The following is a 72,089-nucleotide window of genomic DNA, read 5'->3' as shown; positions in this document are numbered from 1 at the left end:
CTTTTCTAAGATTTTTGAAGGAATAGAATAAATCCCACAGAGTGAAATTTGAAGCCTTTCTTTTAGTATTTTCTTCTCAATTTTATTGTTTAAAAGATGATATTGTAAGTATTTAAAAGGTTCAAAAGAGCATTCAGCAAATTCTCCCTCCCAGCTCTGCCCTTAGTCACGGAGTTTTCCCACTTCAGAGGGCAACCAGTGTGACTAGTTTCTTGAGTACTTCCAGGGGGATTCTATGCATATATTAGTACATGACGGGCTTATTCATTTTTTATAGCTGAACTGTATTCCATACTTCTTCCATGTTTAGAAACTGACCCTTACTAACTTTCAGATGGCTATCAGTCTTTTACTATTGTAAACGGTGGTGGGATAAATATAGATGCTCATTTGATGAGTTTATTAGTAGGATGAATGCTACTTTCTAGGCCAACTTATGTGTGGACTTTAAATTTTAATACTTCTTGCTATATTTTCCCTCAGAGAGGCTGTATCATTACTTTACTAATCACTATTTTTTGATTTTATGTTTTATTCAAGGTACTTTGCTAGTTGTTGGAAAGCTTAAGAAAATTATTAATATGCTATTGTAGAGTTTTCAAACTATGGTGTTGTTACCTTATTTTTTTTGTGTGTGGTAAAATCAATTCACTGAGCCATGATCAGCATTTTTTTTAACTTTTTATTATGAAAAATTCAAACTGTACAAAAATAGACAAAATAGTAATGAACCTCTATGTACCATCCTTTGTTCAGCTTCAATAATGATTGACTCATAGCTAGTCTTGTTTGATCTATACCTCTGCCCACCCCAAAATTATTTTGTAGCAAATGCCAGATGTTGTTGTATTACTTCATCCATAAACATTTCAGTGTGTATGTGAATGATGAGTCTTTTAAAAAACTTAATCACAATACCATTATTTTCTCTCAAACAATATTTCTTTTCTTTTTTTTTTTCAAACAATATTTCTTTAATATCAGATATCCAGTTAGAGTTTAGACTGCCTCTTCGGGCATATCTTTTTTAAATTTTAAAATTTCTTTGAATCTGGGTCCAAATAAGACCTATGTGTTGCGATTGGTTTATAATGTATTTGTTGAAGAAACTGGGCGATTTGTCCTGTATAGTTTCCCACAGTCTGGTATCATTAACATGTTTTCTGTATTTCCTATAGACTAAGAGCCTTAGCCTACATGCACCAATTTGAATTTCCTGGATGGGATCAGAAGGAGATCCCAGATTAATTTTCAACACCTTATAATCCAAATATTGGGGAAGGTTTCCTGGGTAGGGAAAGTTCAGGCTCAAATGGACCACATACCAGGTGGACAGTTGCTTCTCCCATTGGACAATCTATGGTTAATGGGTCTGAGGAGAGTATGTGCCCTCAATCTGACCTACAGCCCTTATGAAATGGCAGCAGGATTGAAAATCCATAAAGTTAGAGGGAGACATTATTATTAAAAGACCTCATATGTGATGAGTCTTCATGTGCATGGAGGGTGAGACATACTCCCTCTAAATATAGGAAGTAGTGATAAGGAGGTTTCCTAAAGTTTCTTTGAGATGTGAGTCAGACAGGAGGCCTTAAATTAAGAGAGATTAAGGCTTGAGGCAAGAGAGAGACACATGTAGGTGTCCTTTTGCCACACTGCCATTTATTTATTTATTTTTCACATCTTTATTGGAGTATAAATGCTTTATAATATTGTGTTAGTTTATGGTGTACAACAAAGTGAATCAGCTATATGTATACATGTATCCTTATACACACTGCCACTTAAAAGGGAGCTGTTTAGGGGCTTCCCTGGTGGCACAGTGGTTGAGAGACCACCTGCTGATGCAGGGGACACGGGTTCGTGCCCCGGGAAGATCCCACATGCCATGGAGCGGCTGGGCCTGTGAGCCATGGCCGCTGAGCCTGCGCGTCTGGAGCCTGTGCTCTGCAACGGGAGAGGCCACAACAGTGAGAGGCCCACATACCGCAAAAAAAAAAAAAAAAAAAGGGAGCTGTTTAAAGAGACCATTGTGTCTCTTAATTAAGCCAGCTGCCTGGGACCTATTGGGAGATGAAAGTTCCATTGAATGCCTTTCGCAAGAGCCCAACATTGTGTGTTTTGAGAAGTGAAATGTATGCCTTGGTCACTACTAGTAATGTCTTGAACTCTGAAGGGAATAAGGATTGTCCTGGTGAGTCCTTGTGTATGTAGAGATGAATGACTTTGATTTATGTTTGAGTATCTGTAAGGCAGGAGATTCCCAGATTTCTTTACCCTTATAGGGACAACTCTTAGGCAATGGCCCAAGAGTTTGTAAAAATGTGCAGATGGGACCATTTGTTTGTCAGGACATTTGTGCAGAGATGACTTCCTAAAGTTTGACCACTTGTTCTGATCCTTGGATCCTGTCCTTTATGGGGGACATCCTAGTTAAGGAATGGAAAGCAGCAACATTCCACTTAGCTCCATCACCTATGATGGTGGCAGTGCTATTCATAAATTCTGTGGGCTCACATTGCTGTTTACTTAGTTAACCCCAGGAGGATTCCTAGTCAAGGGCTCTGAGGGAGGGGTGACCTCCTCTAGCACCATGGCATCTGGCAAGGGGCTAAGGACAGGGAAGACCACTCCCTCCTGTAGGTGGAACATTCCAGAGGGCTCAGGCTTGGCTGAGTCTATGGGATGTACCTGTGCTGAGTTTGTGGGGGTGCTGCCTCCATGATCCAAGGCATAGTAGGCATCTGGGTTCAGAGAGTCCCAGGCTTAGGGTCTTTGAAAGCCTTTATCTCCAAGAGATCTTAGTATATAGCCAGCAGTTGTCACTCTAGTGGTGTATAGCATAGGGCCAAAAGGGGCACTTTCTTGCATCTTAAGCCTGTAGGCACCTGGTGGCCATCAGAGGGGGTTCAGAGGCATGAGAGGAGGTTGCTGCAGCCTCTGCAGAGGCGTCTCTGAGGGCATTAACAGGAGTGACTGCTGATTTTAATTTGAACAGATTCTGGAGCCTTTTGTTGGCAGGGTTCCTTTCCAAGGTGGGGTGATTTGTAAGTAATGGCATCAGTGAGATTAACTAAAATTTGTAAGTAAGGAATATGTTGCTTCCAGACCCAAATAAGACTGAAAGACATTATGGGTGCTGAGAGATCTTACTGTAGTTTCTTGACAGTGTCAGGCATAGAGTTGCCCTGTTTTACCAATACTTTTCAGGAATTTAACGAAGGTGTCAGGGCTTTGCATTATGTGTGAGGCAGTGGCCTATGTCTTTTTTTGTGAGCTCTTTTGTGAGTATTTTTATGTCCTTAATGAGCATGTTAAATGAATCTCCTCAGAGGAGGATGTCATCCATATAATGTCATACCTGTGCTCCTGGAAAAAGGTGGATGCAGTTAAGACTGTGTCCAATGGCAAGGCTACTGAGGTATCTGTGGGTAGCCTGGCAAAGGTACATTGTGTTAGACCTTGATAAGAGAAGTATTTAGGGTGTGGGTTTAGCAAACTTCCTGTGAAGAGGAATTGAGAGTTTTTAGCCATGACACCAACATTGGGTCAAGACAGCACTTGTGAAATATTTTATCACAGGCTCGTACCTCATGCTACACACAAAAATTTACTCAAAATGCACCATCAACCTAAATGTAAGAGTACAAGCAGCCAAAGGGGAAAAAAATGCATAAATTGGATTTCCTCAAAATTAAAAACTTTCAAGCTTCAAGGGACACCACCAAGAAAGTGAAGATACAGCCCACAAAGTGGGACCCAAAATTTGAAAATCACAAGTTCAGGAAGGGAATTGTATTTTGGAATATATGAGGAATTATTACAACTGAAATAAAAAGACAAATAACCGAAATTTTTTTCTTCCTTTTTCCTTTTGGCCACGCCACGACGCATTCCCCAACCAGGGATCGAACCCATGTCCCCTGCAGTGGAAGCACGGAGTCTGAACCACTTGGACCTCCAGGGAAGTACCACCAAATTTTTTAAATGAGCAAAGAATTGGAATATACATTTCTCCAAAGAAAATACACAAATGACAAGCACATAAAGATGTTCAACATCATTGTGGAAATGCAAATCAAAATCATGACATACCACTTCAGACCCACTAGAATGAATTTAATCCAAAAGATGGCGAAGATGTGGGAAAAATGGAACTTTGATATATTGGTGGAACTGTAAGATGATGCAGCTGCTTTGAAAAAGAGTTGGCAGTTCCTCAAAAAGGTAAACATGGAGTTACCATATGATCCAGCAATTCTATTCCTAGGTGTATATATCTAAGAGAAATGAAACATATGTCCACACAAAAACATGTACATGAATGTTCTTAGTAGCATTATTCTTAGTAACAATAAGTGAAAGCAATGCAAATGTCCATCAACTGATGAATGGGAAAAATGTGGTGTATCCATACAATGGAACATTATTTAGCAATATGTATAAAGGCAAAGATACTAATCTATGCTGCAGCATATGCTAACCTTGAAACATTATGCTATGTGAGAGAAGCCCATCACAAAGACCACATATTGTATGATTACATTTATATGAAATGACTAGAATAAGCATAGGTGTAGATATAAAGAGTGGATTAGCAGTTGCCAGGGTCTGAGGGAACAAGAGTGGGAAGTGACTGCTAAGGGGTATGGGGTTTTGGGTAATGAGATTATTCTAAAATTAGATGGTTGTGCATCTCCGTGAGTATACTAAAAACCACTCAGTTGTATTTTTAAAAGGATGAATTTATGGAATGTTGAGTTATATGTCAGTGAAGCTGTTACAAAAAGAAACAAGTATAAGGAAGGTTCTATAGCCAGTGGGGGCAGAGAGTGGTTAAATTCACAGACCTGTTTGCTGATCACGTAAGTGTTAATTGTATAAAGAATCTAGTGCATAGTATGTGCTGTATGCAAATTATTTGTTGTACAGCCACTTTCTCAAGTCATCCCCAGCCTTACATTTAGAGGCAGAATGATGTTCAGCAAGATAACAAGGGAGTGCTGCCTCCAGAATTCCTGAGTTCAGCTGAGGCCATGATTGGATGCAACAGGCAGCCGCCTTCTTATTTTGTTTTTAATTTTTTGGCAACGCCACGTGGCATGCGGGAATTTAGTTCCCCAACCAGGGATTGAACCTGCGCCCCCTGCAGTGGAAGCGAGGAGTCTTAACCACTGGACCGCCAGGGAAGTCCCCAGGCAGTTTTCTGTTAAAGGATGTTTTGGGGAATTCCCTGGTGGTCCAGTGGTTAGGACTCTGTGCTTTTACTGCCGAGGGCCCAGGTTCAGTCCCTGGTTGGGGAACTAAGATACCATAAGCCATGCAGCCAAAAAATAAATTAATTAAATAAAACTTTAAAAAATTAATTAAAAACAAAAAGAATGCTTTGGATTTGTTCCTTGGTTACTTGATGAGTCTAGTGTGACTTCGTGCGGCCTGGATGAAGCCTACAATTTGGACTCAAAATGCTTCTTGCACCTTGGAATGTGAGAATGAGCCAGGGGGGCACCCTGAGCTATTTATATTTAGTGTGTTGAGTCTGGGGGAAAAAGGCAGATCTTAGTTGTGGGAAGTGTTTGTTCCAAGATTTGGCCTACATGGATACAGAGCACTTCTAGGCCTGAGGGCCCCATCAATGTCCTTGAAGCAGGTATGACTTGGATACATTTTGGATCAGAGGCCCCTAGTCTGAAAATATTAACCACTCAGGACAGGTCAGAGAACCCTACGAACATCATAGGAATTGGGTACTGCTTTAGCATAAATTAATTCTTCTGTATCTATGTTTTTTGGGATTGGGGAAGGGATTTGATTGTTTATATTTCTGCAAATCTCAGTATATATATTGGGGCATGGAAGGGACCAGGTGCCATGAAAAGGGAAGGAAATATTTATCTTAACTTAGTCATTTAGAAGGAAGCCTATTCTCACAGTTTCCTTTTTCTTTACTGACTCTGTATTTTCAGGACTCAGCGCTTCTCCAGAGGAGGACTAATAATTTTCCCTTCTAAGCCATGCCCCATGTGAGTTGGTGTTTTTTCTTCTCCTCATGAAATAGTCATTGTTTTCTAGGCTATGAATGCTCAATATTCTTATCTCCAGATTTTCTGCCTCACTAAGCCCCACCCCTCTCTTCTCTAGCCATACTTAGGGATCCATTCTGCTAATCAGGAAATGTATTAAGGAAAGAGTAGAACCTCTTGTGTCAGAATGTGCTTTGATGAGATGGGACTACACATGCAAAATTCATTCTTTCTCACTGACCTCCATTTTCTGGTTGATGAGGATAGAAAATTGCTGTTTATCTCAGAATGTGGTGAAATCTTTGGTCTGTGAGGCTTTTAAGATTGGAAATGTGATCAAATGTAGGATTGAGAACAGAGAGAGAGCATGTCATATCAGTGAGTACCTCAGAGGTGAATACCAGTGACAAGGTCCATTTCAAATTTGAATAGAATGTGTAAGTCAGGGGCCACATCTGTGTGAGTTTAGCTCATCTTTCATTGGTTTTCTGTTGCTCAGAATAAGCAAAGTGTACAGTGAGCAATGATGAGTGGTAAAATGATCATCCAGAGGGTTAGATATTTGCGAATTTTAGAAACAGAGCTGATGTTAGAGAAGGAAAACAAACTAAATACTGGAAAATAAGAAAATGATTACAGGGAATTCCCTGGTGGTCCAGTGTTTAGGACTCTGTGCTTTCACTGCCAAGGGCTGGGGTTCAATCCCTGGTGGGGGCACTAAGATCCCACAGGCTGCGCTGTGCAGCAAAAAAAAAAAAAGTAAAAAAGAAAATGATTATAATTATAATATGGAATATTATATACCTTATAAAAATGATGTCTATGAAAGGATTTGCCAGGACAAGGAAGAATATTATTGCTAAGTTATTCTGAGACTTGAGTTGGAAATAAATTCTTAAATTATATAGAAATCTTATTTTCTAAGATAAACATTTTTTTTTTTTTTTTTTTTTGTGGTACACGGGCCTCTCACTGCTGTGGCCTCTCCCATTGCGGAGCACAGGCTCCGGACGCACAGGCTCAGCGGCCATGGCTCACGGGCCCAGCCGCTCCGCGGCATGTGGGATCTTCCCGGACTGGGGCACGAACCCACGTCCCCTGCATCGGCAGGCAGACTCCCAACCACTGCGCCACCAGGGAAGCCCTAAGATAAACATTTTAAAAGACATTTGGAATGGGCCCATCAGTTTTGTTTTTTTCTCTTTTTTCTCCCTCCCTTCCTCCTTCCATCCTCTCTTTCTTCCCTCCCTTCCTTCCTTTTTCTTATTTTCAATTCTTTAAAGGGAAGAGGGGAGGAAGGAATTTGCAACTTATTTGAGAATTTGCATGTGTTATGTGCTTGCACACGGTATTTCATTTAATCAGAGAACTCCACTTACCTGGCTTTTGTTCATTCTTGTAACTGTTCACAAGAAGCTATGACAGAGTAATAGGAATGTTTAGAAACTATTTAGGTGCTCTGCATTTATCACACTCTCTTCCTTTCTGTTACTTAGCCATATTGCAAGCTTCCAGCTTCAACGTATTTCTGTTTTGGCCACTTTATGTAATACTTTTCTTCTCTCATTACTCCTAAAAAATATTTCTTTATTTTACCATTAACCCTGGGTTGTCATTTCAGAGTTTGGTGTCATTCAAGGATGTGGCCATAGACTTCTCACAGGAAGAGTGGGAGTGCCTGGACTTGCAACAGAAGGATTTGTACAGAGACGTGATGTTGGAGAACTACAGCAACCTGGTCTCACTGGGTAATTTCGTCTGTTCCTAATAATTCAGCTTCAGTCTCTGTGAAATTTAGAAAAGTTTCCAAGTGCCTAGCTGAATTTCAGACCCCTAGTCCCAAATAAATTTTTTGTGCTTTATAAACTTTGAAATGGACAGCTCCATTGGGCACTTTTATCTACTCTTTTCTTCAGATATCCTTTCTCTGAATCTTTCTGTAATTGACCTTCTTACTTGATGAACAGTGGACTCAATTTTAATTCTGGACAAACAGAGTGTAACCGTATCTATTTCCATTCTTATAAGCAGGATTTTCCATTTCTAAGCCAGATGTGCTCTCCTTATTGGAGCAAGGGAAGGATCCTTGGAAGGTTGTACGGGATGTGACAAGAGGTCTGAGCCCAGGTGAGTAAGAGATGATCAGGCAAAGGGAAGCCGTTGTTAAATTCCTTCATAAGTTGGCCACACCTTTGAGTTATTAGCTCCAAAGTTCTCCTCACAGACCCAACCAAGGCCTTTTACTCCTAGGCCTGTGGAGTAAAATCCTGAGCCCTGGAGGACAAAACTGTTTTAGCATCAGTTACCTAAGGAATCCCCTTCTTTGCTCCATTTACCACTTCCCTTGTTTTCTTTCATGTTCCCCTGTATTTTCAAACAGGGAATAGCCCTCCTTTTTCGATGATAACCATTTTAACATTTTATATTTTTGATCCAGTGAAACCTGTATGAGTCTTTATCCAACAAATATTTTAAAATACCCTCTATATTCTAAGAATATAACAGTAAACAAGAAAAATTCTGTATCCCCATTGATCTTTCCTAGCAGAAGAAATAGTAACAAATAAAAATATACAAAGAGTGATGAGTGTTATGAAGCAAAACAAAAAGCATAGAGAATCACAAAGTAATGGGGGGAGTTGTTCTTATAGAAAGAGTGGTTAAGGATGGCTCTCTGAGGTGCTCGCATTTGAGGGGAGACATGAATAGAGTAAGACATGCAAATTCTGGGAGAAGAGCAGGTTTTTGTTTTTTAGGGTTTTTTGTTTGTTTGTTTTTTGGCCGCCCTGCGTGGCTTGTGGGATCTTAGTTCCCCAACCAGAGATCAAACCCAGGCCCTCGGTAGTGAAAGCTCAGAGTCCTAACCACTGGACTGCCAGAGAATTCCCAAGAAGAGCAGTTAAGGCAGAGGGACTAGCAGTTGCAGAGGAACTGAGGTAGCAGTGAGTTTGATCCTTTGAGGATCAACAGATAAGTGTGGCTAGGGTGAGTCAGGGAGAACAGAAATAGAAGAAAATAATGTATCAATACAGATTCATCAGTTTTAACAAACGTACTGCACTAATGCAAGATATTAAGTTATTACTGATCAGGGAACCTGGAGGGGAAGGAAAAGGGAGCATGTGGGAACTCTCTGGACTTAATTCAGTTTTTCTGTAAACCTAAAACTACTCTTAAGAAATAAAGTCTTAATTAAAAAACATAAGATAAACTATAGCATGGGTTCATAGCAATTCAATTCAGATTCTGAATTATAGGCTTTTTATTTAACCCTTTTTAAGATCTTACAGCTGCATCTATTTTCTCCCATGCCAGGAGTCCCAGTTATCAAGGACACTAAGAATGATGCAATTAGAATATCACATAATTACATATTTTATCCCACATTATACAAGAAGCCTCTAAAATAAGAAGATCAACACTACCACTAATAATATGATTACTCAAAACACTTTGCGATAATTGTTTTGGCAGTTTTTTGTTCCCTTCATAGGGTATATCACAGTCAAATTACTATGTTTGAAAGTTATTTGAAGTAGTTTTCTTGTATGGTTATGCCACCAATTGTAAATACTGGTTCTTTTTTTTTTTTTTCTTTCAATTTTTAAGCTGTGCTTTCTTGTAATTTAATTTTGTTTTATAATTATTTAATATATTTATATACCACCAAAGTCAAATCTACAAAACAAGTTATATTCAAAGAAATCTGACCTCTATTCCTGGCTCCTCCATCTGTTCCTTCCCTACCCTGTAACTATGGGGTTTATTCCTCTCCCTTTTTAAAATAAAAGCAAATGTGTATTATACATTTATACTTCCTCCACCTCCTCTCCTTCCTAAGATAAAAAGAGCATAACTATACATACTTTTGTTGACATTTCTTTTTTTTTTTCTTAATTAATTAATTTATTTTTGGCTGCATTGGGTCTTTGCTGCTGTGTGTGGGCTTTCTCTAGTTGTGGTGAGTGGGGGCTACTCTTCATTGCGGTGTGCGGGCCTCTTATTGCGGTGGCCTCTCTTACTGCTGAGCATGGGCTCTAGGCTCACGGGCTTGCTTAGTTGCTCCATGGCATGTGGGATCCTCCTGGACCAGGGCTTGAACCCATGTCCCCTGCATTGACAGGTGGATTCTTAACCACTGCGCCACCAGGGAAGCTCGACATTTCTTTTACAATTAATAGTGTATTTCAATCAGCACTTCATATTAATATAAAGAGGTATTCCTTTTTAACTGCTTCATAGTACTCCATGATGTGGATATACCATGATTATTTCAACCAGCCACCTACTGATGGACAATTGGGTTATTAATCTTTTTCTGTAACAAATTATGCTTCAGTGAAAACTTTCTGCATCAAAAATTTTGAAATTTGCTGGTGCAATTAAAAAATTTTTTATTGCTTAATTTTTTTGTTTGTTTTTTGGCCATGCCACACAGCATGTGGGATCTTGGTTCCCTGACCAGGGATCGAACCTGTGCCCCCTGCAGTGGAAGCGCGGAGTCTTAACCACTGGACCACCAGGGAAGTCCCACTAGTGCAATTTTGAGATAGAGTTCACATAAGTATAGATATCTATACATATCTATTTTTCCCCAGCTTTTCCTTTTTCTTTCCTTAATGTGTTTTTGACATGCTGACCTTTTCTTTTGTTTTTTACTGTAACATGGTCATTTTTTTTTATTTTACTTCTACATAGATAATTAATCCAACATCATTTTTTTTTTGGCCCCGCCACACGGCATGTGGGATCTTAGTTCCCTGACCAGGGATTGAACCCTGCAGTGGAAGCATGGAGTCTTAACCACTGGATGTGGGAAGTCCCAATGTGGTCATTTTTATCAAGTTGTGATTTGGAAAAATTTCCCCATTCCTAAGTTATAGAAGAAGTCACCCAAGTTTTATTCTAGTTATTTCTGTGTTTTCATTTCTCTGAGTAAGGGTATCTGATCCATTTGGAATTTATCCTACTGTAAGCTCTAAGGTACTAATGCAATTTCATCTTTTTTCTGTATGTTTATCCTTATGTCGTATTTTTTTTTGTTTTTGTTTTTTTAAGGGAGAAGGAAGGTTTCATTATTTGCAGCAAGTAAGGAGAGCACTGGGGATCTTTCCCAAAGCAGTGTCTCCTATGTTTATCCTTATGTTTATCACTTTCATTTATTAAAAAAGAGTCCATCTTTTCCCTACTTGTTTTAGCTGCTACCGTTACTGTATGCTAAATTTGCACTTATAAGTGTGTCTATTTATGGATTTTTCTTTTCTGTTCCATTGGTTGCACTGACATCTTATGAGTATGATATTCAGTTTGAGTCCACCATTTCTATCTTAGAAGTTTCATTTTTCCAGGAATATGAAAATAGCATTTGTTTACTTGTTATCTTACAGACTGGGAATCCAGGTGTGAAACCAAGAAGCTGTCATCAAAAAGAGAAATTTATGAACTAGAAGCATCTCAGTGGGAGATAGTAGAACAACTTACAAGCCGTAAGTGGGAGTGCAAAAGTTTTCAAGATGATAAGGAATGCAGAGACCAGTTTGAAAGCCATTTAGGAAATAAAGAGGGACTTTTTAGGCAACTAGTAGTCTATGAAGAAATGCCTAATTTAAGTCAAACCACATCCCTTACTTTACAACAGAGAATTCATTCTACTGAGAAATTCTATGAATGTAAAGCGTGCAGAAAATATTTTATCCTTGGCTTTCAACAGACTGAACATCAGAAAAATCATGAAAAATTCTATGAATGTAAAGAATGTGGAAAGGCCTTTATTTGGGACTCACAGCTTACTTACCATCAGAGAGTTCATGTTGCTAAGAAACCCTATGAATGTAAGGAATGTAGAAAAGCTTTTATCTGTGCCTCGCAACTTATTTGTCATCAAAGAATTCATACTGGAGAGAAACCTTATGAATGTAAAGAGTGTGGGAAGGCCTTTATTCGTAGCTCTCATCTTACTCAGCATCAAATAATTCATACTGGTGAAAGACCCTATGAATGTAATGCATGTGGGAAGGCCTTTTTTCGTGGCTCACAACTAACTTACCATCAGAGAGTTCATACTGCAGAGAAACCCTATCAATGTAAGGAATGTGGAAAGGCCTTTATTCGTGGCTCTCAACTTACTGAACATCAGAGAATTCATACTGGTGAGAAACCCTATGAATGTAAGAAATGTGGGAAAGCCTTTAGTTATGGTTCCCAGCTTACTCTACATTATAGACTCCATACTGGTGAAAAGCCTTATAAATGTAAAGATTGTGAGATGTCCTTTATTCGTGGCTCACAACTTACTGAACATCAGAGGATCCATACAGGTAAGAAACCACACGAATGTAAGCAGTGTGGAAAGGCCTTTAACTATGGCTCACAGCTTATTCGACATCAGAGGATTCATACTGGCGAGAAACCATATGAATGTCAAGAATGTGGGAAATCATTTATTCGTGGCTCACAACTTACTGAACATCAAAAAATTCACACTGGTGAAAAACCCTTTGAATGTAAGGAATGTAGGAAAGCCTTTATTCGTGGCTCACATCTTACTCAGCATCAGAGAATTCATACTGGTGAAAAGCCCTATGAATGCAAAGAATGTGGAAAGGCCTTTATTTATGGCTCACAGTTGTCTCAACATCAGAAAATTCATACAGGTGAGAATCCCTATGAATGTAAGCAGTGTGGGAAGATCTTCATTTGTGCCTCACAACTTAATCTACATCAGATTTTTCATACTGGTAGGAAACCATATGAATGTAAGGAATGTGGTAAGACTTTTATTCGTAGCTCACAGCTAACTTACCATCAGAGAGTTCATACTGGTGAGAAGCCCTATGAATGTAATGAATGTGGGAAGGCCTTTATTCGTGGTTCACATCTGACTCAGCATCAGAGAATTCATACTGGTGAGAAACCATACAAATGTAACGAATGTGGAAAGGCCTTTAATCGTGGATCACAACTTACTCAACATCAGAGAATTCATTCTGGCGAGAAGCCTTATAAATGTAATGCATGTGGTAAGGACTTCAGACGTCATTCACACCTTACTCAACATCAGAAACTTCATAATGGAGAAAAACTGTATGAAAAAATTAATTTAGTAAATCCTTTACCTGTTTGCCTATGACATTCACCTTTGGGATATCAGAAAATTCAGATTATGAATGTGAGAATCCTTTTTTACTTAAACTCATAAGTAACTCACCTTCAGAGAATTCACATTTAAGAAAGGCTAGATTAATATAAGTGCAGAATTACTTTCCATCATATTTCAATCCTAGTTAGACATTAGTGAATTCATATGAGAGCTCAACCCTAAAATGTAGGGTTCTGTTGTACAGTATCACCTGAGCTCCACCGTTTAGTATGTGGGTGTTCCTTTGCAAAAGTTACTTAACCCCTGTTTTAGTTTCCATTAATATCACATATTTCATCATAGTGTTCTGCAATTTGAAGAAGTAAATACATATACCGTAAAGCCTTAAAGCAATGTGTAGTACATAGTTAATGCTTAATAAATGTTAGCTATTATTGTAAACATTACTTTTATTTAGTGTTTTAATCATTACTTTAATCATTACTTTTAATCTTACTTTACAGAATTCAAATGAGAAGGAAACTTTACAAATACAGTACATACGGTAAATCTTTCATCACTCTTACTAAGCCTCAGGTAAATCATTTTGGAACAAAACATTCTAATATTATTAATGTGAGGTTATACCTGATTCTGAATCAAAATTCTTATTAAAAGGAAACCCTAAGGGGAAAAAAGTGTTTTGCCCTTACAAATAAAGCTGCTTGTGAACATTTTTGTATAAATTTTTGCATGAACATAAACTTCCATTTCTCTGGTCTAAATGTTTAAGAGTAGTTTTTGGGTTATATAGTAAATGAATGTTTCTCTTATAAGAAATGGACAAATCATTTTCCAAAGTGGCTTTTCCATTTTATAGTCACACCAGGAACATGAATGACAGTTTCTCTATCTCTACCAGCATTTGGTTTTTTCACCATTTTTAAATCTTAGCCATTCTGATAGGTGTGTAATGATATCTCTTCGTGGTTATAATTTCCATTTCCCTAAGGGCTAATGATGGTGTGCTAATTTGCCATCCCTGTATCCATTGTGGTGAAATGACTATGTCTTTTACTGCTTCATTTTTGAATTGTATCTTTTTTTTTTAACTGTTGGATTGTGAGAGAATGCTTTCTTTATTCTAGACAATACTAGTCCTTTGTTTGATATGTAGTCTGCAAAAATTTTCCCCAGTGCGTAGCTTTTCATCCTTTTAGCAGGGTCTTTTGAAAATCAAAACTTTTTAATTTTGATAAGGTCTAGCTTATTACTTTTTCCTTTTACGGATTTAGCTTTTGGTATCAAATCTAAGGACTTGGGCTTCCCTGGTGGCGCAGTGGTTGAGAGTCCGCCTGCTGATGCAGGGGACATGGGTTTGTGCCCTGGTCCGGGAAGATCCCACATGCCACGGAGTGGCTGGGCCTGTGAGCCATGGCCGCTAAGCCTGCACATCTGGAGCCTGTGCTCCACAGTGGGAGAGGCCACAACAGTGAGAGGCCCGTGTATGGCAAAACAGAACAAAACAAAACAAAACCAAAATATATATATATAGACTCCTTTTCTAGCTCCAGATCCTAAAGATATTCTCCTACATTTTTGCCTGAAGTTTTCATGGTTTTATGTCTTGCATTTAAGTCTGTGATCCATTTTGAGTTAATATTTGCATACATTATAAACTTTAGCTTCATGTTATTTCTTTGTGTTGCCTTATGGGTGTCCAGTTGTTCTAGTACCATTTGTTGAAAAGGCTACCTTCAATAAATTGATTTTGTGCCTTTATATTTGTGTATGTCTATTTCTGTATTTTCTCTGCACACGTCTGAGTGTGCCTATCCCTCTGCCAGTACCACCCTGTCTTGGTTACTGTCACTCTATAGGATGTCTTAATATTGGGTAGAGTGATTCCTCCCACTTTACCTTTTTAAAATTGACTTAACTATTCTAGATCTTTTGCCATTTCATATAAATTCTAGAATAAACTAACCTATATCTACAAAAAAAGAGTTTGCTGAGTTGTAATAGAATTTCAATTTGGGGATAATTGACATCTTTACTCTCTGAGTCTTCCAATCCATGAACATGATATGTATCTTCATTTTTAGGTCTTTATTATGGGTTTAATTGTGTTCCCCAAAATATTCAAGTCCTAACTCTCAGTACCTGTGAATGTGACCTTATTTGGAAATAGAGACTTTGCAGATGTAATCAAATTAAGGTGAGGTCATATTGGATTAGAGTAAGCACTACTCTAATGACTAGTATCCTTAAAAGAAGAGGGAAATATGGACACAGACATATAAGGAACGCCATGTGAAATCAGAGGCAAGGTTGGAATGATGCATCTACAAGCCAAGGAACACTAAGGCTTACTAATAACTACCAGAAACTGGAAAGGGCAAGAAAGAATCATCCCCTAGCACCTTTAGAGAAAGCATGGCCCTGCCAATACCTTGATTTTGGACTTCTAGCCCCCAGAACTGTGAGAAAATAAAGTTAAGTTGTTTTAAACTAAGTTTGTGGTAATTTGTTATGGCAGCCCTAGAAAACTAATATAGTCTTTGATTTCTCTTATTAGGATTTGTAATTTTTGGCATACAGATCGCATACATGATTTATAAGTGTATATCTAAGTGTTTCATTTTCTTTGGAAAAGTTGTAAATGGTGTGTTTTTCCTTTTAGCTATCAATCACTAGTATACACAAATTATATATATACATATATACAAATCAATATACAAATTATATAATTGGTGAGTTCTACAGCAAAGCCATAGACTAATATCAATATAATTTGTATATGGGTTACAAATAACTTGTATACTGATCTTGTAATCTATTATCTTGCTGCAGAACTCACTAATTAGTTCTGCAAGTTTTTGTTTTGTACATTCCTTGGGATTTTCTACATAGATAATCATGTCGGCTATAAACAGGGACACTTTTTTTCTTCTAAATTTTTGTTTTTCTTCCCTTATGGTGACTATTACTTCCAGTGTTATGTTGAGTAAGAGTGGTACAAGCATATATCCTTGCCTTGTTTCTGATCTTAGGGGGAAACTCTCAGTCTTTCACTATTAAGTATTATGTTAGCTATAGGTTTTGTGTAGGTGCTCTTTTTTATTTTTTTATCTTTTTTTATTTAACATCTTTATTGGAGTGTAATTGCTTTACAATGTTGTGTTAGTTTCTGCTGTATAACATAGTGAATCAGCTATATGCATATGTATATCCCCATATCCCCTCCCACTTGCGTCTCCCTCCCACCCTCCTTATCCCACCCCTCTAGGTGGTCACAAAGCACCGAGCAGATCTCCCTGTGCCATGCAGCTACTTCCCACTACCTATTTTATGTTTGGTAGTGTATATATGTCAATGCTATTCTCTCACCTCGTCCCAGCTTACCCTTCCCCCTCCCTGTGTCCTCAAGTCCATTATCTACATCTGTGCCTTTATTTCTGTCCTGCCCCTAGGTTCATGAGAACCTTTTTTTCTTGTTTTTAGATTCCATATATATGTGTCAGCGTACAGTATTTCTTTTTCTCTTTCTGACTTACTTCACTCTGTAAGACAGACTCTAGGTCCATCCACCTCACTACAAATAACTCAATTTCGTTTCTTTTTATGGATGACTAATATTCCATTGTATATATGTGCCACATCTTCTTTATCCATTCATCTGTCGATGGACGCTTAGGTTTCTTCCATGTCCTGGCTATTGTAAATAGTGCTGCAATGAACATTGTGGTATATTGTCTCTTTTTGAATTATGGTTTTCTCAGGGTATATGCCCAGTAGTGGGATTGCTGGGTCATATGGTCGTTCTATTTTTAGTTTTTTAAGGAACCTCCATACTGTTCTCCATAGTGGCTGTATCAATTTACATTCCCACCAACAGTGCAAGAGGGTTCCTTTTCTCCACACTCTCTCCAGCATTTATTATTTGTAGATTTTGTCATGATGGCCATTCTGACCAGTGTGAGGTGACATCTCATTGCAGTTTTGACTTGCTCTTCTCTAATAATGATGTGCATTTTTTCATGTGTTTGTCAGCAATCTATATCTTCTTTGGAGAAATGTCTATTTAGGTCTTCTGCCCATTTTTGGACTGCGTTGTTTGTTTTTTTCATACTGAGCTGCATGACCTGCTTCTATATTTTGGAGGTTAATCCTTTGACAGTTGCTTCATTTGCAAATAGTTTTTCCCATTCTGAGGGTTGTCTTTTTGTCTTGTTTATGGTTTCCTTTGCTGTGCAAAAGCTTTTGAATTTAATTAGGTCACATTTGTTTATTTTTTTTTAATTTTCATTACTCTAGGAGGTGGGTCAAAAAAGATCTTGCTGCGATTTATGTCATAGAGTGTTCTGCCTATATTTTCCTCTAAGAGTTTAATAGTGTCTGGCCTTACATTTAGGCCTTTAATCCATTTTGAGTTTATTTTTGTGTATGGTGTTAGAGAGTGTTCTAATTTCATTCTTTTACATGTAGTTGTCCAGTTTTACCAGCACCACTTATTGAAGAGTATGTCTTTGCTCAATTGTATATTCTGGCCTCCTTTGTCATAGATTAGGTGACCATAGATGTGTGGGTTTATCTCTGGGCTTTCTATCCTGTTCCATTGATCTATATTTCTGTTTTTGTGCCAGTAACATACTGACTTGACTACTGTATCTATGTAGTATAGTCTGAAGTCTGGGAGCCTGATTCCTCCAGCTCCATTATTTTTCTCAAGATTGTTCTGGCTATTCGGAGTCTCTTGTGTTTCCATACAAATTGAGCAATTTTTTGTTCTACTTCTTTGAAAAATGCCATTGGTAGTTTGAAAGGGATTACATTCCATGTGTTTGTATTTTTTACAGTTTTTTCCTATAATTGATATCTAGTCTCATAACATTGCGGTCAGAAAAGATACTTGATTTGATTTCAATTTCTTTTAATTTACCAAGGCTTGATTTATGACCCAGGATATGGTTTGGAACATTTAATCCATTTACATTTAAGGTAGTTATCAATATGTATGTTTCTCTTACATTTTCTTAATTGTTTTGGGTTTGTTATTGTAGGTCTTTTCCTTCTCTTGTGTTTCCTGCCTAGAGGAGTTTCTTTAGCATTTGTTGTAAAGGTGGTTTGGTGGTGTTGAATTCTCTTAACTTTTGCTTATCTTTAAAGCAAATCCTTGAGGGTAGAGTTCAGTTTCTCTGCAGTGTGGGATTTTGGAGTTTGGAGGTAGAGCCCTGAGTGATGGAGTGTGGGTGGGGTTTAGGCCCAGCTCGTTGCAGGGGGTCTCCGAGTGTAGAGGTAGGGTGCTGGGTGGGGGTATGTTATTTCCCTTGCTGCTTTTAATATTTTTTCTTTGTATTTAATGTTTGATAGTTTGATTAATATGTGTCTTGATGTGTTTCTCTTTGGTTTTATCCTGTATGGTACTCTCTGTGCTTCCTGGACTTCATTGACTATTTCCTGTGTTAGGGAGATTTTATTGGCAGGGCTTTGGTTCTGCATGGCAGGAGAGGCTCTGAGGGCAGAGGATTAGGCCTGGGAGCCCAACAGTCTCCCTGGTGCCTAAGTGGACAGGGAAAGCACTGGCTCTGTTCCCTTCTGTTCCTTTGCGCCCCTCCCCACTGTCTCCCACAGGGTCTCCCCTGTTGCCACTGGACCCCTAACCGTGAGTGGGTCCCACTGGGTGTAGGAACTCCTTGCCTCCCCTAGCCACCCCTCAAGTGTGCTGATCCCAGAGGTCCGGCCTTTACTTTTGCTCCCCCATCCCTCCCTCCCACTCCCTCAGGACCCACGTGGCTGGAGGGGGCCTAGGTGGGCAGAGGATCAGGCCCGGGATCTCAGCAGGTTCCTGGGGGCCCAAGTGGGCAGGGGAAAGCTGGCCATGCTCCCTTTTGATTCTCTGCCCTCCCAGTGGTTCCCCAATTTCCCCCTTTGGGCATGGGTTCCCTTCCCCTCCCCCAGCTGTCCCTCAGGGGCGCCAGTCCCATCCCGCCTCCACTTCTCCTTCCGCTTCTCTCCCCTCATGCCCCACGTCCTACCCAGTTGCTGGGGGTTTCTCCCATACCCTTTGGTACCATGGTCCCCCACTGGTGTCTGGTAGGTGCCCTAGTTGTGAGGAGGTGTAAATTCCGTGTCCTAATAGCCATTTTGACTCCACCCTCCCGGTGCTCTTTTTTAAATTGAAGTTTTCCCCTCTGTTCCTAATCTCTTGAGTTTTTTTTTTTTTTTAATCATGAATGGATGTTGGATATTATCGAATGCTCTTTCTGCAGCAATTAAAATTTTTCTGAAGCAGTTGATCATAGGATTTTTTCTTCTTCAACGTGTTGATATGGTGGATTACATTGATTTTTTTAAATGTCAAATCTGTCTTATATACCTGTAATAAATTCCACTCAGTATGTTGTATAATTTCCTTGTTGGATTTGATTTGCTAACATTTTGTTGAGGATTTTTGTGTCTAAAATTATGATGGTTTTTTTTCCCCCAAGTCTTTGTCTCACTTGGGGATCAGTGTAGTACTGGTCTCATAAAATGAGTTGGGAAGTGTTTCTTCTATTTTCTGGAAGAAATTGTGTAAAATCTGTGTTCATTCTTCAAATGTTTGTAATAAACTGCCAGTGGAGACACCTGGGCCCCAGGATTTCTTTTTGGGGAGCTTTACAGTATAAATTCAGTTTCTTTATGGTTATCTGGTTATTTGGGATATCTGCTTTATCTCAGTTGAGATTTAGTAGTTTGTAGGGTTTTGCTTTTATTTTTATTTTTAGCCATGCTGCACGGCTTGTGGGATCTCAGTTCCCCAACCAGGAACTGAACCTGGGCCATGGCAGTGAAAGCGCCGAATCCTAACCACTAGACCACCTCCCTAGTAGTTTGTGTTTTATGAGAAATCTAGAACAATTAGTTCTACACTTGAAAATTTTCAAAATCCCTCCCCTAATAAAATTTTTGAAGCTCATTCTGTGAGGCTAGTACTATAGCCCTAGTTTCAAAATCAAACAAGAGCAGATAATAATAGATAAATGCTGTAAATGATAATAGATATACTCTACATAAAGCATAAATAACATCTAATATACAATTAAAAGAATGCAAAGGAATACCACTTATCCAGAATGTCTGATTTACCTTTTCTAGGTTAATTATAATTCCAGAGATTAGAAATTATATTTCTAAGACTTGTTTATGATGGAAAGATGACTTGACACAGCCTCAAGTCATTTTCATTCCCTTAGTATATGGTTTTAGAATATGATGTGTTTCTCAAGCTTCTTTGAGCATGACCCAAATGAAGAAATACATTTGAAATGTATTTCCAGTACGTAAAGAAATTTAAATTAAAATTTCATATAATACTGCTCCTTGGAGAAGTTCATTGAAACCACATTTTGACTGAATGCTTAATAGCTAAGTTTTAAAATTAATATTTGGCTTAAGACAAATGCACCAAAATAAAAACAATTCTGGTATACAAAAAATAATCTGAATTTTTTTTTCTTGTTTGATAGATTGTGTTAAATGGTTTCAAGTTTTTATTCCATCATGAAATTTTGAGAGTTTTTTCCTCGAGGTAGGAAATCTTTTTTTTTTCTTTTTAGGTATAGATGACATAAACATTATTTTAGTTTCAGGTGTACATGATTTTTCCACATTTGCATATATTGCAAAATGATCACCACAGTAAGTCTAGTTAACATCTGCCACCAGATGGAGAGGGTGTGGAAAAAGGGAACTCTCCTACGTATAACGTAATTTATGACCGTCAATAATAGGGGAAAAGATAGCCTTTTCATATTCTGGGACATTTGCTGCGCGTGCACACATAAATTACACTCCTTTATTTTACAGAAAGAGATTGATTCCAAAAGATTTTTTTTTAAGTATTATTTATTTATTTTTGGCTGCATTGGTCTTCATCGCTGCGCATGGGCTTTCTCTAGTTGCGGCCAGCGGGGCTACTCTTCATTGCAGTGAGTTTTAAGTATTATTTATTTATTTATTTATTTTTGGCTGCATTGGTCTTCATCGCTGCGCATGGGCTTTCTCTAGTTGCGGCCAGCGGGGGCTACTCTTCATTGCAGTGAGTGGGCTGCTCATAGTGGTGGCTTGTCTTTGTTGCGGAGCACAGGCTCTAGGTATGCGGGCTTCAATAGTTTTGGCACGCAGGGCTCAGTAGTTGTGACTCACGAGCTCTAGAGCACAGGGCTTAGTTGCTCCATGGCATATGGGATCTTCCCGGACCAGGGCTTGAACCTGTGTCACCTGCATTGGCAGGTGGATTCTTAACCACTGTGCCATGAGGGAAATCCCCCAAAAGATTTTATAACAACCAAAAATGTGGAAGACAAAACTATAAACCCTTAAGAAGATAATGTAGGAGGCTAAATTTATGACCTTAGTGTAAGATAATGATTTCTTAAAACACAAAAAAAGAACACGTCTTTAAAAAAATTTTAATAAATCTGACATTGAACTTCTATTTATTAAAAGATTCCCTAGAGAATGAAAAGACAAGCTATAAACTGGGAGAAGATATTTTCAACACATATGACTAACACAAAAACATCCAAAATATTTTTTATAAAGTTGTATAATTAATGACAACCCAAGAAAAAAATGAGCACAGAACTTTAAGAGGCATTTCATGTTAGACAAATGGCCAATAAACATGTTTCAAAACAAAAAAACTTAACCTTAATCAGGGAAATGTGAATTAAAACCAAAATGAGATTTCATTTCATATCCATATACCAGATTGGCCTAAACTTAAAATTTTCATAATTTCAAATGTTAGTAAAGAATAAAAATTGAAAAATCTCCTTTGGAAAATATTGCACATTGTCTAGTAAAGCTGAAGATATTTGCATGCTCCAAATACCCTATGTTTAGTGGTACCACATTCATAATATATATCCTAGAATAGAGGCTGGCAAACTATGGCCCACTGGCTAAATCCTGCCACTGCCTGTTTTTGTAAATAAAGTTTTATTGGAACACAGCCACACTCATTCTTTTACATATTGTCCATTGCTGCTGTCATGCTACAATGGCAGAACTGATGAGTTGTAATAGAGGCTATTGGACCTGCAAAGTCTAAAGTACGTCCTATATGTCTTTATATAGAAAAAGTTTGCACACCTCCGCGCTAGAGCAACCTCTGCATATCCATCAGTCAACATGTACAAGAATGTTTATAGCAGCACTGTAATATCAAATTTTGAAACAATCTACATTGCTATTTATAGAAAATGGATTTAAAAACATGATATACTCATGCAATAGAATACCATACAGAAGTGAAAATGAATTATAGCTATGTGGCTAAATCTCACACTAATATGTTGACAAAGAAAGCAAGTCATAGGGACTTCCCTGGTGGTCCAGTGGGTAAGACTCCATGCTCCCAATGCAGGGGGCCCAGTTTCAATCCTTGGTCGGGGAACTAGATCCCACATGCCACAACTAAGAGTTCACATGCTGCAACTAAGAGCCTGCATGCCACAACTAAGAAGTCCCCCTGCCGCAAATAAGAAGCCCGCATGCTGCAACTAAGAGCCTGCATGCCCCAACTAAAGATCCTGTGTGCCGCAATGAAGATCCAGTGTGCTGCAACTAAGACACTTAGCAGCCAAAATAAATAAATATTTTAAAAAAGCAAATCATAGAATGTATATTTATATAAAACTAAAATATATGCATAGATAAACAACATAGTTTTGGAGTACATGGTTCAAACTATAAAGAAAAGCAACAGAATTATGAACACAAAATTCAGGATAACTATTATGGTTGTGGGGAAAGGAAAGGGAGTAGATATGTAGGGGTCTTCAAAGTTAGTAGTAATATCCTCTTTCTTAGAATAGGTAGTCGGTACACAGGTTTTGCTGTATTGTGAGTCATTACACCTTAAATATATTTAATAAATATTCTTTTAGATATACCCAAATTTAATAGAAACTATCTTTGAAAGCTACCAGTTAACAGAGGGAATGAAAATTAAATTCTTTTGCTAGGTCATACTGAAGTGGACTTAATTTTAATTTCCCCCATTGTACTGTAGCTTCTAAGGCAACTTTTCAAATAACATTGTAATAATTCCTGTTAACTGAAAAACTGAACTTTATTAGGCAATGGTTTCACCTTGTGTGATTTCTCCTCACTCACCTAGACTCTTGTCGCTTGTCCTTCAACTACGTTTATCTCATGATTCAATAAGAACATTATAATGAGATTAGAATCTAACCATCTTACATATAGCAAAAGATAAGGAACAGGCCAGGCTCTGGCTGTTCAATAACTGAACCCCATTTCCATGGTTACCAGGAAAGCAAGGCCATCCTAGGAAGACCTAGAAAAAAGTGTGAACGATGGGAAAATATAGCTATGGGCAGAGTTGTCTTTGCACAACTCTGCAAAGCTCTATTTTCTGAGAACATGAACCAAAAATACAGGAAAGCACTTGGAAAAAACACAAAGGGACAAACAAGCTCCAGATGGTAGATTTAAAATTTTGGTAAGAAGATGTCCTTCTCTAGCCAGATGAGATCCCTCTAGTTTTCCAGCATAGAGTTCAATGATCTCTCCTCCTCTTAGGAGAAGTCTTGAAAGTCACTAGCCCCTGCAATGACAAATTCCTAATCACCCAAAGCCAAGATCAAGATCTAGGAGATGGCCATCATGAATGAGGAACTATTCAGATATGTTCCAGCATTCTGACAAGTGTAGAATGATTAAAAGAAATTATGATGCTCAACAGATTCCATGTAATCTTTAATATACATGTCACAATAAAACATATACCATGTTAACAACTTTTAACAACTCAGTCATAAATACTCAAAATGTATTCCATCATTACTTCAAAACACTAATGGTCTGTTTTTAAATATTATGAACATTTGAAAGTTATATGAATTTCAATGCAATATTTTATGTTTCAAAACACGGAAAAGGCAGATTATTAAACAGTATATAGTATATGACATCATTTTCTGTGACTATATAAATATATAAATGGCACTTGGTAAGATAAACCTAGAATGTGGTTATCTCTTGGCTATGAGATTATCAGTTATTAAGTTTTTTTTCTTTTTAAGTTTATTTCTAAAGTTTTCAATAATGACCATTTATTATGCTCAAGAACATGTATATTTTTCTAACATTTTTATACTTGGTTAAATAGAAGCTGTTTTCAAATAAGAAAAAAAGAAATAGAGACTCTGGATAATTTTTAAACTATTGCTATATTTTTCCTAATTGGAGTTTATTGTGAGTTCTTGAAATTTGAATGAGTGTTTTGTTTGTGAAATATACAGTTGTGTGTTCAATTCCTGCCTAAAACATAATTACTGGAAGTTATTTAAACCTTTTGCTAAAGGTTTAAATACCTTTAATAGTGCTAGTACCTAAAATAGTGCTAGTCTATTTAACTTTACTTCTGAACCAGCCCAATTGGACCAAACTATCCCAAACAGCTATCAAGTTGCCTTATTCAACTATCTTCAGTTTTGATTTAATAAGGTCATCAAAAGAAAAACTGCAAGTAAAGCTGACCTCACAAAATCCATTACTATCGAGATTCTGGGCTTCCCTGGTGGCGCAGTGGTTGGGAGTCCGCCTGCCGATGCGGGGGATACGGGTTCGTCCCCCGGTCTGGGAGGATCCCACGTGCCGCGGAGCGGCTGGGCCCGTGGCCATGGCTGCTGGGCCTGCGCGTCCGGGGCCTGTGCTCCGCGGCGGGAGAGGCCACAACAGTGACAGGCCCGCGTACCGCAAAAAAAAAAAAAAAAAAAACCTTTATATTTTTTACATGAAAAAAAAAAAAAAAAAAAAGTCCTTTATATTTTGTACATGAGATAACAGTAGTCCCTCCTCTGAACTTCCAGAACATGTATTTGTAACTTGGAAATGACTTTTATATACTCTTAGAACTTCAGTACAGCTTTTATCTTCTTTGCTAGGCTAAAAACAACTTTTCATCTTTGTACCTTTCTTAAGTACCTAATACCTTTTATATTATAATGCTTGATAAATATCCTCATCTTTAACCTAACTCTTCATTTTTATTGATTTCTCAGAAGTAACAATTTGACAGGCGCCCGTAAGTGAATGCAAAAGAGTGCTAATGGGAGTATCATTTATTATGTTGAAAAAAATGGCAACATAATGTTCATCATAGGGATTTAAATAAATTGTGGTAAATCTAAACAATAGAATAGGACTATCTATCCAGCCATTCACATATATTATATAGCACATTAATAATGAACATGGGTAGATAACACCAATATAATACTGAATTAAATATTTAAGATTCATTCTTGTTAATTTAAAATTTATTATCTTTAAAAATCCAAGTTTATTGGATGCATAACATTCCACTGCATGTGTACCACAAATAACTATATCTTTGTTAAGGATATATATTTGAAAAGATCATCTCAAAAAATCTCCTCAGAAAGTGGCTAACTCCAGGCCTGGGACAGAGAATGTACAATATAAGTCTTGAATACCTGTATCAAAAAGTAAGGAATTGCTCAATGACAAATGGGGATTACAGGAGCCAGCTTGAGAGGCCAAATTTGTACAATTTGAGCAACACAAAGAATGATGGTAATAAATGGACGAAAATACTTTGTTCCTTGTGCTAAAATACTTCAAATGACAAAAAAAATCCATCAGTCAGAGATACTCAGAATAGAAAACCCAGACATAGAGAAGAAAAGGGGGGAAAGGCAAAGCTTTTATATAAGAGAATGATAAAATTAAAAATCACCACTGCGAGCCCTAATTTTATAACTTATTTAGGCAAGAATCATCAACGGATGCTAAAAACATTAGGCAAAATGTTATATGTGAAATGGTCTCAAAATATTCCTGTCAGATTACTTCTTGACTTACAAAGAAAAAAAGCAACGTTTATTATGGAGAAATCAGGTACACACACTACTCAAATCAAAGTGATCAACTTTAGTATTACCAATAATGGATCAAACTTAAATTATGTGCTTCTTGATGTGATACAATAGGAAGTATACAGCACCACCCCTAGTATTCTTGTCAAATATATTTAAACTTAACCTAACCATGACAAAACAAACAAATCCAGAATGTTAGGCACTGTACAAGACAAACGTTCTAGATTCTTCGACTCTTTTTTTTTTTCTTCGACTCTTTAAAATGTCATTGTGAAACACAAAACAGGTAAGGGGAATACTGCTCTACATTAAAAAGATATGACCTCTCTCCACCATGTGAGAAAACAGCGAGATGGTTACCCAGGAAGTGCTCTCACCAGGAACCAAATCTGCCTGTACCTTGACCTTGGAGTTCCCAGCCTCCAGAACTGTGAAATATAAATATTGTTTTTTTAAAAAAGGGCCCATCCAATGCAATATGTGACCTTGATTTGGATTGTGTATTAATTTTTAAAATAAACTTATTTATTTTATTTTTGACTGTGCTGGGTCTTTGTTGCCGCAGGGCTTTCTCTAGTTGTGGTGAGCGAGGGCTACTCTTTGTTGCGGTGCGCAGGCTTCTCACTGTGGTCGGTTCTTTTGTTGCAGAGCACGGGCTCTAGGCGCACAGGCTTCAGTAGTTGCAGCGTGTGGGCTCGGTAGTTGTGGCTCACAGGCTCTAGAGCGCAGGCTCAGTAGTTGTGGCACAGGGGCTTAGTTGCTCCGTGGCATGTGGGATCTTCCTGGACCAGGGCTTGAACCCGCATCCGCTGCATTGGCAAGCAGATTCTTAACTACTGCGCCACCAGGGAAGTCCCTGTATCAATTTTTAAAAAATGCACATATAGGATATCAGGGAAACAACAAAGGCAATTTAAATACAGATTATATATTAGATATTATGAATCAATGTTAAATTTCTTACGTGTTTTCTTGATAATGAATACTCATAATGTTGCACTTACTCATAAATAGAGCAAAAAACAAACAAAAATATGTAAATAGGTGTAGACAGAGATTAAGAAAATGGTGAAAAATGTTAAAAACTGTTGAATGTATGTAAAGGATATAGAGTGTACATCATTATAATATTCTCTTGCTTTTCCTATAGCTTAAAATTTTTTTTAATAAAAACTTAGTGAAAAATTATTATAAAAATACTAGAGTACCTTAAATACTTTCCTGAGATCACTGATTCAATGTCTGACTCATATGTGCTGGTATAAACCCCAATCTATTGGCAGAAGGTCAAAATCATTGGCCAGCATTGATAAAGGTTCTCAAAGAAAATGATCCAATGCCAGGAAAAAGAATATACTCACCAGTGCTGTTCATGGGTAACCACTACCACAGGGCTCTAGTTGCTGGGTTGAAGTAGTAACTAATCCTTAAGGGTCTACAAGGTCAAAATAGGCCATAACATAAATCTGAAACTGACAGCTGATAAACAACAAGGCACCTGGGGCCTATGAAAAATTGCCTGAGTTTCCTTCCTCTCTGCAGTCTTCTGCATGTTTTTCTGGATTTTGTCTGCTTCCACAGAGTTTAGGATTCTTGACTCACTTTCTTGCTCCAAAATCTTCAACGTCTCCATTTTCTTTTGAATTTTAAAATTAAAATTTAAATACATGAGTAATATGTTTTCCTTGTAAGGAAAAAATAGATTATCAGTAATGCTTAAAGTCCTCTTTGTCACTTCTTCCCCTTTACTGTAAGTCCTCTCTTCTAGCCTCAAAGGTTACCATTGACAGGAGCCATATCCCTCCAAAAAATATATACTATTTTTTATATTAAGTATATTACATGGTATGCTAAAAAAAAGTCCTCCTCAGCTCCTGCAGTCTGTATTTCTAAAGGTCTTCACGTTTTTGGGTCAAAGTACCTCTGTCAATCTGATAAAGCTGTCTATACTTTCTCTGAAAAGAAAAATCACATTTATCTATACATACAAAATGTCACAAGTGTAACATACAATAAGAAGCCCATCCACATGGAACCTATTCATCTCAGGTTAATAATTCCTGTTTTTTACTTTAAACAATAGCCTCCTTTCTCTTGCAAGAAGTCATCACAACTACTCAAAAGCCAAAAGAGATAACCCAGAATCAAACAGAGGTAGCTTGAGATCAATGCATGCTGTCCAATTTGAAACCAGAATGTGTATCTCTTAAAAAAAAAACAAAAAAAACCCACAAAAAACCAATCTACGTCTCCCATGTATACAATGACAAAATTTTTGCTCCACTTTAACACTTCGACTCCCTCTAAGTCAGTGCAATTTGACCATCTTTATTTCACATAGCTATACTGGATCAAGCACACAGGTTCATTCATTCAACAATCTTGGTCACCAAACTTGCTACTCCATTCACATTATTTGGAAGAGATCAAAGTATTTGGTAAATGGTCCTGAAAATCAAACAAGCTTTATTAGCTTTCCCCTCTGAAGGAGTGGTGAAATGACAGCTCCATCTCCTTTGTGTTGGAAATTCACAAGTTTGTGATTATTTTTTTTTTAAAGGCCATGAGGTCTTGACACAAGTGAAGACAAGTCCAGGCTTGCCAACAGACCTACAGCCCTAAGTTCTTTGCTCTCTGTGAGCCAAGGTATGTTCAAAAGAAAATGGGGACAAGGGTTTGATCTAGAATTCAGGAAATCTGACTAATGCTGGACTCTAATGAAATTCACTCTTCTTATGCATAAAGTCATTTTATTGTTTTATTAGTTGGATGGCCTCTCAAACTTACCCAATAATGTCCCCTTAATAGTAGAAAATAAAGAATGTCTACTTTGAAGGGCTGTGGCAGAGGAAAAAGCGGTTACCCTAGGGCTACCTTTGAAATTATCTTTCTTAAAAAATAAAACAAACAAAACCCAACTATGTTGATTTTACATTCTTCCCCATAATACATTTATTTGATCCAATAGAAAAATCATGTCTAAATTATCTGCCAAGTGAATAACCTTTTCCAGATCATCAAATTAGTGTTCAAGGAAGAAATAATTTGACCATCCATCGTTTTCTCACAGTCACATATATGCTCTTTTGCTAGTCAAACTCCTAACATTCTGAAGATATAGGCACAAGAAAAGTACCTTTATATTGACACAAATCATCACCAGTCACACAACCACACTCAATTATGGCACAAAACAAACTACAAAAGTAGAAGTCCCTTAATATGTCAGACAATCCCACACAGTTATAAAATGCTATTACCGCGCAGCTTCAAGTACGAATAACCTCACACCCGACAGCACGTAGAATCACGCACAGGCAGAAATAACCATACACTCGGCCACTGAGGGACTCCCAGTCCACCCGAAAATATCTTGCGTTGTCTCACAAATATTCACAAGCACCAAAAGGCCTAACAAGGCACACAGAGGGTCTCATGCCAGTCTGACGCTCAGGCTGGTGCCCTGCACCTGCCCCACCGGCGGGTCCCACTTTCTTCTGACATGTGTAAGGCCCCGAGCCCACTCAACACTCGCCTCGGTCTCAGGGGCCAACTGCTCGAGGCGAGCGCGCCCCACGCCTGCGCACTGAGCGCAGGCGGGCTCTCCCAGAAATCCCCGGGGCGCGGCAGTTGGGGCGAGTTAGTTCTAGCAGCGGGGGTCCTCGAATCCAGCGGAGAGTTTGTGGGCTGGGTCTCCTAACGTTCTCGCTGGCCAGCCACAGCCTGCCCGGAGTTGGACTACATTTCCCAGAGCCACCGCGTCCCGAACGCGGCTTCATTTCCGTTTGTTCGCGCGACTTGGGGACCTCGCGTGGGGAGAGGGCTGCGTCTGTTGGAGAGTTTGGCCTGGCTCCTGCAGGGCGGGCGAACCCGAAGCCGAGCTGGGATTCCGGGCACCAGGTCCTGGACCCTGAACTGCACCCTCTGTCGAGGTGAGTATGTCCGGAATACCAGGGTGGAAACGCTCGGAGGAAGCGTCACTGGAATTACGTGGGTGGCCGTGTCTCCTGGTGTTTTGTGTGCGTGTGTGCGCGTGTGTGCGTACGCGCGCGCGCGACAGCCAGCCTGGTATTGGTGACTGTATGGGCGAATGGTCGTGTACTACTGTGGTTTTGTGTGTGTTTGTGTGAGTGTGAGTTGTTTTGACTCTGAGGCTGTGATAGTACTGCTATGACTTTGTTTGTGACGCGTGCTTACTTGACTGGAAATGTGCTTATGTGACAGTGTAATTGCCTGTGGACTGCGTGCTTATGACTCTGAGGTGTGCGACAGTGTTGTTGTGACAGGGTGTTTGGAAGTGCTTGTGTTACTTTGAGGTTTTGTATGTGTGTTACTAGGGTTTGCCTGTGACTTCGAAGTGCTACGACACTTTCTGTGACACGAGGTTTGTGATTGCTTGTTTCCTTGACCTGGTACTTGGTTGTGTTTTTCTGACTATCTGATTGGATGACTGTGTGCCGTTTTCATGACTGTATGAAGAGAGTAAAAGTGCTGTTGTGAAAGGTTATTTTGGGCTGTGTGTGTCCCCAACAGGGTGCTTGTGTATGCTTGAGTGATTGTGTGTATGCTCTGTGTATGATTGGGTTTTAAGACTAGATGGTCAGACAGTGTAGCATTAACTTGGTGATTGTGACTCTGGCCGTGTAACTGTGGAAATGTGATTGTGTGTGACTTTGTGAGTCATTTGTATATTTTATAGTCTGTGATCTTATGGGAGTTTAGTGGGGTACAGAGGTAAAATTGCAGTTTGGTAATTTCTGGGGTTCATTCTGTGGCTGAGCCAGCCTATGGATTAAGAATCCCTTGTGGCTTTGTCCTCCTCTGAGGACTTGACTTATTTCTCTTTTGATCACAGTGATTACCACACCCTACCCCCCACCCCCCATTTCACACATTGCCTGTAGTGCTTCATTTTTCATATCCATCCTTAGTTTGCCCTGGGATTGTAGATGTAGCTTCCCTGCTGCTTGCTGGTGCTCTCTCACCTTATAGCATTAAGGGTTTTGGATGCAGAGAAGTGACAGGAAGGAAGAAGTCAGAAATTTGAACCCCTGAATGAAGAGTATTAGTTATTTCTAAGGCACAGATCTGGACTGGAGATGAGAATTTTAGAGCTGATAGCACCTTCAAGACAGGTCACTTGGAAATGTAATGGGATTCCAGGAGTGGGAATACTTCCAGAGACTGTGCTAGAGGAGTCAGCTTGAGAACCTGTAGCACTCCCCTTCAGGACTCCATCTCCAGCAGACAGCCTTGAATTGAGAAGCAAATTCTAGCCCAAGATGGCTGTGAACTTGGCCCTTCTTTCTAATACAGAAGGTGCAGAACTGTTCTAGTCTCCTTTTGACTTTCCTCTATTAAATGGAGGGGTAGATTGGTGGCGTTCTAATTTAGAGTATACCCTAAGAAAGGCCCAGTATCTCATGATTCTTTTTTCTTTCCCTGAGAATAGCGCCCAGAGGAAGAAAGAATGGCTGTTATACAATCAGAAGCAAGCTCCAAGGTGCGTAGATGTTTTCTCTTTGTTTCGTGAAATGCCTTTGTTTTTTCAGGACATAGGAATCTTTGGGTTTTTTTTTTTTTGTTTCTTTATTTTTGGCAGCGTTGGGTCCTTGTTGCTGTGCGCGGGCTTTCTCTAGTTGCGGTGAATGGGGGCTACTCTTCGTTGTGGTGTACGGGTTTCCCATTGCAGTGGCTTCTCTCGTTGCGGAGCAGGGCCCTAGGCGTGCAGGCTTCAGTAGTTGTGGCATGTGGGCTCAGTAGTTGTGGCTTGGCTCTAGAGTACAGGCTCAGTATCTGTGGCGCACGGGCTTAGTTGCTCTGCGGCATGTGGGATCTTCCCCGACCAGGGCTCGAACCCGTGTCCCCTGCATTGACAGGCAGATTCTTAACCACTCTGCCACCATGGAAGTCCCGAATCTTTGTTTCTTTTTGAAATTTCCTAGGTAAGCCTTCTCAAATGATGGAGGGGCAAGGCAATTTTCTGTAGATTGAGAGCAAGGAATATGTGCAGTTAATTGTGATAGATGCTTCCCAATAGCGGTTAAATTAAGGAAGAATGGATTTGAGATCCATAAATTTAAAAATGAAGAGCTCTTTTGTGTTATTTCTGACATAGCAGCATTCTGTTTTTTTAACTTTTTAAAATGTTAATTTTCAGAGGTACACAGAAGTGTACCTCTGTACTATCGTATGCCCAACTTAAAAGTTATCACTTGCCAATCTTATTTCAGTTATTCTGCCTTCAGTTCAAAATACCTCCTAATTTGCCTTTTTATTTCTTCTTTGTCTTATGAGTTATTTAGTAACATGTTATTTAGTTTTCAAACATTTTAAGGATCTTCCAGAGGTCTTTCTGCTACTGATTTCTATCTTCATTCCATTTTATTCAGAGAATATACTTTGTATGACTTGAATTCTTTTAAATTTATTAAGATTTATTTTATGACCCAGAATGTGTGGTCTATCCTAGTACATGTTTGTTGTGCACTTGAAAAGACTGTATTCTGCCACTGTTGCGTGGAATGTTCTATACATATCTGCTAGGTCAGATGGATTAGTAGTGTTTAAATCTTCTGTACCCGTATTGAATTTGTTGGATATACCTCTTTCTCTTTGTACAGTAGTTTCTATCAGTTTCTGCTTCATTTATTTTGAAGCTCTGTTATTAGGTACATAAATGTTTCAGATTATATGTCCTAACGTTGAATTGACTCCTTTATCATTATGAAATGGTCTTGTAATATTCTTTGCTCTGAACATTTACTTTATCTGATATTTAATATAGGCACTTCAGCTTTCTTTTCATTAGTGTTAGCATGGTATATCTTTTTCTATACTTTTACTTTTAACCTATTTGTGTTCTGATAAAGTACATTTCTTGTAGGCAGCATTTAGTTGGATCTTGTGTTTTTATCCAGTTTAACAATACCTGTCTTTTAATTGGAGTGTTTTTACCATTTATGTTTAGTGTGATTATTGGTATACTTTGGGTCAAATCTGTCATCTTTCCATTTATATTTGTTCCATCTCTTCTTTATTTCTTTTTCCATATTTTCTGCTTCCTTTTGGATTGAGAGAAAGAGTTTAAAAATAACAATACCAACATTTTTACTAATCTTATGAATATAGAAAACAACCAAGACTTCTTGGAGTTCAATAGGATATAACCCACTAAGGATCTATAATCAAATTACTGTGTTTTTAAAGTCGCCTATAATAACACCTTTCATATAGATAAGTCATCAACTTGAGAGACACAGGCTCATTTGTTTCACCTTGCTTTCTACTTTTAGGGATTGTTTTCCCACCACTTTGATTTAATTTTGTTTTAAAATTAAATAGGATATTTACATATTTCTAAAATCAAAACTGTAGATCAAGGTGAATTTAGAGAAGTCTAGCATCCATTCCTATCTCTTCCACCTTGTTTTTCTTCCCTCTGTAGATAACTACCTGTGCTTCTCTTTGGTTTATTCTTCTATTTTTCTTTCAAATGATATATATATATATATATATATATATATATATATATGTATATATGTTTATGTGTTTGTATGTATATGTATGTCTTTTTTATCTTCATTCTTAGTCAAAAAGGAGCATTCCTTGTATGCTGTTCTGCATTTTCCTTTTTTTTCCTCACATATTTAATGTATCCCAGAGATCACTGCATAAGCAGCCTATAGAGATCCTCCTCATTCTTTTTAATAGCTTCATTTTATGTTGTGTGGGTATACTGCTTTATTCAGCCAGTCTCCTACAGGTGGGCATTGGTGGTTTTTTCCCCAGTGTTTTCTTGATAACTGTGTATATTGTCTCTATGGTTTATCTTTGGAGCAAATTTCTAGAAGTGGCCTACTTTTCGTTTATTTTAATGCTTTTGACATAAATTCTACCCAAATCACAACCTTAAGTAATAATAAAATTGGTCCATTTCCTCATTTTTCCCCTTTCTTACTTTTTTCTCCATTACCCAAATTTTCAAAAAAAAGTCTTAGAGTCTGTCTTTTTACTGTTAAATATTCTTTTTTCTCTGAATTTATTGAGAATTTCTCTTTTTAACCATAACATACCCTTGTTTTAAATTTCAGGAAGCTATTATTTCCTAGTTTTATGACATCAAAGTAGTACATGTTTGTTGGAATGATTTAGAAAATACAAAAGGAAACAAATAAGGAAGAAAATAAAAATTACTCAGAAACCCTCCTTTGGAATGAATCTTAGTTCATATTTGGAATCTATCCTTCAAGTCTTTCTTTTTTACTTCTTATTATGGAAAAATTCAAACATATGCAAAGCTAAAAGTACAGTGTAAGGCACCCCTGTGTACTCTACCCATCACTCAGCTTCAACAAATATCAGTTTAAGGCTAAACATGTTTCATCTATGGTTCTACTACTCTCTCCCCCGACCCAAAAATGCATGGATTATTTTGAAGTAAATTCCAGATATATAATTTCATTCACAAGTATTTTAGTGGGTGTTTCTAAAATATAAGGACTTTTTATTTTAAAAACAAAACCACAGTGTCATTACTATTAAAAAGAAAAAAAGAACTCAGTACTCTCTTAATGTCATAAAATAGCCAGTTAGTGTTGTTTTCCCCATTGCCCATAGATAATTTTTTATGGTTTGTTAGAATCAAGATCCAAACAATGAGCTCGGTGCTTGTGATGACCTAGATGGGTGGAATGGGGGGTGGGGGTGGGGGTGGGAGGGAGGTCCAAGAGGGAGGGAATGTAGGTATACATATAGCTAATTCACTTCATTGTATAGCAGAAACTAACACATTGTACAGCAGAAATTAACACAACACTGTAAAGCAATTATACTTCAATAAAAAAAAAAACCTGTCCAAAAACAAGATCCAAAGAATGTCTGTTTAATGTAATAAGAAGATATATTTCTTATATCTTTCTTTTTCTCTTTTCTTTCAGTTTTATTTGTTCCAGAAACAGAGTTTCTTACAGAGTTACCCATATTCTGGATTTTGTTGATTGCATATATGTGGTGTTATTTAACATGTTCCTTTAACCCTGTATTTCTTGTAAACTGGCATTTGTAGAGGCTTGATCAGGTTCAGGTTTTTTGTGTTTTTGCTTGTTTGTTTTATGCTAATCCTTCATACATAATGATATATACATCTATGAAGTAGTGAATATTTGTTTTCCTTTATGTGATGTTAGCAGCCATTGATAATCTTTATTTGGAATCCATTGTTTTATCAGAAGTCACAAAATATTATTTAATTCTATCATTTCTTCTGCATTTATTAGCTGGGATACTTCTGTAAAGGGAGAGCCATCCTCTCATCAATGTCTTGGTTACTCTGAAGTATAGCTTATGCAAAAAAAGTAGAATAAAAGCTTGATTTTACTCTCATTTTTCAGCATCTTCCAAAGTTTATTGTGTGTTTTCCTTTTAAATTATCATTATGAACTTGTAGATTCAAATATATTTGGTATGTTTCAGTCTATAGCAGTTATTCTATATTATATTCTATATATATTATATTCTATATAATATATATAATATTTATATAATATAATATATTATTATATTATATAATATTATATGTTATATATATTCTTATTAATACTCAAACTGTCCATCTGTTGCCAGTGGGATCCTCTTTACTACCTCCGATTTGGCTCCTTTTGAATTCCTTTTTATTACTGTTGGAGTTTGTGGTATATTCCAAACTTTCTGGTGTGACAAGATGTTCTAGGCCCATCTTGTCCATTTTCCTGTGTTAAACATGAAATCAGCCACTTCTCTGTGGAGCCCTGGTTCCTTTTAGTGAGAAGTGGTTTTAAGAAGCCACAATTAGGATAGTTGGAGTTCTCATTGCTTCTGGTTGTTATTGCTTGTAGGTCTTTACAGAGTTGGTTAAATATGTATTTTTTAGAAGGAGAAAAATACATCCTGAGTTTATAATGATATTTCCAATTGAATTTAAAGGTTATAGAGTTTTTCTTGATTTTTACATTCGTATTTCTTTTTGTACTCTGAAAATCTTTATTCTTAATAACATTAAGATAAATACATACTCATTGATGTATGTGTGTGTAATCATTCAGAATTGTCTGTTTTAGAATAACAATGCCAATATTATTAATAATCTCTTTTATTTTATAAAACTTTTGTTAATAATACTTAATAAATTTATTAATATTAATAATAGTATAGTTACTGAAAAACAGCTATTTGGTTATCTGTTATTAGTTATTTGGTCTGTAGGTTATATTGCACTAGGAATCTAATGTCAAATGTACGTATTTGAAAATTCCTTGAAATAACCACTTCCCTTCTGTGTTTACCCTGCTAGTATTATGAACAGGTAAGTTTGTTTCACTTTGCTTTCGGTTCTTAGGGATTTTTTTCCAGTTTGATTTAATTTTGTCTTAACAGTTATACAAAACATACTCACAGTTCCAAAGTCAAATGGATTCTATTTGATACCACCTTATAATGTTTTGTGTGTGTTCACGAGAGATATTGAGCTAAAATTTTTTTCTTGCAATATTTTTGTCAGGTTTTGATGTTACGGGTTTTTTGCCTCAAAATGTAAAGGAGATTGTCTACTCCTTTTCTTATTTTCTGAAAGAGTTTGTGAAGGAATAGTATTATATCTGCCTTAAATGTTGGTAGAACTTACTGGTGAAGCCATCTGGGTCTTCTCTGTAGACAGGGTGTTTTATTTTGTTTTACTAAAAATTCGATTTCTGTAATATCTATGGGGCAGTTTATATTTTCTATTTCTTCTTGTGTGACTTTTGATAATTTGTGTTTTAATGAATTTGTCCATATCGTTCATATTGTCAAATTTATTGGCATAGGGTTGCATTATCCTTTTAATGCCTGTAAGATCAGTATTCTCTTCTCCATATTGGTAATTTTTTTTCTTCATAGACTTGCTAGGAGCTTATCAACTCTATTAATCTTTTGAAAGAACAAGTTTTTTGCTTTGTTGATTCTCTGTTAAAATCCATTTTGGATCAATTGTGGATTTTGTGTTTATTTCTATTATTTATTTTCCTCTTACTTTGGGCTTCATTTGTTCTTCTTTAACCAGCTCCTTAAGGTGGGAACTGATGGTACACATTCCTTTTTTTCTAGCATTTAAAGCTATAAATTTTCCTTTAAATACTGTTTTTGCTGCAGCCCACAAAATTTGGTAAGTTGTGTTTTTATTGTCATTCAGTTCAGCATATTTTTTAATGTCTTTTGTGATTTCTTCTTATGAGTTATTTAGAAGTGTGTTTAATTTGCAAATATTTGGAGGTACTACTAGACCTCTTACTGTTATTTCTAATTTAATAGTGTGTGGACAAAGACCAGAAAATATACTCTGAATGATTCAAATTTAAAATATTTTTGATACTTTGTTTCTTTCCCACACCTGACTTAGTGCCTAGCCATGCATTGCAGTATCCTAAGGAGTTGCAGTCCAAGGACTCAGGCCTCCCAGCCAGCCATGCTCTTATGCACATCTGCCTTCCTACCACAAGTGCCTCCATTATGATACCTCTTTATCAGGCATCGACTTCCTTATCGTGTATATGGAGGCAAACCTTGAAGATACTTTTTCTTCACTGTGACTCAGTACTCAATACTTTTCTACTCCTAGCCCTTCCCCCATCTCCCTCTCCATGAAGTGGGAGGGGTCTTTTGTTTGGTACTCCCTTGGCAGTGAGATGGTTCCATAAATCTGGGTTTATCCATTAGACCTTCTCTAGGTGCTGTTCCATGGGGGAAAATGGAAGAGTGGGGAAGTCAGCGCTGTCTCTGGGTTAGCCTCTTGCTTATACTAGCTGATTAGTAAGTGATTAAACATTAAAGGCTTGACTGGTACTGTCATTTGGCTGTTGTCTTCGTCAGCTTTTCTGACAACCAGCAGGTCAGCTCTATCTAGCACAGCTCAGCTCTTGACAGTTGAGTGTGGTATTCTTGACAGTCGGGTATGGTATCAGTTATCACATGGTACTTGATAGTGTTGTGTAAATCCTCTATATTGTTACTCATTTTTAAGAATCTACTTGTTGTATCAATTACTGAGAGAAAGATGTTAAAACTTCCAAATCTGACTGTGGATTTGTCTCTTTCTTCCTTTAGTTCTTTCAAGTTTTACTTTATATATGTTGATACTCTTTTGTTATATCTTTACACATTTAGGATTGCTGTGTTTTCTTGATGAATTTATCATTTATTGCCAGTGTTACTCTTTGTCTATGTTGCCTTATATTAATACAGGTACACAAGCTTTCTTATGCTTAGTGTTTGTATGGTATATATTTCTGCAGTTAACTTTTTTTTAATCTTTATTGGAGTATAGTTGCTTTACAATGTTGTATTAGTTTCTTGCTTTCTCCATTTAACTTTTAACCCATCTGTTTATGTTTAAAGTGCATTTCTTGTAAAGAGAATACAATTGGAATTTGCTTTTTTATCTTTCCTTGACATTGTCTTTTTATTGGAATAGTTGAACTGTTTACCTTTAAGTTAAGTAAAATTTAGTTTAAGCCCTGCCAGGGACGGGAGCATCCATATACATGTCTTTTATGAAGAACTTGGCACTTTTTGGAGTTTAATTCATTTAAATGTATTTGTGTCTTCAGCTCTGTGATAAATTTTTTTTAAATTCTGAATTTACATCTTATCTGAATTCTTTTTTTATCGTCACGATGGGCACAGTTATCTATTGTAGCTGGAAGAAGTGGAATTTCTAATTAAATATTTATTGATCACCTATATCAATGATTCTCTGTAGGGGCAGTGACTTTCCCTAGGGATGTTTTCGAAATATAGCTGGGTTCTTTTGAATGTTTAAATAACTGGGTTGAGGGTGAAGGCTTCTGGCTTTTGAAGGACTGAAGCAAACCATGGATCTAGATCACAGCTTAGAAAGCTTTTCTGTAAAGGGCTAGACAGTACATATTTTAGGCTTTATGGGCCATATGGTCTCTCTTGCAGCTGTTCAACTCTGCCATTATAGTGTGAAAGTAGCCAAAGACAGTATATAAGTGAATGAATATAGATGTGTTCCAGTAAAGCTTTATTTTTAAAAATAATTGGTGGGCAGTAGTTTGCCAACTTTTAGATGTCCTGAAGTGCACAACAAAGAAATTGTCTGTGACCTGCAAAATGAGGACCATAGCTGGGGGAAAAATGTGTTTATAATTATCTGGGTCTGGCACCTCTCACATAAAGCATTTTTTGCCTGATTTTTTTGAATTGCTGCACTTATCTATTTTACTATTATTGCATGGTTTTACTGTCAGCTAAACCTGCCAGGAATGCTACCATAGTTTGATTGAGAAAAGATTGTACTTTGTTTTATTCAGAAATTTACTGAGTTTTTTAAACCATTTAAAAAAGTTACAGCACTGATGGCAACACTGCTTGTGATAAGACTTGCTAGTATCACATACTTGTAGAAGTCTTCATTTGTAGGTAATGCATTTCATTGATTCTACACACACATACACACACATACATACATATATGGCCTTTATTTTAAAATGTCAACTATAAATAAAAGATGTCAACCATATTAAGTTGAATATTGTAATCTTATAAATCTAAATGTGTTCATTTTAAGTAGTTGTAAGCCTAAGTATTTAACTATTGGAGCCTTCTATGTAGTTGTGTATGGTCATTAACATATTAAAGTTTAACAGTTGGTCATTATCTCTGTTTTTGGTATAATGTATATGTGTTTTATTACCTATAAGTTTCATTTCAGAAATAGTAAAGAAGTTGTAAATGTTTCCTCTTTGTATATAGAGAGAGCATTGAGTTTGACCAGGGTAAGAATCACCACCTGTATCTCCCCTGCTTAGTGTATATTTTGGGGATGGGAGAAAGAGACAGGAAGAGGAGAACAACAAAGATAACTCTAACTTACCCATTTGGAGCTTTGCAAAAAGCATGGTCTCATGGTTCTGTTTCTCCCCCCCAGTACTGCCTTTTCCAGACTCTGTGCTTCTCTAAGATAGGAACCCAGAAGATGATTGATCATTTCTTGCAGCTGTAAAAACCATGGCTCAGGTAAATCAGTGTTTCCTTGTGCCCTCTTTAAATAATCACTTTTTTACAGAATATGTGCATGTTTGCATTCCTTATTCCTAAAAGTTCCTTCCTGACTCACCCCATTCATGAGTGTGCTTTCCAGTTTTTTCCAGTCTTATAAGTGATAGTGTCTTCCCTAAGTATGTCTTTCTAATCTAACCTATATTCACATACTTATGCAAAAGTCCAATGAGCATCTTTGACTGGGAACACTGATATAACAAAAGCAGAGTCCCTGATTTTTTAAGATTTGTACATACCACCCATGAGAAAACTTTGACCTTCTCTTTAGACCTACATTTCCTGGTTAGACAAGATAGGATTTGGTCTTGACTGGGCTTAGTGTCCATACATGGCAAACCTCGTGCTTTGTGAGCTTTTAAGATAAGGAACATATTAGGGATTGAATACAGAGAGATCAGGGATCTTCCCTGGGAATCCGTGATTGACGAATACCAGTAACATGGATCATTTTGAGATTCAACATTTTGTGCTAATCTTGAATGTGTAAGTTTAGATTATCTTTTCTACCTTTCTGTTGCTTAGCATAAAGAAAAGGTAAGTTTTTAAGTGATTTAATAGTAACAAGAAAGATGATTATTCACGTGATGATGCCGTTGAGAATTATAAACTACCAAAAGTAAAAAATGCTTACAAGGTTTTTGTGTAACCTAAAGTGTTCAATGATGCACACTTATTAAGTCAGATACATTCATTATATGGAGCTATTCTACAGTCTATTAAAAATACTTACTAAATTATTGGTAACCAGGAAAATGCTTATGTAATATTCTGATATAATGGTGAACCTGAGGTTTCAATAAATTCTTTAATTTTATGCAAATCTTATAAGATAGAGATTTTATAAGGTTTTACAGAAAACGATACCAAATATTTACTTTCTTTAATAGAGAGGAAGAGAAACTTGCATTTGTTGAGAATGCATGATATGTAAGATACCTATTGTACAGGGTGCTTGTGTATGCTATTTCTTTCAATTGGGACATTGCATTTACTTTATTAATTCTCAGATTTATGTGTAAAATGAGATATTCTATATGCAGGAAATATCTACAGCAACAGGCATAAAAAGGAACTTCAGAAGCACCAATTTCTTTAGTGTCTTATCCATGTAAGAGGCTTCCCAGCCTATTCTATATGCAGGAAATATCTACAGCAACAGGCATAAAAAGGAACTTCAGAAGCACCAATTTCTTTAGTGTCTTATCCATGTAAGAGGCTTCCCAGCCTATTTGCTCTGTTACCTTCTTCGTTGAGAGCTCTCTATCATCTCCCCTTCCATTAAAAAAATATTTTATTTCCACAACTAGTATTATGTTTATGTTTCAGAGATCAGTGATGTTCAGGGATGTTGCCATTGACTTCTCTCAGGAAGAGTGGGAATGCCTGGACTCTGCTCAAAGGGATTTGTATAGAGATGTGATGTTGGAGAACTATAGTAACTTGGTGTCACTAGGTAAGGATATCTACCCCTAGTATTTCAGGATCTACCTTTGGAATGGCTGCTTTCTTTTCTGTTATTTCAATGTTGTTTTTAAGTGATTAACTGAATTTCTTATTATTCTCCAAGGAATAGTTTCAAATTACTGGAAGTAGACATGGATGGTTTCATTGGGCACATTTATCTTCTCCAGCCTTCAAATATAATTGCCTGTCTTCCTTCTGTCTTGATTTTCCCATCTAAATGATGACTTTAGTCTTTGGACTCTTCAAGTCGCTGGAATATAATTGTCTCTTGCCCCTTCTCTTTCCCCCTGTAACAACCCTTTTATGTAAACTTGGGAGTCATTTTCTTTCCAGATTTTTTTTTATATTTAGATTTATATCATTTGTCTCCGTTCTTTAAAATGTACTCATTTATTCAAAATATATTTATTTATTGAGGGGCCTATTCTATGCCAATGACTGTAGTAGGCATTGGAGAAATAGGTTCCTATTCTGCTGAAACTTACATTCTTCTGGGAGAAATACAAAATAAATAAGGAAACAAAAATATATGTGTATGTGTGTGTATATTTATGTGCATATATTTATTTATTTAATAAATATAAAAATTGCAGGTAGCAATAAACAGTATGAATAAAGGTGAAGTAGAATAGGCAGAGAAAGAACTAAATGGGGAATGGGGGGTAGGTTATTTTAGATAGGTAGATTTTGTAGAAACCTCTCTAAGAAAGTAATATTTGAACAAAGACTTTACCAAAGTAGGGGCATGAGTCAGGCCAGTATCTGGAGGAACAGTATTCCAGGCAGTTGGAATAGTAGGTGTAAAGGGCTTGGGCTGGGCATTAACCTTGTAGGAGGAACAGAAAAACATTATATCTAAAGAAAAGTGAATGATAGAGTAATAAGAAATAAGGATAGTTAAAGAATAGAAAAAAAGGAGTTGAAATTTTATTCTCTAAGGTGGTGCCCTCTGAATCCTGGCCGAAGCAAATGCAAATTCTCTCTGGAGGAAAGTAAGAGGGCTTTTAGAATTCTCACAAATTAATCAACAAAAGATGAGCTCACAAAGATCATCAAACCCACGAGGAAACAGGTCACAGGTGAGTTGATAAGTAATCTAAGGAAACAGCAGATCGCATGGTAAAAGATTTAACATATTGGAATTTTTAAATGTAAATATAAACTATTGATGAAATACTTAAATAAACTAAATTACACAAATGAAAAGCAATAAAAGATTTTTATAAAGGAACAGATGTGAAAGAGAACTAAATCGAACATTTCTTAAGGTTCTGTTCTTTTTAAAAATAATTATTCTAAGGTTGATAATTTGCATGAAAATTATTCTCTTTATAAAAAGACATCATAAAGAAAGTAAATGACAAGCCGTGAATTGGGTGAAGATAATTGCAATGCATATTGACAAGAATTAAGTTAGTATCTAGAATACAAAAAGCTCCTATAGATGGTTAAGAAAAAGGTAAATAACCTTTTTGAAAATTGGGTAAAAGACATTTATAGGCAGTTCAAGGAAAAGGAAATGCAGATAGCCAATAATCATGAAAAACTGTTCAACCTCACTAGCAATCAGGAAATGCAAATTAAAACCACAGTGAGATAATTATTTCACACGCCCTAGATTGGCAAAAATTGAGAAGTATGACAGTACCAAGTGTTTACAACTTTTAAATGCAGAAGTGCTATATACCTCATTATTCATAAAAGCCAAAAAGTGGAATGACCCAAATGTCTATCAGCTGATGAATAGATGAATAAAATTGATATATCCTTACAATGGAATATTAGTCAGCAATAAAAAAGAATGAAGTTCTGATACATACTAAATACAGATGAACCTTGAAAACATGCTAAATGAACGAAGCCAGACACAAAGACTACATATTGTATAATTCCATTTATATGAAATGTCCACAATAGACAAATCCATAGAGACAGGAAGTAGATTAGTGGTTGCCCAGCACTGGGGTGGGAGCTGGGAGGTGAGGGTGGATTGGAAAATGAAAATAGGGAAATTGAAAATGACTGCCAATAGGTATGGGGTTTCTTTTTGAGGTGATAAAAATGTTATAAAATTTGATTGTGGTGATTATTGTATGATTCTATGAATATACTAAAAACTGTTGAATTGTATGTACTCTAAATGAATGAACTGTAGGTATATGAATTGTATGTGAGTAGATCTGTTTTTGTAAGTGTTCTGCACCTTACTGCTATCAGTATCAATTGGCATAATCACTTTGGAAGAATATATAGAAATTATTTCTAAACTTTTAGAAAAGTATTTATTTTTATTTATTTGGTTATGCCGGGTCTTAATTGCAGCACACGGGATCTTCATTGTGGCATGCAGGATCTTTAGTTGCAGCATGTGGAATCTTCTAGTTGTGGCATGCGGGCTCTTAGTTGCAGCATGCGGGATCTAGTTCCCTGACAAGGGGTGGAACCCAGGCCCCTTGCATTAGGAACATGGAGTCTTAACCACAGGACTACCAGAGAAGTCCCTATTTCTAAATTTACATGCACTTTGGAAATAGCAGGAGTCCTTTTAAAAATTCCAGATCCCAGGCCACATCCCAGACCAATTAAATCACAATCTATGGACACAGGACAGAGATATTATTTTTTGGAGTTCCCTAGGTTGTTCAAATAAATGTTCAGCCATGTTTGATAACTACTGTAATATGATATTATCTGAGAATTTATTTTTGAAATTTAATTGTTATTGCCAGTATGCTTGGATTTATTTCTCTCCTATTTTATCCTTTTGGATTACTCTCTTGATCTTCTTTGTTTCCTTTTAAAATCTTTCCTTAATCAGGATGGGTACAGTTTTTTTGTTTTTTGTTTTTATTAAACTCCACTTCCTCCCTTGTTTAGTTTGGAAGGTATACACTATTTGTATGCTTTTACTGGTTATCTTTAATTTTTTATCACATGCATTTTATTCATCTTAATGCAAATGCAGTTTTGTAGTTTTTTTAAATTATAATGTTTGAAAAAATATACATTTTTAATGGAAATTAAATATTTTAATAGATATTAATTGTTTTTATTAATAATAAAACATAGTTATTCAAACCACATATAATATTTGGTCTGCATACTACTTTGTAGAGGTCTTCTAATAAACTATATGCCTCACTCTCATCCCTAGGATTTCAAGGTCAACAAGTTAAAAAACACAGATATCAAGGACTGTATCTACCTTGAAATAAATTGGTGGCTGCTGTGGCAGTGAATTGAGGTTTATAGAGAGATGTGATATTTTTATCTCGATGTCAAATACATATTTTATTTTCACAAAATTCTTGTCAGGCATGTACCAGCAGTATATGACTTACTCTTTCTCTACACTTTGACCAACACTAGATATCATCACTTAAAAATATTTGTAAATTTGTAAATAAAAAATTGAATAACGTATTGCCGTGATTACTGGTGAGTTTAAATATTTTGAGAGTATTTCTGCCTGTTTTGGTCATTTAATCATTATCATTATTGTTTGTGTCACTTAACAAGTACATACTTAAGAAAGCCTATAGTTAATGTCTCCCTTCTCCCAGGACAATATAAAGAATCTTAGAATGTTTTAACTTTGGTTAATCTTTCCTATTTAATATGTTATTGTTGGCTAATATTTTAGTTCTGTTTTCTTTTAACCTCCCAAAATGGGCATTATTTTTGTTTTACAAAATGGCAATATTTGGTTGTAGATTTATTCACATGAATATCCTTTTATTTGCACACTATTCACCTTCCATCATACCTTCATACTGCGATCATTTTATTTATCATGAAATACATTAAGCAAGACCTATTGTTAGTAAATACTCTTCATTTATATTTCTGTTGCAATATAACCTTGTTTCATCTTCATTCTTGCCTGATGATTTAACTGGGTATGGAATTCTATACTGACAATTATTTTTTTCTCAGCACTCTGTAGATATTATTCCACTGTCTTCTGGCTTCTGTTGTTGCTCTTGAGAATTCTACCATCTGTCTCGTTGTTCCTTTTGTAAGTAATCTGTATTTTCTCTCTGGCTGTTTTAAGATTTTAATATAATTGATTATATTGTTTTATTTCTAGAACTTGTTATTTTCCCTCTCCCCTAGATCTTACTTTTCTTCTATATATTCTCTTCCTCATGGTTTTGATTTTATATTTTCATATATTTTAAGCATTTATATTACATGTATCATTCAACAATTACAATTTCTGGGGAACTGGTCTAATTCTGCAGTTTCTTGCAAGCATAGGGGCTCTTGTGTAATGATGAATTATCCATAGCATTTTTTCTTCTTTTCATTGAGAGTCTAGGGCAAGACAAAAATGTACCTTGTCATTTTCCTTTGAGATCAGATGGATTTTTCTTTTCCTTTCTCTGAACTGTAGGCCTTGGACAGTTCTGATTTTGTGAAGAGGTTCAGTGCTAGTCCTTGACGTTTAGTGGGCCCAAGGCTTTTTGTCTCTTGGGTTTTTTTTTCATTCCAGTAAAGTATAAACTTTTAGGCAATTGAAGTCAACAAATGTCCTGAGGGTAGCTGTGACTTCAGAGCATGCTGACCTCTAGTATCTGATGATCTCTTCATTTTGCCCCCTTTGGATCTGCTTTATTTTCCTTTAAGCATGGCATACTTGTAAAAGGGTATTTGATATATATTATCTAGCATTTCATGGTGTTTTGGGGAAATCTGATGCACCATTCACATACTTGCAATATTGAATCCTTCTTTCTTTGAACATGCTATATCTACTTTTCTTTTTATGTCCTTCTGTAAAGTTTCATTGCCTTTTTAAAAGGTCTTGCACATTTATTGTTAAGTAATTTCCTCAGTACTTTATAAATTTTGTTGATATTATAAATAGAAATATTTTGTTCTCAGACAAAAATCATATATATATGCATACATATATAGGTAGAGCAAAATATTGCTTTCTGTAAATTGATAATAACCTTATAGAAATATTTAATAGTTTTGTGATGGATCATTTTGGATTTCTAGGTAATTTTGCTCTCTACATATAATGTGTGATCCCTTTCCTTTCTGTTTGTACCATTTTGTGAAAACTAATCAGTAGGAGCTGAGTATTTGACTGTATCACAATTTGAAAACAATTATTGTTTTTTTTCAAACTTTATTGGGAGTGCTTCTAATGTTTAATTTAAAATTTTTTTATTAAGTATGTTTCTGTCGGTTTCTGGTAAATACCCTTAATTAGGTTAAGGGAGAGCCATTAGAGTTTTTAATAGACGGTCTTAAAATACATTTTCTGATGTTGAACTTTTTCTGCATTTGTGGGGTAAACCTTATTTGATAATGATGTATTAGTCCTTAAATACACAGCTGGATTCTATGTTGCTAATATTTTCTTTTAAAAATTTACCTATGTTTGTTTGTGAGATTGGATTAGTTTTCCACAGACTGGACTGTTTGTGAGCTCTCTTTGTCCAGTTTTGTTACCCGAGTTCATTTAACTTTGTAAAATGACTTGGGTGGATTTCCATGTTTTTTTATGTTCAACAACAGTTATATATGATCTTGCCAATAATACCATCAGTCATCAGTATCTGTTGCTTTTTAGGAGCACAGACATTGAACTCAAATTTTAAGTTCTTTAACAAGTGGCCCAAATGGTCAATTATTGAAATCAATCAAGATCTCTAAAACAAAGGAGCCTCAGTGTGGGGAAACAGCCTGATTCAGCCTGCCTCTTTATCTAATCATGTGCCTGGCAATGTGTTTATTGGATCCAGACATGGTTGAAGTGAATGCCTTGACAGTCAAAGCTTAAGTCATACACTTGCATTACAAAAAAGAAAAAAAAAAAGCCAACTGTAAGGCTTAACACTATAGGAAGGCATGGAGAAGAGTTGCAGAACTTCTGTGCCCTCTCCAGGTGCACCACCCTTCTAGCACTTCAATGTGTTCACTGACCCAGAAGCTCTCTGAACCCCTCCTGTTAGGGTTTTTCATGGAGGCTTCATTATGTAGGCATGATTGATTAACTCAGTGGCCATTAGCAATTAATTCAAATTCCAGCCTCTCTCCCTTTTTCAGAGGTGGGGAGTGGCTGAAAGTTCCAATGCTTTACTTACATGGTTGGTTCCCCTGGCAACCAGCTCCTCTCCTTGGGGGCTGTCCAAAACTCACCTCATTAACATAAACTCATGTGGTTGAAAGGGACATGTTATGAATAACTAAAAACATTCTTTTTACCTTTAGCACTCAGGAAATTCTGAGAGTTTAAGGAGTTTTCTCCCAGAAAACAGGGACAAAGTCCAAATATACTGCTTCTTACTATATCACAATATTATAGTCCTCTACTTTGACTGTGGATTTATCAGTTTCTCTTTGTAAGGCTATCAATTTTTGCTTATTTACTTCAGAGCTAAGTTGTTAGTTGCCTAAGGCCATGACTGTTCTGATTCCTCTTGCCTGACTCTAAGATGATTGCCCTGAGCTGATTTCACTGGAAACTGATAAAGAACTTCTACAGACTTAAGCTTCATCAATCTACCTCCCTGCACCCATAGTTATTCTGCCTCTTTTCCTATTATCATAGATGAATTTCTGTGCCTTTATCTAAGTCCAGTACCTCCACTTATATACTAAATGCCAGTCCTACTCATCTGTTTGAGGACATTGTTGAAGTGATTGCTCTCTTAGTCTCCTGAAACACCAGCTTGTCTATATCTGTTATAATCATTTTTATCAGCATGTTACCAAACTCAGGTTCGGCTATTCACCACTCGAAAGCTAATACTTGAAAGACAAGTGTTGATTAGAAAAGAAAAGGTTGCTTTATTCAGGAGGCTTGCAACCTGGAGAGAAGGAGGACTTGTGTCCCAGAACCAACTCCGAAGATTCTGCTTGGCCATGAAAGTTTTTAAAGGGATAAAAGGGGAAACGATCTTAGTTAATCATTAAGGTACGGGGTCAGATTCCTAGTCATTTTCCATTACGTGCAGACTTACTGACTCTTGTGATCTTCCTTGAGATGCTATCTTGTTCATGTAGTTTGCTCGTGGGATTACTGAAAGGAAGGCTGGGGAAAGGATCTTGTCATCCGTTAATTACTTATTCTTCATTTCTGCTTCTTTAAGGAAAGAATCAACAGATTAGGCAGGGCATTGTGTGATCAGTAGATTTCAAAGGTGTGATTGGGCTGGAGGTTAGTTAAGCATGGGGGCATCTGGTGTAAAAGTTAGTTAAAATATAGCTTCACTGAAGTGACAAGGCAAAAGGCCTTCTGCAAAGTGCTGGTGCCTGCAAAGAGTTGTTTCTTGCAGAGAGCTACTTAAAAGCACACAAACATGTAACTTCGCTCATCTTAAAAGGAAAAACAAAACAGACACAAATCTCTAAACACATATTTTCCTCTTGCTACAGCCCTATTTCTCTGCTACTTTCTACAACAAAACTTCTCAAAAGAATTTTCCATGCTCCCTACCTCCAGCTCTTCTCCCATGCTCTCTTAAATCTGCTTCAATCAAAATTTATCCCCATTTCTCCACCGAAACTATCTGGTGAAGATCACTAGTATCCTCCATATCACTAAAGACTTTGTTAAATGAGAAGTCACCATTTTTTTTTTTTTTTGGCTGCTCCTTCTTAATCTCCTTTGCTAGTTTCTTCTCATCCACCTGACCTCTAAATGTTGAAGTGCTCGAGGGTTCAATCCTCAAACTTCCCTTATCTTTTCTTCCCTTCTCTTCCCATCTCTTCTGTATCCAAAGGCTCCCTGGATGATTTCATCAAATCCCATAGTTTTAAGTGTCATCTATTTGTCGACGATTCCCAAATTTATAAATCTAATCCATGTATGTCCCCAGAACCCCATATACGCCTGTTTACTCAACATCTTTACCATGGAAAGTCCAAAACCAAATAGTTCAAAACCAAACTCTTGATATTCTCTCCCAAACCTTCTACTATAATGAGAAGTTCTCAGTAAACAGCACATTTATTGTTCTGGATGCTCAGGCAAAATACTTAGAGTTTTCTTTGACTTTTCTCTTTCTTATTGCATGTCCAATCCATCATCAAATCCTCTTCATTCAGAATATATCCAGAATGCAATGACATCTCACTTTCTCCACCCCTTCTTCCACACTCTAGCCTGAGCCATGTGGATTATTGCTATAGCCTCCTAACTTCTATCCACCTAGCTTCTGTATTTTCCCACTGACTTTTTTTTTTTTAATTTAAACAAAATAACCAGAAGGATCATTTTTAAGCAAAGTCAGAGTTTGTCATGCTGCTTCTCACAACCTTCCAGTGACTCCCCATCTCAGGGTAAAAGATTTCTTAAAATTGCTAAGACTAAGATTTCCTTGTCTTTTTCCTTTGGCTCCAGAGGATTTTTTTCCTCCCTCTGAACTGTAGGCTTTGGATGGTTCCAATTTTGTGAAGAGGTTTATTTCTAATCCCTGACCTATTATTGGTCCAAGGCCTTGTCTCTTGGATTTTTTTTTTAATCATTAAGATTCAAATGTAGGCCATTGAAGACAGCAAATGTCCTGAAGATAGCTGTGACTTCAAAACATGTTTACCTCTCTAGTTTCTGTTTTTTATTTCATTGTGTCTCCTGTGGATCTTCTTTACTTTCTTTTATGCTTGGCTTACTTTTAGAAAGTGGTTTGTCATGTTTTATCCAACATTTTTTTGTGTGTTCTTCAGGAAATCTGATGCACCATTACATATCAGGTGTATCCACTGTCACAGTCATAATATACAACAGTTGCTTTACACCCTTAAAATCCCTCATGCTGTCTCTTTGTTGTCAAATCCTTCCTCCTTCCAACCTATGAAAACTGACCTATTTTCAGTCCTACAGTTTTGCCTTTTCCAGAATATTACACAAATGAGAATCAAAATTTATAGCCTTTGGGTTCTGGCTTTTTTCACTTAGTAAAATATATTTAGGATTTATCTATATTATTGCATAAATCAATAGTTTGTTTCTGTTTATTGCTGAGTATTGTTCCATTGTATGGAAATACCAGAGTTTGTTGATTCACTCACCTTTTGAGGGACATTTGGGTTTCCATTTTTTTGGTGATTATATATAAAGCTACTATAATTTTTGGTGTACAGATGTTTATCTGGATATAAGTGTAAATACCTATGATTGCTGGATCATATGCTGCATATATGTTTATCTTTATAAGAAACAACCAAATTGTTTTTCATCATGGTTGTACTGTTTTGCATTCCCATTATGTAATGTATGAGAATTTTGTGTGTGTTCTTTTTCTTGATCTATATGTCCATCCAACCTACTCTTTTTAAAATAGAATACCAGGAACTTTATCACTCCAGACTCTTTCCCTTATATTGAATAATTGCTTTTTTTTCTCTCCAACATCCCCAGCATTCCGTAAGATTACAGAAGCCTTTCGTTATGTCTTTGACCTGTAGCAGTGCCTGAGAAATGATAAAAGATATTCTTCTGGGATGAACAAATAGACTTGCCTTGGATAGAAGAGTAAATAAGAAAAAACATGAGAGGGCATAAAGAAACAAAACAGGGTGAACTAAAAATAAGTAAACAAAAGCAACTTGGTATTTTCATTGGTTAGGATAGGGAGAACTAAAGAAGATAACCATGGTTAGTACCTAGGAAGTAGTATGCAGGAGGCTAGGCAATTGGAGAGGTATATGATCACTTTTTGCATTTTTATCTTAAATTTAGCATGGATGTAGTTTTGTTTGCATCTGTAGGGAGGTATTGGGGAAGACACAGATCAGTGGTTTCCAGGCATCTTCCCCTAGGGTGAAGAGAGATCTACTGAAAAGGGATGGCACAAGAGTATCTAGGAATAATAGAACTGTTGTTTTTTATCATTACTGTGGTGATGGATATATAACTACAGCCCTCATAGGTCCGTTTCTTTTGTCTTTTTTCTCCTGATTTTTAGTTAAGTTGTCTTTTATCCTCATTCACCTGGTCAATTTTTATTGAGAGCTAGACACTGTAAAGAGAAATTATAAAAGGAATTTTAAGCCTTCATCTTCAGTGAAGATTTAGGTTTGCTTATGACAAGTGATCTTGAATTACCTCAGTCCAGATATCTGAGTTTGAGATGATTCAAATATGATTCATACTTCAGACCCTGCCCAGACTGGTCTACTGTTTCTCCCTATTCCTCATTGTAGCCCTCTGGGCTCCCAACCCAAAGTATGGAGAATTTATGTTGAGTCTTGTTCTCCAATTGTCACCCAAGACCCATGAAATGGTCCAAAACACTGTTTAGTTTCTCCACATCTCACTTGCCTTTTCTAGAATTGTAAGACCTCCCCAAATGGAAAAGTAGCCCCAAATGTTGGGCTTATTTCTCTGAGTTTTCATATCTTTCAACTTTTAGCCCACCAACTCTTTATTCTTACATGAATTCTCTAATGCCTTCAGTCAGGTGCCATTTATATTTTGTCCAATTTGTATAATTGCTCTCGTCATTAGAAAGGTTCATTTAAATTACCTAGTCTTCTGTTACCAGAAATGATGTTTAAGATTCAGGAACTGGCATTTAAATTGAGACCTTAGGTTGAGAATTGGCTTATATAGAGTATCTCATTCAGAACAGTCCAGAGACATAGGACAGGCTCTAGGTAGTTGTAAGTTGAAATAGGCTTTGTGATTTTCAGAGCTAAAAGGAAGCTAATATGTTTTGAAAATAGTGAGCAAAGCTGAGAAGGCTCATGGGGAATCAGATACTTCGGCAGGAACCATGGAGAACTTCCTCAAAGTCATGGAAGGCATTTGGATTTTATTTTAGAAGTTTAATTTGGAAGCTATTTTAAAATTTTAGGCAAAGATAGCTAATCATAATCTGAATTTGAATCAGAATCTGTTAGTGGAAAGCATTAAAACTAGAGATTTCCAAGCTCTTTTTTCTGATTCACTAGATTCAGATTCAGTTAGTCTTGTGTGGTTATTTGGGAATCTTTAAGGTTCCTAAGTGATTTTGATCCCCACCAAAATTTGAGAACTACGGACCTATAAGGTTTTCTTAATCTCTTCCCTTATCTTCTTTTTTTAAAAATTAATTTATTTGTTTTTGGCTGTGTTGGGTCTTTGTTGCTACACAAGGGCTTTCTCTAGTTGCAGTGAATGGGAACTACTCTTCGTTGTGGTGTGTAGGCTTCTCATTACAGTGGCTTCTCGTTGGCGGAGCATGGGCTCTAGGCACATGGGCTTCAGTAGTTGTGGCTCGCAGGCTCTAGAGCGCAGGCTGAGTAGTTGTGCATGGGCTTAGTTGCTCCACAGCATGTGGGATCTTCCCAGACCAGGGATCGAACCTGTGTCCCCTGCATTGGCAGGTGGATTCTTAACCACTGTGCCACCAGGGAAGTCCCTTCCCTTATCTTCTAAGTATAGTTTTCATTATTCTCTGATCACTCGTTTGCCCTTTATACGTATTAATATATGAAATCATTCTAAGCTAATGTTTTTTCAAACTCTGGGTAGCAACACATTACTGCAGCATGAAATCAGTTTAGTGGTTTTTGACTTTTTGTGTGAGAGAGAGAAGGTGGGATGGAGAGAAAAAGATGACTAGAATAGTGTAGTGTAGAATAGAATAGAAAACAGAATAAGTATTGTTTTATGAAACTTTGCATGTATCAGGTTGTGATGTGAAAGGTAAGTAGTACACAATATTTGAAAAACTCTGAGGTAAGCCAGTTATTTTCTATGGATATTATTTCCATATATATTTTTTCACATATAGTCTTTTCTACTGTGGAAGGTCTTTTGAAATGACAAAAGAAATTTTTGATGTTCTCTTATTTTTCAGACTTGCCTTCAAGGGGTGCAAACAAGGACTTAACTCCAAAAGAGGATACTTATGAAACAGAATTATCCCAATGGGAAATGAGTGCCAGGCTTGAAAACTGTGATCTTGAGGAGTCCAATTCCAGAGATTATTTAGAAGTCAAAGGCACATTGGAAAAGCAACAAGAAAATCAGGAGGAATATTTCAGTCAAGGGATGATCATATATGAAAAAATGTCTATTTTCAATCAGCATACTTACTTATCTCAACTTCCCAGGTGTCATTCTACTGAGAAACCCTATAAATGTAAGGAATGTGGGAAGGCTTTTAGACGAGCTTCACACCTGACTCAACATCAGAGTATTCATACTGGTGAAAAACCCTATGAATGTAAGCAATGTGGGAAGGCCTTTAGTCGTGATTCACAACTCAGTCTTCATCAGAGACTTCATACTGGTGAGAAACCCTATGCATGCAAGGAATGTGGGAAAGCCTTTACTCAGAGCTCACAACTTATTTTACACCATAGGATTCATACTGGTGAAAAACCGTATAAATGTGAAGAATGTGGGAAAGCCTTTATTCGAAGCTCACAACTCACCCGACATCAAAAAGTCCATACTGGGGAGAAACCTTATGAATGTAAAGAATGTGGGAAGGCCTTTACTCAGAACTCACAACTTACTCTGCACCAGAGACTTCATACTGGTGAGAAACTCTATGAATGTAAAGAATGTAGAAAGGTCTTTACGCAGCTCTCACAACTTATTCTTCATAAGAGAATTCATACTGGTGAAAAACCCTATGAATGTAAGGAATGTGGCAAAGCTTTTATTTGTGGCTCACAGCTTTCTCAACATCAGAAAATTCATAATGGGGAAAAGCCATACGAATGTCAGGAATGTGGAAAGGCTTTTATTCGCGGTTCATTACTTATGCAACATCAGAGGATTCATACTGGTGAAAAACCCTATAAATGTGAAGAATGCGGGAAGGCCTTTATCCGTGGCTCACAACTTACTCAACACCAGAGAATTCATACCAATGAGAAGCCCTATGAATGTAAGGAATGTGGAAAGACCTTTAGTCATGGCTCACAACTTACTCAACATCAGAGGATTCATACTGGCGAGAAACCCTATCAGTGTAAGGAATGTGGAAAGGCCTTTAATCGTGGCTCCCTCCTTACACGACATCAAAGGATTCATACTGGTGAAAAACCCTATGAGTGTAAAGAATGTGGAAAGACCTTTAGTCGTGGCTCAGAACTTACTCAACATGAGAGAATTCACACTGGTGAGAAACCCTATGAGTGTAAGGAATGTGGGAAGTCTTTTATTCGTGGCTCACAGCTTACTCAACATCAGAGAATTCATACTGGTGAGAAACCCTATGAATGTAAAGAATGTAGAATGGCCTTTACGCAGAGTTCACATCTTTCTCAACATCAGAGACTTCATACTGGTGAGAAACCCTACATATGTAATGAATGTGGGAAGGCCTTTGCTCGTGGCTTACTACTTATACAGCATCAGAGAATTCATACAGGTGAGAAACCATATCAGTGTAAGGAATGTGGGAAGGCCTTTATTCGTGGTTCACAACTTACTCAACATCAGCGAATTCACACTGGAGAAAAACCCTTTGAATGCAAGGAATGTGGGAAGGCCTTTAGTCACGGTTCTCAACTTACTCTACATCAGAGAATCCATACTGGTGAGAAACCCTATGAATGCAAAGAGTGTAGAAAAGCCTTTACTCAGAGTTCACATCTTTCTCGACATCAGAGAGTTCATACTGGTGAGAAACCATATCAGTGTAAGGAATGTGGGAAGGCCTTTACTCGTGGTTCACAGCTAACTCAACATCAAAGGGTTCATATCAGTGAGAAATCTTTTGAATATAAGGAATGTGAAATAGACTTCAGTCATGGCTCACAAGTTTATATATGAATTATCTGATGCTTGTGACTAATATAGAGAGCCTTCTCTGGTCATTAATTCATTATCATCAAAGAATTCTTAAAATGTGAATATGCAAACACATTTGCTTCGTAAAGTTCAGCATCAGTGAATTTGTATGGGGGAAAGATAATGATAATGTAATCCATGTAGAAAAACATACTAAACTTTAGCAAATTATAATAGAGAATAATTCTGTTAATGTAAATACAGGAAGACTTTTAGCCATAGCATGTCTTTTTCAACATTATCTTGACTCAGTTGATTTCCTTTGTGACATTTAACATGATAATTAACCACTGCTTTGGTTTAATCAATTATCAGATAGACCTAAGACTAATTCCTTATAAGATTCTTGGAAGTATTATATAAGTTATTACATAATAAAGTTCTTAGGACAGTGCCTTCAACATAGCATATCACAGATATAAGCTACCATTATGACTCATGTCATTTTAGAGAATTTGCATGAGAGGAGGACATTTATTAGTATAATGAATGTTGAGAATCTTTCATTAACATTTAACCCTGATTTTTTGAGTGGGGGGCACTGTATGCTATAATGAATATGAGAAAGCTTTCATTCACATCTCATCCCATATGCTGTACGAGGAAATTTATAGTGTAAAAAAAAAAAACCTGTACATTTAATCAGTGGATTGCTGAAGAGGTGTGAAGTGAATTGTAACAAAGTCCAAAAGCTCATATTTTCTAGCATCTCTGACCACAGTTCAAGAATGTTACTTAGAAATGAAAAAAATTGGATAGCCAAAATAAATCTTTATACTAGGAAATTTTTTAAAACGTGAATGCACAGCTTTTGAATTAAACCAAAAAACTGACATTTATAGACTATTTTGCTATGAAAACTGATAAGAATCTGTGTCAGAGACTGCTATTTCCCTACCCAATATTCATTTTCCCTTCTTCAGTAATAGAATTCTTGGCTGAAAAGCTATCTTAGCTTCCCTTGCAGATCCACAAGATGTAAGTGGTATTTGTATGAATAGGACATTTAAGAAATCCTTATTTCCTCTCTGCACTTTTTTTGTTTCCCTGCCTACAATGTGGATATTTAATCTGCACCTCTGGCAATTTTATGGGGACCTTGAGAATGGTATCTGGGTATTAAGGATGTTGGAGCAGAAATACAGAACACGTCTACACCTATGCTGATTTTATGAAACAGTCATACAAATTTGGGTCTGCCTGCCTTCTGTATTTCTTTATATAAAATTAAACTTCTTATCTGTTGATGCTGTTGTCATTTTGTTATTGACATTAATAATTATTATGGATATAAAAGTTGGTACCTGGAAGTGGAGTGCTGTGGGTAAAAGAAATCTCAAATATGGCATTAACTTAGGGCGATGGAGAATGAGGATCTGCTCATTTCAGGCTAGGAAACTGAAATGAGCAGACTCCTTACCATCTTACAAGGAAGATCTTGTACCAATTAAGGCTGTAATGTTAGGGGAAATGGAAGGAGTGATTCAGAATGAGTGTGTTGGATGTTTCTTGCTGCTTTCAGTAATGTCCTGTGAAAGAGATGAATTTAGTGTGCAGTTAGCTACAGAGAGGCTGCTAGCAGAGATTGAAAGTGACATTGCTTTGTTAAGAGATGCTATGTCAGGCCTGCAGGTGCTCAATCCAGGTTGATGGTAAATTCACAATTTTGAAACTTCCGGGATTCAAAACACCAAACTGATTCTCTACCCCCAACTGAAGCCACTTATAGTGATTTAAAGTAGCAGTCTGAACAAAAAATGAGACCATTGCCCCAACCATGCAAAGGCATTGAGCCTCCTAGCAAAGATGACTTTAAAATGCTTTCCCCACCCAAGCCTGTCATTCTAAAATTAGTTATATTTATTATTTACTGTATTCCAGCTACTATCATAGGTGTTTAGGATACACTGTATTAATGAGCAATTCTAGCAGGAGGAGATGGAATAATAATAAATTGTAGAATATGTTAGAACATAAATGGTATGGGGGGGAGGTCATTCAAAAGGAATTGAGAGGAATATGATAATATTTGTTGCTGTATGAAATAAAATGATCAGAGTAGACCATGGAGAAGGAAAGATTTGAGTCAAGAGTTGAAGGTATGAAGGAGTAAGTCTGCGGTTATCTAAGGGAAGGGCATACCAGATAGAGGAAAAAGCTAGAGCAAAGGCTTCACAATGGGACTATGCTGGTGTATTTGAGGAATATCAGGGAAGCTACTGTAGACGTCTCTGCAAGGAGATGATTGATAGAGGAGGTCAGATAACAGGGTCATATCTTGTAAGGCTTTGTAAGTCATTGTGAGCATTTTGGATTTTATTCGGAGGGAAATGGGCAGCCCTTGGAGAGTTTTGAGCAGAGGACATGATCTGACATGTTGCTATTAAGTTAAAACAAACAAAAAAACTAAGTGGGTAGGAGGCTATGGCATTAATTCAGATGAAAGATGATGGTGGCTCAGACCAGGATGGTAACAGTGGTAAGAAGTGGTTGGATTATAGATATATGGTAAATGTGATGGAACAGGCAAGATTTGTTTAGCGACTAGATGTCAGTTGTGAGAGGAAGATAAAAGTCCAGGGTGACATTAACTCAAAGGTTTTGGTTCCTAGCAACTGGAAAGATATGTTCCCATCAGCTGAGATATGGAAAGCTACAGTTCCATCAGTTTTGTGGGAGAAGACTGGGAGTTCAGTTTTGAATGTGTTTGAAATGTCTTTTAGACACAAAATGACAATGTTGAGTGGGCACTTGGTTGTTCTAGCTTGTACTATGGTAGAGATTATATTAATTTGGTAGTTATTGCCTATACTTACTTAAAATAAGGAGGCAGGCTAAGATTTTTAAGGACCTACATGTAAATGAGAGAAGAAGAATAGCAAAGACCGATCCACAGTGTGTTCCAGCATTAAGAGTTCAAGGATAAAAGGACAGACCAGCAAAAGACGCTAAGGGAGACCATGAGATGGAAGGAAAACCGAGAGTCTGACATTACAGAAGCCAAATGAAAGTGAGTCAAAGGAAGGATAATCAATGGTATCCGTTGGCAGGTTACATAATTAATTGTGCAAGCCTTGAGAATTGGCTACTGGATGTAGCAATATTGATGTTACTGTTGACCTTGAAAAGAGCAGAGTTATTTTTGGTGTCTTTGTTTTAGAGTGATTGAAGTGAAAGCCTGATAAGAGAAATTGGATACACTGGAGATGTTTTGCTGCCAAAAAAAGCAAAGAAATATGTTAATAATTAGTGTAGCAGTAGGAATAGGAGTATTTTTGTTTGTTTTCAGGATGGGAGAATTAATAGCAATTCTGTATGCTGATTGCAATAATCCAGTAAGCCGGGGGCGGGGGCGGCAGCGAGTGGATGATTCAGGACAAAGAAGTGAGAATTACTGGAACAATGACCTTATATAGGTAGAGGGGATAAGATTAGTGGATGGAAGGATTAGGTTTTTAGGTGATACCATGGGAGGCTTATTCCTGGCAATAAAATGACAGGATATGGGGTGCAGATGCTGGGAAGTGAGTAAATGACATAGAAGAAGTCTTGGGAAGTGTTCCGATTCCTCCAGTGCTTTCATGAAGTGGTAAGCAAGGTTAGCTGAAAGTATGAGAGATGAGAAGTTTGGGGTTTAAAAGAAAAGAGAGAGGAAATAGTCACTAAAATGAGATATTTAACGTACAGTATAATTAATTGTTGCCTGGGAACTTTAAAAGGCTAGAAAACTGAAAGAGCAAGGGGGCCAGTAAGCAAAAGAAATCATCAGGCTTAAAACTATTTACCCAACGATCTTTGGCATTGTAATTAAACAATAGCAAGTAGTTTGAAAGCTTCCTGAGGGAAAGCTTTGAGGGAAGTGTTCTGTTAATGAAACCCTAACCTAGCCTGCAAAAGCCTATGACTCAAATCCCCCAAACAGTCTCCAGGCTATGGTACAAATCCATCAGGAAATGACCTATTTATGTAAATTGTCCATATGAAACTACATATGTTATGAAAATATATATACATATATAACTCGAATGTAATCTTTTTCTATTTGTTTTTTTAAATATATAAACTATATATATTTTTAATGTGCCTTGCTTTTTCACTTAACACGTTTTGGCAATCGTTCAAGTTTCTATTGCTGCGTAATGACTGCCCCAAACTTGGCTTAAAATACAACAATCATTTATTTAGCTCACACATCTACAAAAATTTGCACAGGGCTTGGCAGCAACAGCTCATCTCAAATGGGGTGGCTTGAAAGCTTGATGGCTGAAGGCTAGAATCATCAAAAGACTCACTTTCTCACGTGCCTGGCAGTTGATTCTGACTGTCAGCTGGACTGCAGGATGGTCAGCCACAATACCTACATGTGATATCTCTATGTGGCTGCTTAACATGATGACGGGTTCCAAGAGTGTGTCCCAAAGAAGAAGAAGTGCATGTAACTTTTATGATCTAGCCTCAGAAATCACGTAACATCATTGTGTCATACTCCTTTGGATGAGGCAGTTACAACTCAATGAAAGAAGTGTCACAAAATAAGAAGAGCTAGTAGAATAGGATATGTTGTGGCCATTATTTGGAAAATACAATATGCCATAAAGATGTTTCCAGGGGACTTTCCTGGTGGCGCAGTGGTTAAGACTCCGAGCTCCCAATGCAGGGGGCCTGGATTCGATCCCTGGTCAGGGAGCTAGTTGCAACGTGCATGCCGCAACCAGTAGTTTGCATGCCACAACTAAGGAGCCGGCAAGCTGCAACTAAGAGCCCACCTGCCGCAACTAAGGAGCCTGCCGGCCGCAGCTAAGGAGCAGGTGAGCTACAACTAAGGAGCCCACCTGCTGCAACTAAGACCCAGTGCAACCAAATAAATAAATAAAAAGATGCTTCCATACCTAGCCTTGGAAGTCACATAATTTCACTTCTGCCATTCTCTATTGCTTTAAGCAGCTACACCTTTTTTACAATTTTTGAAGCACTTATTTTTTATTATTGAAATATAGTTGACATACAATAAATACGTTGTTTCAGGTGTACTACATAGTGATTTGGAATTTGCATATATTATGAAATGATCACCATGATAAATGTAGTAACATCCATCCCCATACAAAATTATTATTATTGACCATATTCTTTATGCTGTGTATTGCATCTCCATGGCTTATTTATTTTATAACTGGAGACTTGTACCTCTTTATCCCCTTCACCTATCCCCCTGCCCCAAACACCCGTTCTCCCCTCTGGCAACCACCCATTTGTTCTCTGTGTCTATGAATGTTTTCATTTTGTTTGTTTTTTAGACTCTACGTATAAGTAAGATCATATGGTATTTGTCTTCGACTTATTTCACTGAGCATAATACCCTTTAGATCCATTCATGTTATCAAAAATGGCAAGATTTCATTTTTTATGACTAATATTCCATAGAATATATATACCACATATTCTTTATCCATTCATCTATCGATGGACACTTAGGTTGCTTCCATATCTTAGCTTGTAAGCAATGCTGAGGTGAACAACTGGGAGCATATACCTTTTTGAATTAGCGGTTTTGTTTTCTTTGGGTAAATACCCAGAAGTGAAATTGCTGGATCATATGGCAGTTCTATTTTTAACTTTTGGAGGACTTTCCATACTGTTTTCCATAGTAGCTGCATCAATTTACAGTCCCACCAACAATGCACAAGGGTCCCCTTTTCTCCACATTCTTGCCAACATTTGCTATTTGTTGTCTTTTTGATGATAGCTATTCTGACAGGTGTGGGGTGGTATCTCATTGCAGTTTTGATTTGCATTTCCCTGATGATTAGTGATGTTGAGCATCTTGTCATATGTCTATTGGCCATCTGTATGTCTTCTTTGGAAAAATGTCTATTCAGGTCCTCTGCCTATTTTTTAATTAGGTCATTTGTTTTTTTGATGTTGAGTTGTATGTGTTCTTTGTATATTTGGGGTATTTACCCCTTATTGGATATATTATTTACAAATATTTTATCACATTCAGTAGGCTTCCCTTTTGTTGATAGTTTCCTTCACTGTGCAAAAGCTTTTTAATTTGATGTAGTCCCATTTGTTTTATTTTGGCTTTTGTTCCCTTGCATGAAGAGACAGATCAGAAAAAATATTACTAAGATCAATGTCAAGGATCATACTAGGCAGGCATATCTTGATGGGAGAGTGTCATGTTTTAAGAAAGCATATAAGATGGGATATATTTCAGTGGGCATTCTCGGAAAATATATTTTGTCCCTGAGAGCTTCTCAGATATGAAGAGTTCTTTGTTCTTATGGTGACATATAATTCTTATAGCTATATATTATTCTTTTGTTGATGTACCATAATTCTGACAGAATTCCAAAATTCCCATTTTCCTCCTGGGCACCTGGCTCCCAGCTCGATAACAAATTTCCAATTCTCCCCTAACAGTTATGGTCCTGTGACTCAGTGAAACATTTTCAGAAGTGATATGCAATTTCCCTCTCATTTGCTCAAAGATTAATTTCTATAAGAGTGTAGAAATAAATCCTAATGCATCATTAATTCCAGTTAAGGTAAATATTTAATGTGGCTACTAAAGGATATATTTTACTTCTAGTTCTAGATCAAGATGGAGTATAAAGAAATATCAAACTGTGGTAGAAGAGTAACTGCAAGATGTAAAAGAACTCTGAAGAGTACCCAAAGGCTGAGCAAGAATATCAAAGAAAAGATAAATTCTGAAGGTGGGCCCCATCTCTAACTCTGGGGTTCAGTTCAAGTTTCACAGAAGGTGTGGTTTCAGCCCACTGGATGGTGGAGAATTTGGGTGGGTTTCCAGGGCCAGAGCTGATCTATAGTCATCAAACAAACAGGAAACAAACCTTTGGGACACAACTGAATTGCAAATGGTATAGTTGAGGTACTGGTACAAGGTTTGGAGAACACGGTGTCTGCATTGAAAGGGCCATGGGAAACTGCCGGGGCATAAGTGACCCACAGCTTGTGTGTGGGCACCTAGGGAGAGTCAGAAGCTGCTGTGGCCCAAGGACTACAGTTCACATTATCTGCATCAGGAAGTGAGTCTGTTGGCCTTGGCTGGGCTGCAGAGTTCCAAGAGACTATATGCTCTCTAGGTACATGGCTGGGGCAAAACAGCACTGAATGTTCTCACATACCCGCACTACTAAACAGTCATACAGGAGGAGCAAGAAAAAGCAAAACACTGCACACCAGGTCCAGTAAGTGAAGCCTATTGAAAAGCTCAACATCATGCTCACTCTAAAGGAGAAAACGCTTAGAAGCCAGTCCATTATAGTACAGCAGGTACTGAAAGTTAAATTTGGAGCTGTGAGGCAATAAATTGATAACTGGCACAAGGGTGGATGAATATCTTCAAAATGCAAACTCCTTTCAGTCAGAAAAACAAATAAGTGAGTTGAAAATTGTAGAAATCCATACGCATTTTACAGAAAAGAAAACCTAAATTATCAATAAACATAAGAAAAATTGTTCCTCGTAAGTAATCAGGGATGTGAACCAGAACTACACAGACACCTGCTCACAAATGTCTATTGGCAAAAATAAAGTTGGCAAGTATCAAGAGTTGGTGAGGATTTGGAGAAATGGTAATTTCATCTGCTGGTGAGAGTGAAAATCATAACTACTTTGGAAACATAGGCAATACCTATTAGTTTTAAAGATGCATATGCCCAATGACTTAGTATATAGACATATTAAGCATATAGATATAGAATAGATATATCCCCTATAGAAAACTTACACAGATATACCAGAATGTAAATACAAATATGGTCCTAGTGACATTGTTCGTTTTACTTTTATTTCAGTCTTAGAACTATATAATTAAATGTTTATAGAACATTCCACCCACTAACAGCAGAATATACATTCTTTTAAGGACTCATAGAGCATTCACCAAGATAGATTGTATGCTGGGTCATAAAACAAACATCAACAGATTTAAAAGAATTGAAATCATATAGATACGTTCTCTGACCAATATGGAATCAAACTAGAATTAATAAAAACAATAAGAAAACATCAAACACTTGGAAATTAATCCACACACTTAAATAATTCATGGGTCAAAGAGGAAGTTTCAAGGGAAATAAAAAATGTATTGAACCGTAAAATTGAAAGTCCACAAATATTCATATCAGCTTTGTTTGAAATAGCCAAAAACTGAAAACAATTCAGATGTCCTTTAGCAAGTGACTGGTTAAAAAAAACATGGTACATCCACACCATGGAATAATAATCAGCAATTAAAACTTTAAAACAAAGAATGAACTATTGACACACACAGCAACTTGGATGAATCTCCAGGGAATTATGCTGATTGGAAAGAAAAAAACAATCTCAATAGGTAGCATAATATATGATTCCATTTATATAACATACTTGAAATGCTAAAATTATATGATGTAGAAAATATTAGTGGGTGCCAGGGCTTAAGGATGGGGGAATGAAAGAACAGGAGGGATGTAGGTGGTTATAAAAGGACAATTCAATGGATTCTTGTGATGAACTGTTCTATATTATGACAAAGTTGGTGGATACACAAACCTACATGTGATAAAAGTGTATAGAACTAAACACACAGAGACATGTGGATACACACACAAATGAGTACAAGTAAAACTGGGAAAATCTAAATAAGATAATCAGATTATACCAATGTCAATATCCTGGTTGTGATATTGCCTTATAATTTTGCAAGATGTTATTTTGAGGAAAATTGGGTAAACCATTGGATATGTATAATATGTAATAATATATAATAAATATATTAAATGCTGACTTTCAGTCCTTTTACTGGTTTTCCCAGTAAACTTTTTTTTAAATATAAATTTATTTATTTATTATTTATTTTTGGCTGCATTGGGTCTTTGCCGCTGCGCGCGGGCTTTCTCTAGTTACAGCGAGTGGGAGCTACTCTTTGTTGCGGTGCTCAGGCATCTCACTGCAGTGGCTTCTCGTTGCAGAGCTTGGGCTCTAGGCGCAGGGGCTTCAGTAGTTGTGGCTCGTGCGCTCTAGAGCACAGGCTCTGTAGTTGTGGCGCACTGGCTTAGTTGCTCCACAGCATGTGGTATCTTCCCTGACCAGGGCTTCAACCCATGTCCTCTGCATTGGCAGGCGGATGCTTAACCACTGTTCCACCAGTAAACTCCTGATTGGATGAAGCTTGCCCTCTCATAGATTCCTCCAGAAGGACTATGGGAATGCACACATATTGAAAACTATTTTTCTATGGCCTTGTACTGGAAGGAAAACTTGGCTGGATACAAAATGCTTGCTCCACACTACCTCTTGAGTTTTTAAAAAATGCTGTCTCTTCTTTGCACTTCTTTTTAGTTTTCGAGAAGTGTAATGTCACTACCCTCTCCTCCCAAATGGAGAAATTAATAAAAACCTATGATTATGCTAGAATTTTGAGAATATTTGCTTTACATTTCTAACTAGTTTCACTATTTTATTTTATGTATCTATTTATTTTTGGCCTCACTGCGAGGCATGCAGGATCTTAGTTCCCTGACCAGGGATCGAACCCAGGCCACCTGCAGTGGAAGCATGGAGTCCTAACCACTGGACCGCCAGGGAATTCCCTAGTTTCACTATTTTATATTTTTACATTTTACACTCTTCTGGCCTCACCAATTAAACTATGATATGCTTTAGAACTAATTCATATCTTTTATCTCTCTTTCCATACTGCTGGTCATAATATCTGGTACCAAAAAAAAGAATGTAGCCAATATTGTTTTACTCAATCCAAGTAAATACGTTTTTTAAAAAGATACAAGTTGGGACTTCCTTGGTGGTCCAGTGGGTAAGACTCTGTGCTCCCAGTTCAGGGGGCCTGGGTTTGATCCCTGGTCAGGGAACTAGATCCCACATGCCAGCCACAACTAAGAAATCTGCAACCCTGCGTGCTGCAACTATGACCCAGCGCAGCCAAAATAATAAATAAATATATTTTTAAAAGGATCTCCCATTATTCTTCTGGCCTCACCAATTAAACTATGATATGCTTTAGAACTAATTCATATCTTTTATCTCTCTTTCCATACTGCTGGTCATAATATCTGGTACCAAAAAAAAAGAATGTAGCCAATATTGTTTTACTCAATCCAAGTAAATACGTTTTTTAAAAAGATACAAGTTGGGACTTCCTTGGTGGTCCAGTGGGTAAGACTCTGTGCTCCCAGTTCAGGGGGCCTGGGTTTGATCCCTGGTCAGGGAACTAGATCCTACATGCCAGCCACAACTAAGAAATCTGCAACCCTGCGTGCTGCAACTAAGACCCAGCGCAGCCAAAATAAATAAATAAATATATTTTTAAAAGGATCTCCCATTTAAAAAAAAATGATACATGTTAATGGTGTGTGGAGAGATGTTTCTTAAAACTTTGCTAATTCTTTGAAATTTTAAAATATATGTATCTCTAGAATTAAAGATATAAAAAGGCAATTTCCATTGGTAAATAAGAATTTATAATAAAAACATATTTAAGAATGTATTTGATGGGAACTCCCTGGCAGTTCAGTGGTTAGGACTCAGTGCTTTCACTGATGTGAGTCTGGGTTTGATCCCTGGTCGGGGAACTAAGATCCCACCAGCCACACGGCACAGCCAAAAGAAAAAGAAAAAGAATGTATTTGATGAAAATAAAATTTATATTTTAAGGCAGGAGAAGAAATTTTAAACAAAAAATTCTCTCTCTCTCTGTCCATTTGGGCCGCCTTCCCCCCTCTGCAACATGCAGTGTGCATCTGCTTTGTATTTAGTTAAATTTTTAGTAGTATATGACTGATTCTCTTTTTTCCTTTTCTGTATATTTTTACTTTCTTAGTGTTGGCCTTGGGGATTACAATGAACATCTTAAATTTTATAACATAGTTTGAATAATACCAACTTAGCCTCACTAGTATATAGTCTGCTCCTATACAGCTCTTTTCCCCCTCTTTATATTATTGTCACAGGTTATACCTTTGTACACTGTGTATCCATTAACATAAATTTATTCTTTTTTATGCTTTGCTTTTAAGTCATAGAGAAAAAAGAGGAGTTCCAACCAAGTACAATAATACTGGTTTTTATATTTTCCTTTGTATTTATGGCTTCAAGTTACTATCTACTGTCTTTTCATTTTAGACTAAAGCATTTCTTATAAGGAAGGTCTCGAGAGTTTAGCTAAACTATTTCATAACATTGCTGCCTTGGCATCCTTTTGTGTAGTCAAGTGACCTGCAAGGGCCTTGAATTAACAGTAGCTCCCCCACCAAGCACATGCCATAAGTAACTACCCAGAGAGTCACAAGTAAATGTAAGTTCCTGATAGGACCCCCTCCCCAATGGTCTTTGTAATAATCAGACTCCCCTGCCTCCTAGGGCCTTACCCTTGTTTTCTCCTTTGGTAAGACCTCCACAAAGCTTACTGAAACCCCATTCTTTTTGGTTTGAATCAACCAATCTGGCCTTAGCATGGGAACCCCAAAACACTCTACCCACAGACCCTAATAAAGGCATGTGCCCTACAGCCTGCTCTGCTCTCTGCCTGCACCCTTGACTTCCCTGCATGCCCCCTTGAGGTGTGCTGTGTACCTCCTCCAGGACCTGTGAGTAATAAACTTCTCTATTTCAATTCCTTTGTGACCTTTTTGTCAACTGCAGTTCACCATCCAACACCCTGGGGCTCTTAAGTAGCCCCAAATGTTAATTTAACGAAGTCACAACAGAAGGTCTACTAGTAAACTCGTTCAGTTTTTATCTGAGAATATCTTAATTTCTTCATTCTTTTTAAAAATATTTATTTATTTATTTATTTCAATGCTCTGGGTCTTAGCTGTGGCACACAGGATCATCATTGCAGCATGTAGCTCTTAGTTGCAGCATGCGGTATGTAGTTCCTTGACCAGAGATCGAACCCAGGCCCCCTGCATTGGGAGCACAGAGTCTTAGCCACTGGAATACCAGGGAAGTCCCGTCTTCTTCATTCTTGAAAGATAATTTTGCTAGCTATAGAACAACTGTCAACATTTTGTTTTTGTTTTTCTCTTTCAGGATGTTAACTATACCATCTCACTGTCTTTCATGGTTTCTGATAAGAAATGAGCTGTTAATCTTATTGAAGCTCCCTGGTATGTGACAAATTGATTACCTCTTGCTGCTTTCAATGTTCTGTCTTTTCTTTGCTTGTCAATAATTTAAATATTACATGTCTCAGTGTGGACCCCTTTGAGCTTATCCTACTTGCAGCTTATTGAGAGTCTTGGATGTATATATTTCATTTCTTCATCATGTTTGAGGAGATTTTGGCAGTCATTTCTTCAAATATTTTTCCTGTTCTTTTCTCTCTCCTCCTTCTGGGCTCCTATTATACATATATTGGTATGCTTGATGTTGTCACACAGGTCTCACAGGTTTTCTTCATTTTTCTTCACTCTTTTTTCTTTGTTCTCTTCACACTAGATCATTTTAATTGCCTTATCTTCAAGTTCACTAAGTTTCCTGCCTCCCTCAGGTCTGCCATTGAACTCCTCTTGTGAATTTTTCATTTCAGTTATTGTAATTTTCGGTTCCAGAATTTCTTTTTAGTTCCTTTTTATAATTTCTATCTTTTGACTGACATTCATATTTGTTCATATATTTTAAATTTTTCCTTTAGTTTTTTTTGTCCATGGTTTTCTTTAGCTCACTGAGTATATTTGAGATAGTTGGCTTAATGTATTTGACTAGTAAATCCAATGTCTGGGTTTCCTCAGTGATAGTTCCTGTCAAATTCTTTTTTAACATATGAATGGGACATACTTTTCCTTTGTCTTTATATGCCTTGTAATTTTTTGTTGAGATGTGGACATTTTGACTTTTTTTTCTTTTTTTGCGGTACACGGGCCTCTCACTGTTGTGGCCTCTCCCGTTGCGGAGCACAGGCTCTGGACACGCAGGCTTAGTGGCCATGGCTCACGGGCCCAGCCGCTTTGTGGCATGTGGGATCTTCCTGGACCGGGGCACGAACCCACGTCCCCTGCATCAACAGGTGGACTCTCAACCACTGTGCCACCAGGGAAGCCCTGAGATGTGGACATTTTGAATAAAATAACGTTGTAACTGTGGAAATCAGATTCTTCTCCTCCTCAGGGATTGCTGATTTTTTTGTTGAGGACTGCAGCCATCAATTTGTTTAGTGACTTCTCAAAACTCTTTTTGGAAAGTGTGTATTCCATGTTGTGTATGGTCGCTAAAGTTTCTGTCCTATTATCTCTGAGGTCAGGCAGAGATATTGATTAAAGATTCAATCTATCAAGTAAATATAACAATTATAAACATATATGCACTGTCTTAGTCAGCCTAGGGTGCCTTAACAAAATTCCATAAATTGGGTGACTTAAGAAACAGAAATTAATTTTCTTATAGTTCTGGGGGCAGAAATTTGGAGATCAGGGTGTCAGTATGGTCACTTCTTTGTCCAAGCACAGAGAAATAGAGTGACCAACCTCTCTGATGTCTCTTCTTATAAAAGCACTAATTCCATCATGAGGTATCCAGCATCACGACCTCATCTGACCCTAATTACCTCCCAAAGACCCCATCTCCAAACACTATCACATTAGAGGTTAGAACTTCAACATATGAATTTAGGGGTCACACAAACATTCTGTTCATAATATACTCCTACGAACAGAGCTGAAAATTATATGAAGCAAAAAATGACATGATTGAAGGTAGAAATTTTTACACAATAGTAGTTGGAGACTTCAATACTCCACTTTCAGTAATGAACAAAGCAATGAGACAGAAGATCAGTTAGGAAATAGAGAACATGAACAACACTTTAAACCAACAGACATATACCGTACATACCCAATAACAGCAGAAAACTCATTTTTTCTCAAGTGCACATGGAACATTCTCCAGGATAGATATATAGTAAGCCACAAAACAAGTCTTAGTAAAATTTAAAAGACTGAAAATATACCAGGTATATTTACCAATCACAATGGAATGAAACTAGAAATAACGGTAGCAGTAGGCAAGTGGGAAATCCACAAAAAATGTGGAAATTAAACACACTCTTAACCAACGTATCAGAGAAGACATCACAAGGGAAATTAGAAAATATTTTGAGACGAATTGAAATAAAAACACAAGATACAAAGACTTACAGGAGGCATCCAAATCAGAGGGGAAGTTACAGCTATAAATACTTACATTAAAAAAAGAAGAAAAACTCAAATCAATAACCTAACTTTAGGGACTTCTCTGGTGACACAGTAGTTAGGAATCCACCTGCCAATGCAGGGGACATGGGTTCGAGCCCTGGTCTGGGAAGATCCCACATGCTGCGGAGCAACTAAGCCCATGCGCCACAACTACTGAGCCTGCACTCTGGAGCCCGCGTGCCACAACTACTGAGTCCATGTGTCACAACTACTGAAGCCCGCATACTGAGAGCCTGTGCTCCACAACAAGAGAATCCACTGCAATGAGAGGCCAACACAATGAGAAGCCCGTGCACTGCCACAGAGTAGCCCCCGCTTGCCACAGAGAGCCTGCGCGCAGCCCCCAACTGCAGCCAAAAATAAATTAATTAATTAATTAAATTAAATAATAAGAAACTAACTTTACACCATGTGGAAATAGAAAAAGAACAAGCTAAACCCAAAGCTATCAGAAGAATAGAAATACTAAATATTAGAGCAGAGATAAACTAAATAGAGAATTCTATGTAAAAATAATCAACAAACCCAGAAGTTGGTTCTTTGCAAATAAGAGCAAAATTGATAAACCTTTGTCTATGAGTATAGAGAGACAGAAGAATTAGATCACTAAATCACTTTCTGAAGTGAAAATAGGGATGTTACTATCGATTTTACATAAATGAAATGGATTATAGGTAGGGCTTCCCTGGTGGCACAGTGGTTGAGAATCTGCTTGCTGATGCAGGGGACACGGGTTCGTGTCCCAGTCTGGGAAGATCCCACATGCCACGGAGCGGCTAGGCCCATGAGTCATGGCCGCTGAGCCTGTGCATCCGGAGCCTGTGCTCTGCAATGGGAGAGGCCACAACAGTGAGAGGCCTGCATACCGTAAAAAAAAAAAAAAAAAATTATAAGAGAATAATACAGACAGTTGTTGGCCAAGCAAAGGGATAACCTTGATGAAATGGGCAAACTCCTAGAAATACACAAATACAAAAACCAGCTCAAGAAGAAATAGAAGATCTTAACAGACTTATAACAAAAAAGGCAATTAAATCAATAATCACAAACCTCCCAACAAAGATAAGCTCAGGGTGGCTTCACTAGCGAATTCTAGAATAATGAACACCAACACTTCTTAAAGTCTTCCCAAAAATTGAAAATTGAATTTAAGGGAAAACTTCCAAACTCATCCTATAGGTGGTCAACAATAGCTTGATATCAAAGCCAAAACCAAAACCAAAACCAAAAAAAAAACTCCTAAAAGCAAGTATCCCTTATGAATATAGATGCAAATATCCTCAACACAATACTAGCGATAATATGCTAGTTATACACTGTGGCCAAGTGGAATTTATCCCATTCCTGTGAGGGTGTTTCAATATATGAAAACCAATGTAATGTCCTACATTAATAGAATGAAGAGGAAAATCTGAATAATCATATCAATTGATGCAGAAATATGTCTGAGTTAAAACTATAAATCTCTTAGAACAAAACATAGGTGTAAATCTTTGTGACCTTAGATTAATGGTTTCTTTGATATGATACCAAAAGTATAGCAATAGTAGAAAAAATAGACAAATTGGAATTCTTCAAAATTAAAAACTGTTTTGCTTCAAAGGGCACCATCAAGAAAGTAAAAAGACACCTACGAAATGGGAGAATATGTTTATAAATAACATATCTGATAAGTAACTTGTCTGAGTCCTTTTGCTATAAGGAATTCCATAGCTGAGTGGCTTTTACACAACAGAAATGTATTTCTCACAGTTCTTGAGGCTGGAAAGTACAAGATCAAGGTGCTGGCAGATTCCATGCCTGGTGAGGGTCCACTTTCTGGTTCTTAGATGGATGTCTTTTCACTGTGTCCTCACATAGCAGAAGGGGCAAGTGAGCTCTCTGGGCTCTTTTATAAGGGCACTAATCCCATCTGTGAGGACTCTGCCCTCATGACATAATCATCTTCCAAAGGCCCCGCCTCCAAATACCATTACATTTGTCATTAGGGTTTGACATGTGAATTTTTGTTGGGTGGGGGACACACCAACATTCAGACCATAGCAGAGTTTGTATTTAGAATATATGAAGCACTCTTACAGTTCAACAATAAAAAGAACCCCACTGTTATGGACTGAGTGTGTCCCCCACCCCACCAGATGCATATGTTGAAATCCTAACCCACAACTGGAAGGTGCAGCATTTGGGAGGTAATTAGGTCATGAGGGTGTAGTTCTCATGAATGGCATTAGTGCTGTCAAAAAAAAAGAAACGAAGAGATGAGTTTTCTCTTGGCTATGTGAAGACATAATGAGAGGGTGGCCATCTGCAAACCAGGAAGACTGTCCATCCCAGACATCAAATCTGCCAGTGCCTTAATCTTTGACTTCTAGATTCCAGAGCTATGAGAAATAAATGTTTGTTGTTTAAGTCACCCAATTTATGGTATTGTTATAGCATCCTGAACTAAGACACCAATTTAAAAATTTGAAAAGGATTTGAATAGACATTTCTCCAAAGATATACAAATCGAAAATAAACATGAAAAGATGC

The 72,089-nt window shown here is 37.1% G+C and overlaps 2 protein-coding genes and 1 long non-coding RNA gene across 8 annotated transcripts in view; all 3 read left to right on the top strand.

Annotated features, from left to right (window-relative positions):
- LOC112392324 (uncharacterized) overlaps positions 1–3,964 on the top strand; it is a 5,133-nt gene extending 1,169 nt beyond the window's left edge. Inside the window, exon 4 of the long non-coding RNA XR_003001661.1 lies at positions 3,906–3,964. This is a non-coding gene — a long non-coding RNA (uncharacterized LOC112392324). The remainder of the gene's footprint in view (positions 1–3,905) is intronic.
- A 5-nt stretch (positions 3,965–3,969) lies between these two features.
- LOC112392235 (zinc finger protein 345-like) lies at positions 3,970–14,540 on the top strand. 3 transcript variants are annotated; one of them, XM_024733837.1, is made up of 6 exons: positions 3,970–4,227; positions 5,967–6,023; positions 7,645–7,771; positions 8,055–8,150; positions 11,411–12,676; positions 13,626–14,540. In XM_024733837.1, exons 2-6 carry the CDS (start codon positions 6,015–6,017, stop codon positions 13,634–13,636), a joined length of 1,509 nt encoding a protein of 502 aa, XP_024589605.1. In that variant the 5' UTR covers positions 3,970–4,227; positions 5,967–6,014; the 3' UTR covers positions 13,637–14,540. The 3 variants fall into 3 exon arrangements, with proteins under 3 accessions (XP_024589605.1, XP_024589606.1, XP_024589604.1); XM_024733838.1 differs by having other exon boundaries at positions 11,411–11,509; positions 13,626–13,650; XM_024733836.1 differs by having other exon boundaries at positions 11,411–14,540.
- Positions 14,541–29,451: 14,911 nt separating this feature from the next.
- Positions 29,452–56,552, top strand: LOC112392233 (zinc finger protein 420). Of its 4 annotated transcripts, none has more exons than XM_024733831.1 (5): positions 29,452–29,953; positions 31,474–31,524; positions 39,985–40,073; positions 41,445–41,571; positions 53,387–56,077. In XM_024733831.1, exons 3-5 carry the CDS (start codon positions 40,065–40,067, stop codon positions 55,315–55,317), a joined length of 2,067 nt encoding a protein of 688 aa, XP_024589599.1. In that variant the 5' UTR covers positions 29,452–29,953; positions 31,474–31,524; positions 39,985–40,064; the 3' UTR covers positions 55,318–56,077. The 4 variants fall into 4 exon arrangements, with proteins under 4 accessions (XP_024589599.1, XP_024589600.1, XP_024589598.1 ...); XM_024733832.1 differs by lacking the exon at positions 29,452–29,953 and adding an exon at positions 30,268–30,405 and having other exon boundaries at positions 53,387–56,552; XM_024733830.1 differs by lacking the exons at positions 29,452–29,953; positions 31,474–31,524; positions 39,985–40,073 and having other exon boundaries at positions 41,430–41,571; positions 53,387–56,552.
- The last annotated feature ends 15,537 nt before the right edge of the window (positions 56,553–72,089 follow it).

The sequence above is a fragment of the Neophocaena asiaeorientalis genome, unplaced genomic scaffold, assembly GCF_003031525.2.
Source record: "Neophocaena asiaeorientalis asiaeorientalis breed wild unplaced genomic scaffold, Neophocaena_asiaeorientalis_V1.1 scaffold280, whole genome shotgun sequence".
Taxonomy (NCBI): Eukaryota; Metazoa; Chordata; class Mammalia; order Artiodactyla; family Phocoenidae; genus Neophocaena; species Neophocaena asiaeorientalis.
The sequence above is the reverse complement of the archived record's forward strand: the minus strand, read 5'-3'. Positions and strand labels throughout refer to the sequence as shown.

Excerpts from the sequence above, each read along its gene's own strand:
- LOC112392235 (XM_024733836.1), top strand. Across the intron at positions 7,772-8,054 it reads CAGCAACCTGGTCTCACTGG|GATTTTCCATTTCTAAGCCA; the intron begins GTAATTTCGTCT and ends TCTTATAAGCAG. Across the intron at positions 8,151-11,410 it reads GACAAGAGGTCTGAGCCCAG|ACTGGGAATCCAGGTGTGAA; the intron begins GTGAGTAAGAGA and ends GTTATCTTACAG.
- LOC112392233 (XM_024733830.1), top strand. The coding sequence starts at position 41,430 with ATGTTTATGTTTCAGAGATCAGTGATGTTCAGGGATGTTGCCATTGAC. Across the intron at positions 41,572-53,386 it reads TAGTAACTTGGTGTCACTAG|ACTTGCCTTCAAGGGGTGCA; the intron begins GTAAGGATATCT and ends CTTATTTTTCAG.